General features: G+C 39.7%; 1 protein-coding gene and 2 long non-coding RNA genes across 6 annotated transcripts; 2 read left to right on the plus strand and 1 right to left on the minus strand.

The window, feature by feature from the left end:
• The first annotated feature begins 3,141 nt into the window (after positions 1-3,141).
• On the plus strand, positions 3,142-46,998 carry LOC127925164 (NLR family CARD domain-containing protein 3-like). Its single transcript, XM_052509936.1, is given in 10 exon segments — positions 3,142-3,330; positions 14,502-14,618; positions 14,949-15,033; positions 15,161-15,389; positions 28,392-29,344; positions 29,346-30,184; positions 30,470-30,643; positions 44,502-44,675; positions 44,921-44,967; positions 45,446-46,998. Coding segments are annotated over 10 exon segments (3,321 nt in total). The 5' UTR covers positions 3,142-3,157; the 3' UTR covers positions 45,976-46,998.
• LOC127925165 (uncharacterized) lies at positions 38,457-42,051 on the plus strand. Of its 4 annotated transcripts, XR_008119904.1 has the most exons (4): positions 38,457-40,644; positions 40,690-40,861; positions 40,950-41,432; positions 41,880-42,051. It is a non-coding gene; the product is annotated as an uncharacterized LOC127925165 (long non-coding RNA). The 4 variants fall into 4 exon arrangements; XR_008119903.1 differs by having other exon boundaries at positions 38,457-40,904; XR_008119901.1 differs by having other exon boundaries at positions 38,457-40,861.
• On the minus strand, positions 42,211-43,852 carry LOC127925166 (uncharacterized). The gene is made up of 2 exons (XR_008119905.1): positions 43,421-43,852; positions 42,211-43,302 (listed from the first exon to the last, which is right to left on the minus strand). It is a non-coding gene; the product is annotated as an uncharacterized LOC127925166 (long non-coding RNA).
• Positions 46,999-72,089: the final 25,091 nt, after the last annotated feature.

Genomic DNA, 72,089 nt, shown 5'->3' on the forward strand with positions numbered 1-72,089 from the left:
AAGTCACATTATAACATATTGTTCATATAGCTAACTGGGTGTAGTCAAGTCACATTATAACATATTGTTCATATAGCTAACTGGGTGTAGTCAAGTCACATTATAACATATTGTTCATATAGCTAACTGGGTGTAGTCAAGTCACATTATAACATATTGTTCATATAGCTAACTGGGTGTAGTCAAGTCACATTATAACATATTGTTCATATAGCTAACTGGGTGTAGTCAAGTCACATTATAACATATTGTTCATATAGCTAACTGGGTGTAGTCAAGTCACATTATAACATATTGTTCATATAGCTAACTGGGTGGAGTCAAGTCACATTATAACATATTGTTCATATAGCTAACTGGGTGTAGTCAAGTCACATTATAACATATTGTTCATATAGCTAACTGGGTGTAGTCAAGTCACATTATAACATATTGTTCATATAGCTAACTGGGTGGAGTCAAGTCACATTATAACATATTGTTCATATAGCTAACTGGGTGTAGTCAAGTCACATTATAACATATTGTTCATATAGCTAACTGGGTGGAGTCAAGTCACATTCAATAACATATTGTTCATATAGCTAACTGGGTGTAGTCAAGTCACATTATAACATATTGTTCATATAGCTAACTGGGTGGAGTCAAGTCACATTATAACATATTGTTCATATAGCTAACTGGGTGGAGTCAAGTCACATTATAACATATTGTTCATATAGCTAACTGGGTGGAGTCAAGTCAAGTCACATTATAACATATTGTTCATATAGCTAACTGGGTGTAGTCAAGTCACATTATAACATATTGTTCATATAGCTAACTGGGTGGAGTCAAGTCACATTATAACATATTGTTCATATAGCTAACTGGGTGTAGTCAAGTCACATTATAACATATTGTATAGCTAACTGGGTGAGTCAAGTCACATTATAACATATTGTTCATATAGCTAACTGGGTGTAGTCAAGTCACATTATAACATATTGTTCATATAGCTAACTGGGTGTAGTCAAGTCACATTATAACATATTGTTCATATAGCTAACTGGGTGGAGTCAAGTCACATTATAACATATTGTTCATATAGCTAACTGGGTGGAGTCAAGTCACATTATAACATATTGTTCATATAGCTAACTGGGTGTAGTCAAGTCACATTATAACATATTGTTCATATAGCTAACTGGGTGGAGTCAAGTCACATTATAACATATTGTTCATATAGCTAACTGGGTGGAGTCAAGTCACATTATAACATATTGTTCATATAGCTAACTGGGTGGAGTCAAGTCACATTATAACATATTGTTCATATAGCTAACTGGGTGGAGTCAAGTCACATTATAACATATTGTTCATATAGCTAACTGGGTGGAGTCAAGTCACATTATAACATATTGTTCATATAGCTAACTGGGTGGAGTCAAGTCACATTATAACATATTGTTCATATAGCTAACTGGGTGTAGTCAAGTCACATTATAACATATTGTTCATATAGCTAACTGGGTGGAGTCAAGTCACATTATAACATATTGTTCATATAGCTAACTGGGTGTAGTCAAGTCACATTATAAGCTAACTTGGAGTCAAGTCACATTATAACATATTGTTCATATAGCTAACTGGGTGGAGTCAAGTCACATTATAACATATTGTTCATATAGCTAACTGGGTGGAGTCAAGTCACATTATAACATATTGTTCATATAGCTAACTGGGTGTAGTCAAGTCACATTATAACATATTGTTCATATAGCTAACTGGGTGTAGTCAAGTCACATTATAACATATTGTTCATATAGCTAACTGGGTGGAGTCAAGTCACATTATAACATATTGTTCATATAGCTAACTGGGTGGAGTCAAGTCACATTATAACATATTGTTCATATAGCTAACTGGGTGTAGTCAAGTCACATTATAACATATTGTTCATATAGCTAACTGGGTGGAGTCAAGTCACATTATAACATATTGTTCATATAGCTAACTGGGTGGAGTCAAGTCACATTATAACATATTGTTCATATAGCTAACTGGGTGAGTCAAGTCACATTATAACATATTGTTCATATAGCTAATGGAGTCAAGTCACATTATAGCTAAAGTCAAGTCACATTATAACATATTGTTCATATAGCTAACTGGGTGGAGTCAAGTCACATTATAACATATTGTTCATATAGCTAACTGGGTGTAGTCAAGTCACATTATAACATATTGTTCATATAGCTAACTGGGGTAGTCAAGTCACATTATAACATTAGTCAAGTCACATTATAACATATTGTTCATATAGCTAACTGGGTAGTCAAGTCACATTATAACATATTGTTCATATAGCTAACTGGGTGGAGTCAAGTCACATTATAACATATTGTTCATATAGCTAACTGGGTGGAGTCAAGTCACATTATAACATATTGTTCATATAGCTAACTGGGTGTAGTCAAGTCACATTATAACATATTGTTCATATAGCTAACTGGGTGTAGTCAAGTCACATTATAACATATTGTTCATATAGCTAACTGGGTGGAGTCAAGTCACATTCAATAACATATTGTTCATATAGCTAACTGGGTGTAGTCAAGTCACATTATAACATATTGTTCATATAGCTAACTGGGTGTAGTCAAGTCACATTATAACATATCTGTCAAGTCTAATTCAAAAACATGTTCATATAACGTATGATACGATTCTTATATTTAGTATCATAGTTCTAAATCATTTTTCATAATATCAGAACATTTGTTGTTTTCTAAATTACAATGAGCTCCTGCTTCCTGTGTAATTTGGTATGAAACCACTGAACAGACTTTTCTTAACATCGATATTATGAACTGAATTCAGTAACAGCATAATAATATCATACCTGTTGAACAAAGCAACACACTAGAATGAGAGAAATTATTAAAAGAGAAAGAGACATTATTATTATTAATAATATTACTATGTTTATATTGGTATTATTTGTATTAGTTATCTATTAATTATATCACCTGACTGTTTGGATGTGTCTGTTAGTAAATGTTTTATTTCTAAGAGATAATGCATCAAATAGAACAATTGACCTTCAATAATGAATTGTCACTGTGTTAACCACAACCAACATGTTGGATCTCTGTTTAGGGGTCAGTGCTCTAAAATGAGTCTCACTGGGGAGAGAGAGGAGAGGGGCCCTGCCTCTAAAATGAGTCTCACTGGGGAGAGAGAGGAGGGGGGCCCTGCCTCTAAAATGAGTCTCACTGGGGAGAGAGAGAAGGGGGGCCCTGCCTCTAAAAAGAATGTCTCTGGGGAACATGGCACCAAATCTAAGAGGTGAGAGGACCATTTTTTAAAGATTTTATGAATTGTTTATATCCAAAACACAATATCCACCATCTTTTCAGTTGTGTTTTTTCATCAGCAATGAAGGCTGATATGGGTAAAATATTACTGTTCTAAGATATTACATTTTAAATAGAGTTTAGTGACATTTTACTGAGAACATCACAGCAAGATTAAACTAATATTATTCTCTAGATTCTCCCATTTAATTTGCACCATAAAGCCCCACAGTGGAGGTGTTATAATACCCATAACACCTAGCGGTCAAACAGGAAAATGGTTCCAATAGTTTTATAGAGCCCCACAGTGGAGGTGTCATAATACCCATAACACCTAGCGGTCAAACAGGGAAATGGTTCCAATAGTTTTATAGAGCCCCACAGTGGAGGTGTCATAATACCCATAACACCTAGCGGTCAAACAGGGAAATGGTTCCAATAGTTTTATAGAGCCCCACAGTGGAGGTGTCATAATACCCATAACACCTAGCGATCAAACAGGAAAATGGTTCCAATAGTTTTATAGAGCCCCACAGTGGAGGTGTCATAATACCCATAACACCTAGCGGTCAAACAGGAAAATGGTTCCAATAGTTTTATAGAGCCCCACAGTGGAGGTGTCATAATACCCATAACACCTAGCGGTCAAACAGGGAAATGGTTCCAATAGTTTTATAGAGCCCCACAGTGGAGGTGTCATAATACCCATAACACCTAGCGGTCAAACAGGGAAATGGTTCCAATAGTTTTATAGAGCCCCACAGTGAAGGTGTCATAATACCCATAACACCTAGCGGTCAAACAGGAAAATGGTTCCAATAGTTTTATAGAGCCCCACAGTGGAGGTGTCATAATACCCATAACACCTAGCGGTCAAACAGGGAAATGGTTCCAATAGTTTTATAGAGCCCCACAGTGGAGATGTCATAATACCCATAACACCTAGCGGTCAAACAGGGAAATGGTTCCAATTGTTTTTCTAATAGAAAACATGAGCTGGAGCACACCCAGATATTTTTTTATGTGGAGGTTCTAGCTAACCGCTAATAAACTATAAGATATAAATGATAAATTGAGTCGCACTCCATATACTGTATAAACTCCATATATAAACTCCATATATAAACTCCATACATAAACTCCATATATAAACTCCATATATAAACTCCATATATAAACTCAATGTATAAACTCCATATACTGTATAAACTCCATATACTGTATAAACTCCATATACTGTATAAACTCCATGTATAAACTCCATATATAAACTCCATATATAAACTCCATATACTGTATAAACTCCATATACTGTATAGACTCCATGTATAAACTCCATATATAAACTCCATATACTGTATAAACTCCATATACTGTATAGACTCCATGTATAAACTCCATATATAAACTCCATATACTGTATAAACTCCATATATAAACTCCATATATAAACTCCATATACTGTATAAACTCCATATATAAACTCCATATATAAACTCCATATACTGTATAAACTCCATATATAAACTCCATATACTGTATAAACTCCATATATAAACTCCATATATAAACTCCATATACTGTATAAACTCCATATATAAACTCCATATATAAACTCCATGTACTGTATAAACTCCATATACTGTATAAACTCCATATACTGTATAAACTCCATATATAAACTCCATGTATAAACTCCATATACTGTATAAACTCCATATATAAACTCCATATACTGTATAAACTCCATATATAAACTCCATGTATAAACTCCACATACTGTATAAACTCCATATATAAACTCCATGTATAAACTCCATGTATAAACTCCATGTATAAACTCCATGTATAAACTCCATGTATAAACTCCATGTATAAACTCCATGTATAAACTCCATGTATAAACTCCATGTATAAACTCCATGTATAAACTCCATGTATAAACTCCATGTATAAACTCCATGTATAAACTCCATGTATAAACTCCATATATAAACTCCATGTATAAACTCCATATATAAACTCCATGTATAAACTCCATATATAAACTCCATATATAAACTCCATATATAAACTCCATATATAAACTCCATATATAAACTCCATATATAAACTCCATATATAAACTCCATGTATAAACTCCATATATAAACTCCATATTTAAACTCCATGTATAAACTCCATATATAAACTCCATATATAAACTCCATGTATAAACTCCATATACTGTATAAACTCCATATATAAACTCCATATACTGTATAAACTCCATATATAAACTCCATATACTGTATAAACTCCATATATAAACTCCATATATAAACTCCATATATAAACTCCATGTATAAACTCCATGTATAAACTCCATGTATAAACTCCATGTATAAACTCCATATATAAACTCCATATATAAACTCCATGTATAAACTCCATGTATAAACTCCATATATAAACTCCATGTATAAACTCCATGTATAAACTCCATGTATAAACTCCATGTATAAACTCCATGTATAAACTCCATATATAAACTCCATGTATAAACTCCATGTATAAACTCCATGTATAAACTCCATATACTGTATAAACTCCATATATAAACTCCATATACTGTATAAACTCCATATATAAACTCCATATACTGTATAAACTCCATATATAAACTCCATATATAAACTCCATATATAAACTCCATGTATAAACTCCATGTATAAACTCCATGTATAAACTCCATGTATAAACTCCATGTATAAACTCCATATATAAACTCCATGTATAAACTCCATGTATAAACTCCATGTATAAACTCCATGTATAAACTCCATGTATAAACTCCATGTATAAACTCCATGTATAAACTCCATGTATAAACTCCATATATAAACTCCATGTATAAACTCCATGTATAAACTCCATGTATAAACTCCATATATAAACTCCATATACTGTATAAACTCCATATATAAACTCCATATATAAACTCCATATACTGTATAAACTCCATATATAAACTCCATATATAAACTCCATATACTGTATAAACTCCATATATAAACTCCATATATAAACTCCATATACTGTATAAACTCCATATATAAACTCCATGTACTGTATAAACTCCATATACTGTATAAACTCCATATACTGTATAAACTCCATATACTGTATAAACTCCATATATAAACTCCATGTATAAACTCCATATACTGTATAAACTCCATATATAAACTCCATATACTGTATAAACTCCATATATAAACTCCATGTATAAACTCCATATACTGTATAAACTCCATATATAAACTCCATGTATAAACTCCATGTATAAACTCCATGTATAAACTCCATGTATAAACTCCATATATAAACTCCATGTATAAACTCCATGTATAAACTCCATGTATAAACTCCATGTATAAACTCCATGTATAAACTCCATGTATAAACTCCATGTATAAACTCCATGTATAAACTCCATATATAAACTCCATGTATAAACTCCATGTATAAACTCCATGTATAAACTCCATGTATAAACTCCATATATAAACTCCATATACTGTATAAACTCCATATATAAACTCCATATATAAACTCCATATACTGTATAAACTCCATATATAAACTCCATATATAAACTCCATATACTGTATAAACTCCATATATAAACTCCATATATAAACTCCATATACTGTATAAACTCCATATATAAACTCCATGTACTGTATAAACTCCATATACTGTATAAACTCCATATACTGTATAAACTCCATATATAAACTCCATGTATAAACTCCATATACTGTATAAACTCCATATATAAACTCCATATACTGTATAAACTCCATATATAAACTCCATGTATAAACTCCATATACTGTATAAACTCCATATATAAACTCCATGTATAAACTCCATGTATAAACTCCATGTATAAACTCCATGTATAAACTCCATGTATAAACTCCATGTATAAACTCCATGTATAAACTCCATGTATAAACTCCATATATAAACTCCATGTATAAACTCCATGTATAAACTCCATGTATAAACTCCATGTATAAACTCCATGTATAAACTCCATGTATAAACTCCATATATAAACTCCATGTATAAACTCCATGTATAAACTCCATATATAAACTCCATATATAAACTCCATATATAAACTCCATGTATAAACTCCATATATAAACTCCATATATAAACTCCATGTATAAACTCCATATATAAACTCCATGTATAAACTCCATATACTGTATAAACTCCATATATAAACTCCATATACTGTATAAACTCCATATATAAGCTCCATATACTGTATAAGCTCCATGTATAAACTCCATATATAAACTCCATATATAAACTCCATATATAAACTCCATGTATAAACTCCATGTATAAACTCCATGTATAAACTCCATGTATAAACTCCATATATAAACTCCATGTATAAACTCCATGTATAAACTCCATGTATAAACTCCATATATAAACTCCATATATAAACTCCATATATAAACTCCATATATAAACTCCATATATAAACTCCATGTATAAACTCCATGTATAAACTCCATGTATAAACTCCATGTATAAACTCCATGTATAAACTCCATGTATAAACTCCATGTATAAACTCCATGTATAAACTCCATGTATAAACTCCATGTATAAACTCCATGTATAAACTCCATGTATAAACTCCATGTATAAACTCCATGTATAAACTCCATGTATAAACTCCATGTATAAACTCCATGTATAAACTCCATGTATAAACTCCATGTATAAACTCCATGTATAAACTCCATGTATAAACTCCATGTATAAACTCCATATATAAACTCCATATATAAACTCCATATATAAACTCCATATATAAACTCCATATATAAACTCCATATATAAACTCCATGTATAAACTCCATGTATAAACTCCATGTATAAACTCCATGTATAAACTCCATGTATAAACTCCATATATAAACTCCATATATAAACTCCATATATAAACTCCATGTATAAACTCCATGTATAAACTCCATGTATAAACTCCATATATAAACTCCATATATAAACTCCATATATAAACTCCATATATAAACTCCATATATAAACTCCATATATAAACTCCATGTATAAACTCCATGTATAAACTCCATGTATAAACTCCATATATAAACTCCCAGTAATTTATTGGGTTTTTACCAACGTTTCAGCATCACTGTGTCTTCAGGGTGATGTCATGAATACTTGAACCAGGTTATGTAGACAAACAGTGCAATTAGTGCAACTAATGTCAATAGTGAGGGGTCATCATGATTAAGTTAATTAGAATTAATTAGTGAAACTGTTTAAAAAAACGATAGTTTATGGCATATTGAATATATTAGTCTATTGTTATCATATGGAAACATAACTCAATATTGTACATCATATTAGCATCAACATACATTATTGTACATAGCATTAGCATCAACATACATTAGTGTACATAGCATTAGCATCAACATACATTATTGTACATAGCATTAGCATCAACATACATTATTGTACATAGCATTAGCATCAACATACATTATTGTACATAGCATTAGCATCAACATACATTATTGTACATAGCATTAGCATCAACATACATTATTGTACATAGCATTAGCATCAACATACATTATTGTACATAGCATTAGCATCAACATACATTAGTGTACATAGCATTAGCATCAACATACATTAGTGTACATAGCATTAGCATCAAACTACATTATTGTACATAGCATTAGCATCAACATACATTATTGTACATAGCATTAGCATCAACATACATTATTGTACATAGCATTAGCATCAACATACATTATTGTACATAGCATTAGCATCAACATACATTAGTGTACATAGCATTAGCATCAACATACATTAGTGTACATAGCATTAGCATCAACATACATTATTGTACATAGCATTAGCATTAACATACATTATTGTACATAGCATTAGCATCAACATACATTATTGTACATAGCATTAGCATCAACATACATTATTGTACATAGCATTAGCATCAACATACATTATTGTACATCATATTAGCATCAACATACATTATTGTACATAGCATTAGCATACATTATTGTACATAGCATTAGCATCAACATACATCAGCTTTTAGCAGGGCTGAGTTGACTACTAGAGAGAGAAGGCAGAGTGACGACACAAGCTTTTAGCAGGGCTGAGTTGACTACTAGAGAGAGAAGGCAGAGTAACGACACAAGCTTTTAGCAGGGCTGAGTTGACTACTAGAGAGAGAAGGCAGAGTGAAGACACAAGCTTTTAGCAGGGCTGAGTTGACTACTAGAGAGAGAAGGCAGAGTGAAGACACAAGCTTTTAGCAGGGCTGAGTTGACTACTAGAGAGAGAAGGCAGAGTGACAACACAAGCTTTTAGCAGGGCTGAGTTGACTACTAGAGAGAGAAGGCAGAGTGACGACACAAGCTTTTAGCAGGGCTGAGTTGACTACTAGAGAGAGAAGGCAGAGTGAAAACACAAGCTTTTAGCAGGGCTGAGTTGACTACTAGAGAGAGAAGGCAGAGTGAAGACACAAGCTTTTAGCAGGGCTGAGTTGACTACTAGAGAGAGAAGGCAGAGTGAAGACACAAGCTTTTAGCAGGGCTGAGTTGACTACTAGAGAGAGAAGGCAGAGTGACGACACAAGCTTTTAGCAGGGCTGAGTTGACTACTAGAGAGAGAAGGCAGAGTGAAGACACAAGCTTTTAGCAGGGCTGAGTTGACTACTAGAGAGAGAAGGCAGAGTGAAGACACAAGCTTTTAGCAGGGCTGAGTTGACTACTAGAGAGAGAAGAGAAGGCAGAGTGAAGACACAAGCTTTTAGCAGGGCTGAGTTGACTACTAGAGAGAGAAGGCAGAGTGAAGACACAAGCTTTTAGCAGGGCTGAGTTGACTACTAGAGAGAGAAGAGAAGGCAGAGTGAAGACACAAGCTTTTAGCAGGGCTGAGTTGACTACTAGAGAGAGAAGAGAAGGCAGAGTGAAGACACAAGCTTTTAGCAGGGCTGAGTTGACTACTAGAGAGAGAAGGCAGAGTGAAGACACAAGCTTTTAGCAGGGCTGAGTTGACTACTAGAGAGAGAAGGCAGAGTAACGACACAAGCTTTTAGCAGGGCTGAGTTGACTACTAGAGAGAGAAGGCAGAGTGAAGACACAAGCTTTTAGCAGGGCTGAGTTGACTACTAGAGAGAAGGCAGAGTGAAGACACAAGCTTTTAGCAGGGCTGAGTTGACTACTAGAGAGAGAAGGCAGAGTGAAGACACAAGCTTTTAGCAGGGCTGAGTTGACTACTAGAGAGAGAAGGCAGAGTGAAGACACAAGCTTTTAGCAGGGCTGAGTTGACTACTAGAGAGAGAAGGCAGAGTGAAGACACAAGCTTTTAGCAGGGCTGAGTTGACTACTAGAGAGAGAAGGCAGAGTGAAGACACAAGCTTTTAGCAGGGCTGAGTTGACTACTAGAGAGAGAAGGCAGAGTGACAACACAAGCTTTTAGCAGGGCTGAGTTGACTACTAGAGAGAGAAGGCAGAGTGAAGACACAAGCTTTTAGCAGGGCTGAGTTGACTACTAGAGAGAGAAGGCAGAGTGAAGACACAAGCTTTTAGCAGGGCTGAGTTGACTACTAGAGAGAGAAGGCAGAGTGAAGACACAAGCTTTTAGCAGGGCTGAGTTGACTACTAGAGAGAGAAGGCAGAGTGAAGACACAAGCTTTTAGCAGGGCTGAGTTGACTACTAGAGAGAGAAGGCAGAGTGAAGACACAAGCTTTTAGCAGGGCTGAGTTGACTACTAGAGAGAGAAGGCAGAGTGAAGACACAAGCTTTTAGCAGGGCTGAGTTGACTACTAGAGAGAGAAGGCAGAGTGAAAACACAAGCTTTTAGCAGGGCTGAGTTGACTACTAGAGAGAGAAGAGAAGGCAGAGTGAAGACACAAGCTTTTAGCAGGGCTGAGTTGACTACTAGAGAGAGAAGGCAGAGTGAAGACACAAGCTTTTAGCAGGGCTGAGTTGACTACTAGAGAGAGAAGGCAGAGTAACAACACAAGCTTTTAGCAGGGCTGAGTTGACTACTAGAGAGAGAAGAGAAGGCAGAGTGAAGACACAAGCTTTTAGCAGGGCTGAGTTGACTACTAGAGAGAGAAGGCAGAGTGAAGACACAAGCTTTTAGCAGGGCTGAGTTGACTACTAGAGAGAGAAGGCAGAGTGAAGACACAAGCTTTTAGCAGGGCTGAGTTGACTACTAGAGAGAGAAGGCAGAGTGACGACACAAGCTTTTAGCAGGGCTGAGTTGACTACTAGAGAGAGAAGGCAGAGTGAAGACACAAGCTTTTAGCAGGGCTGAGTTGACTACTAGAGAGAGAAGGCAGAGTAACGACACAAGCTTTTAGCAGGGCTGAGTTGACTACTAGAGAGAAGGCAGAGTGAAGACACAAGCTTTTAGCAGGGCTGAGTTGACTACTAGAGAGAGAAGGCAGAGTAACAACACAAGCTTTTAGCAGGGCTGAGTTGACTACTAGAGAGAGAAGGCAGAGTGAAAACACAAGCTTTTAGCAGGGCTGAGTTGACTACTAGAGAGAGAAGGCAGAGTGACGACACAAGCTTTTAGCAGGGCTGAGTTGACTACTAGAGAGAGAAGGCAGAGTAACAACACAAGCTTTTAGCAGGGCTGAGTTGACTACTAGAGAGAGAAGGCAGAGTGACGACACAAGCTTTTAGCAGGGCTGAGTTGACTACTAGAGAGAGAAGGCAGAGTGAAAACACAAGGCAGAGTGAAAACACAAGTTGAGTTGACTACTAGAGAGAGAAGGCAGAGTGACGACACAAGCTTTTAGCAGGGCTGAGTTGACTACTAGAGAGAGAAGGCAGAGTAACGACACAAGCTTTTAGCAGGGCTGAGTTGACTACTAGAGAGAGAAGGCAGAGTAACAACACAAGCTTTTAGCAGGGCTGAGTTGACTACTAGAGAGAGAAGGCAGAGTGAGACACAAGCTTTTAGCAGGGCTGAGTTGACTACTAGAGAGAGAAGGCAGAGTGAAGACACAAGCTTTTAGCAGGGCTGAGTTGACTACTAGAGAGAGAAGGCAGAGTAACGACACAAGCTTTTAGCAGGGCTGAGTTGACTACTAGAGAGAGAAGGCAGAGTGAAGACACAAGCTTTTAGCAGGGCTGAGTTGACTACTAGAGAGAGAAGGCAGAGTGAAGACACAAGCTTTTAGCAGGGCTGAGTTGACTACTAGAGAGAGAAGGCAGAGTAACGACACAAGCTTTTAGCAGGGCTGAGTTGACTACTAGAGAGAGAAGGCAGAGTGAAGACACAAGCTTTTAGCAGGGCTGAGTTGACTACTAGAGAGAGAAGGCAGAGTAACGACACAAGCTTTTAGCAGGGCTGAGTTGACTACTAGAGAGAGAAGGCAGAGTGAAAACACAAGCTTTTAGCAGGGCTGAGTTGACTACTAGAGAGAGAAGGCAGAGTGAAGACACAAGCTTTTAGCAGGGCTGAGTTGACTACTAGAGAGAGAAGGCAGAGTGAAGACACAAGCTTTTAGCAGGGCTGAGTTGACTACTAGAGAGAGAAGGCAGAGTGACAACACAAGCTTTTAGCAGGGCTGAGTTGACTACTAGAGAGAGAAGGCAGAGTGAAGACACAAGCTTTTAGCAGGGCTGAGTTGACTACTAGAGAGAGAAGGCAGAGTAACGACACAAGCTTTTAGCAGGGCTGAGTTGACTACTAGAGAGAGAAGGCAGAGTGAAGACACAAGCTTTTAGCAGGGCTGAGTTGACTACTAGAGAGAGAAGGCAGAGTGAAGACACAAGCTTTTAGCAGGGCTGAGTTGACTACTAGAGAGAGAAGGCAGAGTGAAGACACAAGCTTTTAGCAGGGCTGAGTTGACTACTAGAGAGAGAAGGCAGAGTGAAGACACAAGCTTTTAGCAGGGCTGAGTTGACTACTAGAGAGAGAAGGCAGAGTGAAGACACAAGCTTTTAGCAGGGCTGAGTTGACTACTAGAGAGAGAAGGCAGAGTGAAAACACAAGCTTTTAGCAGGGCTGAGTTGACTACTAGAGAGAGAAGGCAGAGTGAAGACACAAGCTTTTAGCAGGGCTGAGTTGACTACTAGAGAGAGAAGGCAGAGTGAAGACACAAGCTTTTAGCAGGGCTGAGTTGACTACTAGAGAGAGAAGGCAGAGTGAAAACACAAGCTTTTAGCAGGGCTGAGTTGACTACTAGAGAGAGAAGGCAGAGTGAAGACACAAGCTTTTAGCAGGGCTGAGTTGACTACTAGAGAGAGAAGGCAGAGTGAAGACACAAGCTTTTAGCAGGGCTGAGTTGACTACTAGAGAGAGAAGGCAGAGTGAAGACACAAGCTTTTAGCAGGGCTGAGTTGACTACTAGAGAGAGAAGGCAGAGCAGCCCGATGCTGGTTGATAAATTTGACAGTGATGAATGTACCTGGAAAATACATTTTTATAGACCAGAGGTGACTAAATTCCTTTTCAGGTTTATTGATAATTGTTATATTAATGAAGTATAATTTCAAAACATGAGCATAAAACCAGGTAATAATAAACATTAATCATCATTATATTACTTCACAGTAATCTGTTAAATGCTGTTTCAGTCCTTCCTCTTGCGTTAGCAGTGTGGAAAGGGACAGAAAGAAGCACACAGGAGTTTTCCTGTGAGGGGAGTGGTGGTGTATCCAGGGAGAAAACTAAACTAATCTTCTGAAATGTCATTAGGGGTCTTCTGCTGCCATCTACTAGAATTATGTCGCAACTGCAGTAGTAATATATATATATATATATACAATATACAATCTTCTAGATAATTGTATCACTTACAACCATAAAATAACCACTTATAGCATAACAAACAATTAAACATAAACCAAAAACACTATATATTTAGTTTATTTAGTGAATTACCAAATTGAGCCGGTCGGTCACATTTGAGAGTGAGTGAGATATACAGCATTTTGCAAAAAAAACATGATTTGCGTCTCTCTGAAATGAAACCATCTGATAGACTTCTTATGTTTCCCCATCTGAGCTCAGAGTAGATGAGAGATGTAATGTTTGTCTCTGTTGTGTTGAAGCCCAATCAAGCAGGAGAGACCAGCCTCCCCTGTTCCCAGCTGTGTGTCCATGAAGAGTGACTGGTCTATGGATCATCCTATAGAGTTTAGAGAGGGAGACTTTTCTACTGAACAAAGGTAAGAAGAACTCATGGGTCCTGGTCAGTGAGTTAAACAACACTGTCTCTAGTCATTTCTCCTCCCATTTTCCCATTTATTGTTGTTGTTTTCATAATCCATAGGCTCATCATATTGTCCATCTTCATAGTCCTAAAACAATATTAAACAAACACAACATTCCCTCCCTGTGTGTGTGTGTGTGTGTGTGTGTGTGTGTGTGTGTGTGTGCGTGTGTGTGTGTGTGTGTGTGTGTGTGTGTGTGTGTGTGTGTGTGTGTGTGTGTGTGTGTGTGTACTGTGTGGTGTGACTCCCTGGATGAGGAGATGTAATCTCATGTTTTGTCCACAGAAACCAACAGGAGAGATCAGAGTCAGAGATTCTCAGGGGTCAGTCTTCCCAGAGTCATCAAACAGACCTGGCCTCCATATTCAGTGTATGTGGTCCTGTTATGTACATTTGTTTTTGTTGACCTCAAGTAAAGTTGATCTGTCAATCATTCATTAATGTGTTAATGAGAAGCATTTGTCTCTTGCTTAACTCATTTACTTAATTTATTCCAGATGCTTGAACAGAATATTATGACATTTGTGAAGAACGAGCTGAAGATATTCAAGAGGATCCTTAGTCCAGAACTCCCAGAAGGCTTTGAGAGTCAGAATCAGGATAAGGAAGTGGTGGACGCTGAAGATGAGAAGCAGGAGAGCAGTGCCAGAGAGGGGGCTCTGAAGATCACACTGCACATCCTGAGGAAAATGAACCAGAAGGAGCTTGCTGACACACTGGATAAATGTAAGATTTGTCTGACTCATGTTGAATGCTGTTTTATAACATTTAAAATTTAAAACAGCTAAAGTAGCTGTGTAACTCAATGATATTGTAGCAGCCTTAACTAGAGGTCGACCGATTATGATTTTTCAACGCAGATACCGATACCGATTATTGGACGACCAAAAAAGCCGATACCGATTAATCGGCCAATAAAAAAATAAAAATGTGTTTGTAATAATGACAATTACAACTGAATGAACACATTATATTTATTTGTAATAATGACAATTACAACAATACTGAATGAACACTTATTTTAACTTAATATAATACATCAATAAAATCAATTTAGCCTGAAATAAATAATGAAACATGTTCAATTTGGTTTAAATAATGCAAAAACACAGTGTTGGAGAAGTAAAAGTGCAATATGTGCTATGTAAGAAAGCTAATGTTTAAGGTCCTTGCTCAGAACATGAGAACATATGAAAGCTGGTGGTTCCTTTTAACATGAGTCTTCAATATTCCCAGGTAAGAAGTTTTAGGTTGTAGTTATTATAGAAATTATAGGACTATTTCCCTCTATACCATTTGTATTTCATTAACCTTTGACTATTGGATGTTCTTATAGTCACTTTAGTATTGCCAGTGTAACAGTATAGCTTCCGTCCCTCTCCTCGCTCCTCCCTGGGCTCGAACCAGGAACACAACGACAACAGCCACCCTGAAGCAGCGTTTCCCATGCAGAGCAAGGGAAACAACCACTCCAAGGCTCAAAGCGAGTTACGTTTGAAACGCTATTAGCGTGCGCTAACTAGCTAGCCATTTCACTTCGGTTACACCAGCCTCATCTCGGGAGTTGATTGGCTTGAAGTCATAAACAGCGCAATGCTTGATACTTGTATGCTCAGTCAGATTATATATATTATCTAGCAGGACACGCTAGATAATATCTAGTAATATCATCAACCATGTGTAGTTAAATAGTGATTATGATTGATTGTTTTTTAAGATAAGTTTAATGCTAGCTAGCAACTTATCTTGGCTTACTGCGTACTGCGTTCGCGTATGAGGGAGTCACCTTGTGGAGGTGCAACGAGAGGCAGGCAGGTCGTTATTGCTTTGGACTAGTTAACCTGGAAGTTGCAAGATTGGATCCTCCGAGCTGACAAGGAAAATCTGTCATTCTGCCCCTGAACGAGGCAGTTAACCCACTGTTCCTAGGCCAGTTAACCCACTGTTCCTAGGCCAGTTAACCCACTGTTCCTAGGGCAGTTAACCCACTGTTCCTAGGCCAGTTAACCCACTGTTCCTAGGCCAGTTAACCCACTGTTCCTAGACCAGTTAACCCACTGTTCCTAGACCAGTTAACCCACTGTTCCTAGACCAGTTAACCCACTGTTCCTAGACCAGTTAACCCACTGTTCCTAGACCAGTTAACCCACTGTTCCTAGACCAGTTAACCCACTGTTCCTAGACCAGTTAACCCACTGTTCCTAGACCAGTTAACCCACTGTTCCTAGACCAGTTAACCCACTGTTCCTAGGCCAGTTAACCCACTGTTCCTAGACCAGTTAACCCACTGTTCCTAGACCAGTTAACCCACTGTTCCTAGACCAGTTAACCCACTGTTCCTAGACCAGTTAACCCACTGTTCCTAGACCAGTTAACCTACTGTTCCTAGACCAGTTAACCCACTGTTCCTAGACCAGTTAACCCACTGTTCCTAGACCAGTTAACCCACTGTTCCTAGGCCAGTTAACCCACTGTTCCTAGACCAGTTAACCCACTGTTCCTAGACCAGTTAACCCACTGTTCCTAGGCCAGTTAACCCACTGTTCCTAGACCAGTTAACCCACTGTTCCTAGGCCAGTTAACCCACTGTTCCTAGACCAGTTAACCCACTGTTCCTAGGCCAGTTAACCCACTGTTCCTAGACCAGTTAACCCACTGTTCCTAGACCAGTTAACCCACTGTTCCTAGACCAGTTAACCCACTGTTCCTAGACCAGTTAACCCACTGTTCCTAGACCAGTTAACCCACTGTTCCTAGACCAGTTAACCCACTGTTCCTAGGCCAGTTAACCCACTGTTCCTAGACCAGTTAACCCACTGTTCCTAGACCAGTTAACCCACTGTTCCTAGGCCAGTTAACCCCTGTTCCTAGACCAGTTAACCCACTGTTCCTAGACCAGTTAACCCACTGTTCCTAGACCAGTTAACCCACTGTTCCTAGACCAGTTAACCCACTGTTCCTAGACCAGTTAACCCACTGTTCCTAGACCAGTTAACCCACTGTTCCTAGACCAGTTAACCCACTGTTCCTAGACCAGTTAACCCACTGTTCCTAGGCCAGTTAACCCACTGTTCCTAGACCAGTTAACCCACTGTTCCTAGACCAGTTAACCCACTGTTCCTAGACCAGTTAACCCACTGTTCCTAGGCCAGTTAACCCCCTGTTCCTAGACCAGTTAACCCACTGTTCCTAGACCAGTTAACCCACTGTTCCTAGACCAGTTAACCCACTGTTCCTAGACCAGTAAACCCACTGTTCCTAGGCCAGTAAACCCACTGTTCCTAGACCAGTAAACCCACTGTTCCTAGGCCAGTAAACCCACTGTTCCTAGACCAGTTAACCCACTGTTCCTAGACCAGTAAACCCACTGTTCCTAGACCAGTAAACCCACTGTTCCTAGACCAGTAAACCCACTGTTCCTAGACCAGTAAACCCACTGTTCCTAGGCCAGTTAACCCACTGTTCCTAGGCCAGTTAACCCACTGTTCCTAGACCAGTTAACTCACTGTTCCTAGACCAGTTAACCCACTGTTCCTAGGCCAGTTAACCCACTGTTCCTAGACCAGTTAACCCACTGTTCCTAGGCCAGTTAACCCCCTGTTCCTAGACCAGTTAACCCACTGTTCCTAGACCAGTTAACCCACTGTTCCTAGACCAGTTAACCCACTGTTCCTAGGCCAGTTAACCCACTGTTCCTAGACCAGTTAACCCACTGTTCCTAGACCAGTTAACCCACTGTTCCTAGACCAGTTAACCCACTGTTCCTAGACCAGTTAACCCACTGTTCCTAGACCAGTTAACCCACTGTTCCTAGGCCAGTTAACCCACTGTTCCTAGACCAGTTAACCCACTGTTCCTAGACCAGTTAACCCACTGTTCCTAGACCAGTTAACCCACTGTTCCTAGACCAGTTAACCCACTGTTCCTAGACCAGTTAACCCACTGTTCCTAGACCAGTTAACCCACTGTTCCTAGACCAGTTAACCCACTGTTCCTAGACCAGTTAACCCACTGTTCCTAGGCCAGTTAACCCACTGTTCCTAGACCAGTTAACCCACTGTTCCTAGACCAGTTAACCCACTGTTCCTAGACCAGTTAACCCACTGTTCCTAGGCCAGTTAACCCCTGTTCCTAGACCAGTTAACCCACTGTTCCTAGGCCAGTTAACCCACTGTTCCTAGACCAGTTAACCCACTGTTCCTAGGCCAGTTAACCCACTGTTCCTAGGCCAGTTAACCCACTGTTCCTAGACCAGTTAACCCACTGTTCCTAGACCAGTTAACCCACTGTTCCTAGACCAGTTAACCCACTGTTCCTAGACCAGTTAACCCACTGTTCCTAGGCCAGTTAACCCCCTGTTCCTAGACCAGTTAACCCACTGTTCCTAGACCAGTTAACCCACTGTTCCTAGACCAGTTAACCCACTGTTCCTAGGCCAGTTAACCCACTGTTCCTAGACCAGTTAACCCACTGTTCCTAGACCAGTTAACCCACTGTTCCTAGACCAGTTAACCCACTGTTCCTAGGCCAGTTAACCCACTGTTCCTAGACCAGTTAACCCACTGTTCCTAGACCAGTTAACCCACTGTTCCTAGACCAGTTAACCCACTGTTCCTAGACCAGTTAACCCACTGTTCCTAGACCAGTTAACCCACTGTTCCTAGACCAGTTAACCCACTGTTCCTAGACCAGTTAACCCACTGTTCCTAGACCAGTTAACCCACTGTTCCTAGACCAGTTAGCCACTGTTCCTAGACCAGTTAACCCACTGTTCCTAGACCAGTTAACCCACTGTTCCTAGACCAGTTAACCCACTGTTCCTAGACCAGTTAACCCACTGTTTAGACCAGTTAACCCACTGTTCCTAGGCCAGTTAACCCTTGCCTGGTTAAATAAAGGTGTAAAAAAAAAACGGCAAAATCGATGTCCAAACATTCCGATTTCCGACTGTAATGAAAACTTGAAATCGTCCCTAATTAATCGTCCATTCCGATTAATCGGTCGACCTCTAGCCTTAACACTATTGATGAATGATGTTTTATAACATTTAAAAGCTGTAGCTAAAGTACAGCTAAAGTAGTTGTGTAACTCAATGATATTGTAGCAGCCTTAACACAACACCTAGTGACCTCATCAAGTAGCAGCAGGGATGTGTTGTGGTGATTCATTTAGAGAGAGACAACATTAATAATACCATCAATAATACCAATAATAATATAATCAGTCACACCAGTCTGTAATGCATTATGACAACATTTACACATTTATACAGTCAGTTAAGAGAATAAATTATCATAATTAAAATCTGTTACGGGAATTAATATGTTTTAATACCCAATTAAATTAAACACTCTGTCCACTCCTAAGAATTAGTAAGACTCTTATTTGCATAAAATGACAGACCAAAACCAATCAGCAGCGTTTATTCTCGAGAGAACTGAACATGAAACAATTTACAACAGGTTATAAACTGAGAATTACATCATTAGTTTTCGAACTGTCCCGTCTCTTCTCCACCCGGTACAATGGCAGTATAGTTATAGTACAGTATAGTACAATGGCAGTATAGTTATAGTACAGTATAGTACAATGGCTGTATAGTTATAGTATAGTACAATGGCTCTATAGTTATAGTATAGTACAATGGCTGTATAGTTATAGTACAGTATAGTACAATGGCTGTATAGTTATAGTACAGTATAGTACAATGGCTGTATAGTTATAGTACAGTATAGTACAATGGCTGTATAGTTATAGTACAGTACAATGGCAGTATAGTTATAGTATAGTACAATGGCTCTATAGTTATAGTATAGTACAATGGCAGTATAGTTATAGTATAGTACAATGGCTCTATAGTTATAGTATAGTATAGTACAATGGCTCTATAGTTATAGTATAGTACAATGGCTGTATAGTTATAGTATAGTATAGTACAATGGCTGTATAGTTATAGTATAGTACAATGGCTGTATAGTTATAGTATAGTACAATGGCAGTATAGTTATAGTATAGTACAATGGCTCTATAGTTATAGTATAGTACAATGGCTGTATAGTTATAGTATAGTACAATGGCTGTATAGTTATAGTATAGTACAATGGCAGTATAGTTATAGTATAGTATAGTACAATGGCTGTATAGTTATAGTATAGTACAATGGCAGTATAGTTATAGTATAGTATAGTACAATGGCTGTATAGTTATAGTATAGTACAATGGCAGTATAGTTATAGTATAGTACAATGGCAGTATAGTTATAGTATAGTACAATGGCTGTATAGTTATAGTATAGTACAATGGCTCTATAGTTATAGTATAGTACAATGGCAGTATAGTTATAGTATAGTACAATGGCAGTATAGTTATAGTATAGTACAATGGCAGTATAGTTATAGTATAGTACAATGGCTGTATAGTTATAGTATAGTACAATGGCTCTATAGTTATAGTATAGTACAATGGCAGTATAGTTATAGTATAGTACAATGGCTGTATAGTTATAGTATAGTATAGTACAATGGCTGTATAGTTATAGTATAGTACAATGGCAGTATAGTTATAGTATAGTACAATGGCTGTATAGTTATAGTATAGTACAATGGCTCTATAGTTATAGTATAGTACAATGGCTCTATAGTTATAGTATAGTACAATGGCAGTATAGTTATAGTATAGTACAATGGCAGTATAGTTATAGTATAGTACAATGGCTGTATAGTTATAGTATAGTACAATGGCTCTATAGTTATAGTATAGTACAATGGCAGTATAGTTATAGTATAGTACAATGGCTGTATAGTTATAGTATAGTATAGTACAATGGCTGTATAGTTATAGTATAGTACAATGGCTGTATAGTTATAGTATAGTACAATGGCTGTATAGTTATAGTATAGTACAATGGCAGTATAGTTATAGTATAGTACAATGGCTGTATAGTTATAGTATAGTATAGTACAATGGCTGTATAGTTATAGTATAGTACAATGGCAGTATAGTTATAGTATAGTACAATGGCTGTATAGTTATAGTATAGTACAATGGCTCTATAGTTATAGTATAGTACAATGGCAGTATAGTTATAGTATAGTACAATGGCTGTATAGTTATAGTATAGTATAGTACAATGGCTGTATAGTTATAGTATAGTACAATGGCAGTATAGTTATAGTATAGTATAGTACAATGGCTGTATAGTTATAGTATAGTACAATGGCAGTATAGTTATAGTATAGTACAATGGCAGTATAGTTATAGTATAGTACAATGGCTGTATAGTTATAGTATAGTACAATGGCTCTATAGTTATAGTATAGTACAATGGCAGTATAGTTATAGTATAGTACAATGGCTCTATAGTTATAGTATAGTACAATGGCTGTATAGTTATATACAGTATAGTACAATGGCTCTATAGTTATAGTATAGTACAATGGCTCTATAGTTATAGTATAGTACAATGGCTCTATAGTTATAGTATAGTACAACAGTATAGTTATAGTATAGTACAATGGCTCTATAGTTATAGTATAGTACAATGGCTCTATAGTTATAGTATAGTACAATGGCAGTATAGTATAGTATAGTACAATGGCTGTATAGTTATAGTATAGTACAATGGCTCTATAGTTATAGTACAGTATAGTACAATGGCTCTATAGTTATAGTACAGTATAGTACAATGGCTCTATAGTTATAGTATAGTACAATGGCTCTATAGTTATAGTAGTACAATGGTTATAGTATAGTATAGTACAATGGCTGTATAGTTATAGTATAGTACAATGGCAGTATAGTTATAGTATAGTACAATGGCTCTATAGTTATAGTACAGTATAGTACAATGGCTCTATAGTTATAGTACAGTATAGTACAATGGCTCTATAGTTATAGTATAGTACAATGGCTCTATAGTTATAGTACAGTATAGTACAATGGCTCTATAGTTATAGTATAGTACAATGGCTCTATAGTTATAGTAGTATAGTACAATGGCTCAGTTATGGTACAATGGCTGTATAGTTATAGTACAGTATAGTACAATGGCTCTATAGTTATAGTATAGTACAATGGCTCTATAGTTATAGTATAGTATAGTACAATGGCTCTATAGTTATAGTATAGTATAGTACAATGGCTGTATAGTTATAGTACAGTATAGTACAATGGCTCTATAGTTATAGTACAGTATAGTACAATGGCTCTATAGTTATAGTATAGTACAATGGCTCTATAGTTATAGTACAGTACAATGGCTGTATAGTTATAGTATAGTATAGTACAATGGCTCTATAGTTATAGTATAGTACAATGGCTGTATAGTTATAGTATAGTACAATGGCTGTATAGTTATAGTACAGTATAGTACAATGGCTCTATAGTTATAGTACAGTATAGTACAATGGCTGTATAGTTATAGTATAGTACAATGGCTCTATAGTTATAGTATAGTACAATGGCTGTATAGTTATAGTACAGTATAGTACAATGGCTCTATAGTTATAGTACAGTATAGTACAATGGCTCTATAGTTATAGTACAGTATAGTACAATGGCTCTATAGTTATAGTATAGTACAATGGCTGTATAGTTATAGTATAGTATAGTACAATGGCTCTATAGTTAAGTGGTACAATGGCTCTATAGTTATAGTACAGTATAGTACAATGGCTCTAGTTATAGTTATAGTATGGCTCTATAGTTATAGTATAGTACAATGGCTGTATAGTTATAGTATAGTATAGTACAATGGCTCTATAGTTAAGTACAGTATAGTACAATGGCTCTATAGTTATAGTATAGTACAATGGCTGTATAGTTATAGTACAGTATAGTACAATGGCTGTATAGTTATAGTACAGTATAGTACAATGGCTCTATAGTTATAGTACAGTATAGTACAATGGCTCTATAGTTATAGTATAGTACAATGGCTCTATAGTTATAGTATAGTACAATGGCTATAGTTATAGTACAGTATAGTACAATGGCTCTATAGTTATAGTATATACAATGGCTCTATAGTTATAGTACAGTATAGTACAATGGCTCTATAGTTATAGTATAGTACAATGGCTGTATAGTTATAGTATAGTATAGTACAATGGCTCTATAGTTATAGTACAGTATAGTACAATGGCTCTATAGTTATAGTAGTATAGTACAATGGCTCTATAGTTATAGTATAGTACAATGGCTCTATAGTTATAGTATAGTACAATGGCTGTATAGTTATAGTATAGTATAGTACAATGGCTCTATAGTTATAGTACAGTATAGTACAATGGCTCTATAGTTATAGTATAGTACAATGGCTGTATAGTTATAGTATAGTATAGTACAATGGCTCTATAGTTATAGTATAGTACAATGGCTGTATAGTTATAGTATAGTATAGTACAATGGCTCTATAGTTATAGTACAGTATAGTACAATGGCTCTATAGTTATAGTACTATGGCTCTATAGTTATAGTACAGTATAGTACAATGGCTCTATAGTTATAGTACAGTATAGTACAATGGCTCTATAGTTATAGTACAGTATAGTACAATGGCTCTATAGTTATAGTACAGTATAGTACAATGGCTGTATAGTTATAGTACAGTATAGTACAATGGCTTATAGTTATAGTACAGTATAGTACAATGGCTCTATAGTTATAGTACAGTATAGTACAATGGCTCTATAGTTATAGTATAGTACAATGGCTCTATAGTTATAGTATAGTACAATGGCTCTATAGTTATAGTACAGTATAGTACAATGGCTCTATAGTTATAGTATAGTATAGTACAATGGCTCTATAGTTATAGTACAGTATAGTACAATGGCTCTATAGTTATAGTATAGTACAATGGCTGTATAGTTATAGTTATAGTATAGTATAGTACAATGTTATAGTATAGTACAATGGCTCTATAGTTATAGTATAGTATAGTACAATGGCTCTATAGTTATAGTACAGTATAGTACAATGGCTCTATAGTTATAGTACAGTATAGTACAATGGCTCTATAGTTATAGTACAGTATAGTACAATCGCTCTATAGTTATAGTACAGTATAGTACAATGGCTGTATAGTTATAGTATAGTACAATGGCTGTATAGTTATAGTATAGTACAATGGCTGTATAGTTATAGTATAGTACAATGGCTCTATAGTTATAGTACAGTATAGTACAATGGCTCTATAGTTATAGTATAGTATAGTACAATGGCTCTATAGTTATAGTACAGTATAGTACAATGGCTCTATAGTTATAGTACAGTATAGTACAATGGCTGTATAGTTATAGTATAGTACAATGGCTCTATAGTTATAGTATAGTACAATGGCTGTATAGTTATAGTATAGTACAATGGCTCTATAGTTATAGTACAGTATAGTACAATGGCTCTATAGTTATAGTATAGTATAGTACAATGGCTCTATAGTTATAGTACAGTATAGTACAATGGCTGTATAGTTATAGTATAGTACAATGGCTGTATAGTTATAGTATAGTACAATGGCTCTATAGTTATAGTATAGTACAATGGCTCTATAGTTATAGTATAGTACAATGGCTCTATAGTTATAGTATAGTATAGTACAATGGCTGTATAGTTATAGTATAGTATAGTACAATGGCTCTATAGTTATAGTATAGTATAGTACAATGGCTCTATAGTTATAGTATAGTACAATGGCTCTATAGTTATAGTATAGTACAATGGCTCTATAGTTATAGTACAGTATAGTACAATGGCTCTATAGTTATAGTATAGTATAGTACAATGGCTCTATAGTTATAGTACAGTATAGTACAATGGCTCTATAGTTATAGTATAGTACAATGGCTGTATAGTTATAGTATAGTACAATGGCTGTATAGTTATAGTATAGTACAATGGCTCTATAGTTATAGTACAGTATAGTACAATGGCTCTATAGTTATATGTATAGTACAATGGCTGTATAGTTATAGTAGTATAGTACAATGGCTCTATAGTTATAGTACAGTATAGTACAATCGCTCTATAGTTATAGTACAGTATAGTACAATGGCTGTATAGTTATAGTATAGTACAATGGCTGTATAGTTATAGTATAGTACAATGGCTGTATAGTTATAGTATAGTACAATGGCTCTATAGTTATAGTACAGTATAGTACAATGGCTCTATAGTTATAGTATAGTATAGTACAATGGCTCTATAGTTATAGTATAGTATAGTACAATGGCTCTATAGTTATAGTATAGTACAATGGCTGTATAGTTATAGTATAGTACAATGGCTGTATAGTTATAGTATAGTACAATGGCTCTATAGTTATAGTATAGTATAGTACAATGGCTCTATAGTTATAGTATAGTACAATGGCTGTATAGTTATAGTATAGTACAATGGCTCTATAGTTATAGTACAGTATAGTACAATGGCTCTATAGTTATAGTATAGTACAATGGCTCTATAGTTATAGTACAGTATAGTACAATGGCTCTATAGTTATAGTACAGTATAGTACAATGGCTCTATAGTTATAGTACAGTATAGTACAATGGCTGTATAGTTATAGTATAGTACAATGGCTGTATAGTTATAGTATAGTACAATGGCTGTATAGTTATAGTATAGTACAATGGCTCTATAGTTATAGTATAGTACAATGGCTCTATAGTTATAGTATAGTATAGTACAATGGCTCTATAGTTATAGTACAGTATAGTACAATGGCTCTATAGTTATAGTACAGTATAGTACAATGGCTGTATAGTTATAGTATAGTACAATGGCTCTATAGTTATAGTATAGTACAATGGCTCTATAGTTATAGTATAGTACAATGGCTCTATAGTTATAGTATAGTACAATGGCTCAATGGCTATAGTATAGTATAGTACAGTATAGTACAATGGCTCTATAGTTATAGTATAGTACAATGGCTCTATAGTTATAGTATAGTACAATGGCTCTATAGTTATAGTATAGTTATAGTACAATGGCTCTATAGTTATAGTACAGTATAGTACAATGGCTCTATAGTTATAGTATAGTACAATGGCTCTATAGTTATAGTATAGTACAATGGCTGTATAGTTATAGTACAGTATAGTACAATGGCTCTATAGTTATAGTATAGTACAATGGCTCTATAGTTATAGTACAGTACAATGGCTCTATAGTTATAGTATAGTACAATGGCTCTATAGTTATAGTACAGTATAGTACAATGGCTCTATAGTTATAGTATAGTACAATGGCTCTATAGTACAGTATAGTACAATGGCTCTATAGTTATAGTATAGTACAATGGCTCTATAGTTATAGTACAGTATAGTACAATGGCTCTATAGTTATAGTATAGTACAATGGCTCTATAGTTATAGTATAGTATAGTACAATGGCTCTATAGTTATAGTATAGTACAATGGCTCTATAGTTATAGTATAGTATAGTACAATGGCTATAGTTATAGTATAGTACAATGGCTCTATAGTTATAGTATAGTACAATGGCTCTATAGTTATAGTACAGTATAGTACAATGGCTCTATAGTTATAGTATAGTACAATGGCAGTATAGTTATAGTATAGTACAATGGCTCTATAGTTATAGTACAGTATAGTACAATGGCTCTATAGTTATAGTATAGTACAATGGCTGTATAGTTATAGTACAGTATAGTACAATGGCTCTATAGTTATAGTATAGTACAATGGCTCTATAGTTATAGTACAGTATAGTACAATGGCTCTATAGTTATAGTATAGTACAATGGCTCTATAGTTATAGTACAGTATAGTACAATGGCTCTATAGTTATAGTATAGTATAGTACAATGGCTCTATAGTTATAGTATAGTACAATGGCTCTATAGTTATAGTACAGTATAGTACAATGGCTCTATAGTTATAGTATAGTACAATGGCTGTATAGTTATAGTATAGTATAGTACAATGGCTCTATAGTTATAGTATAGTACAATGGCTGTATAGTTATAGTATAGTACAATGGCTGTATAGTTATAGTACAGTATAGTACAATGGCTCTATAGTTATAGTACAGTACAATGGCTGTATAGTTATAGTATAGTATAGTACAATGGCTCTATAGTTATAGTATAGTACAATGGCTGTATAGTTATAGTATAGTACAATGGCTCTATAGTTATAGTACAGTATAGTACAATGGCTGTATAGTTATAGTATAGTACAAGGGCTCTATAGTTTTAGTACAGTATAGTACAATGGCTCTATAGTTATAGTACAGTATAGTACAATGGCTGTATAGTTATAGTACAGTATAGTACAATGGCTCTATAGTTATAGTACAGTATAGTACAATGGCTCTATAGTTATAGTATAGTACAATGGCTGTATAGTTAGTATAGTACAATGGCTGTATAGTTATAGTACAGTATAGGTTATAGTTCTCCCACCACTTTAGATCATTTATGACCGAGCCAAGGTCTTCCTGTGTAGATCAGCATTCTAGCCAGACAGTCATTGTTGTAATTCTTGATTATATTTACACACATTATATTCAGTACTAGGTTTAAAAGAAAATTCATACATCTATACAGTAACATAATAGTATTCTGATTAGTCAGTCCTGATTGAAATGTATACATAATTAGTCATTATTGATTAAAAAAAAAAACTTTATAATAGTCCTACAATACTGTAGACATTAAAACAGACGTAATATTAATATCCTCTGTGGTGTTTCTTCATTCAGATGAGCTTGCTGTGATTTGCCAACGTGAACTCAAATCTAATCTAAAGAAGAAGTTTCAATGTGTATTTGAGGGGATCGCTAAACAAGGAAACCCAACACTTCTCAATAAGATCTACACAGAGCTCTACATCACAGAGGGTGGAACAGGAGAGGTCAATAATGAACATGAGCTGAGACAGATTGAGACAACAACCAGGAAACAAGCAAGACCAGAGACTCCATTCAAATGCAACGACATCTTCAAACCCTTAACTGGACAAGACAAACCTATCAGAACTGTGATGACAAAGGGAGTCGCTGGCATTGGAAAAACAGTCTCTGTGCAGAAGTTCATTCTGGATTGGGCTGAAGGAAAAGCAAATCAGGATGTCCAATTTGTGTTTTCATTCCCTTTTCGGGAGCTGAATTTGATGAAAGCGGATCAACACACTTTCATTGAACTTCTCAATCACTTCTCAATGGAAACCAAACAATCAAGAATCTCCAACTATGACAAGTACAAAGTTGTGTTCATCTTTGATGGTCTGGATGAGTGCCGACTGCCCCTAGACTTCCAGAAGAACAAGATCTGTTGTGACGTCACAGAGTCAACCTCAGTGGATGTTCTGCTGACAAATCTCATCAAGGGAAATCTGCTTCCCTCTGCTCTCCTCTGGATAACTACCCGACCTGCAGCAGCCAATAAGATCCCTTCAGGGTGTGTTGACCAGGTGACAGAGGTACGAGGGTTCAATGACCCACAGAAGGAGGAGTACTTCAGGAAGAGATTCAGTGATGAGGACCTGGCCAGCAGAATCATCTCACACATAAAGACATCAAGGAGCCTCCACATCATGTGCCACATTCCAGTCTTCTGTTGGATTTCTGCAACAGTCCTTGAATACATGCTGAAACATAAGAGAGAAGAGATGCCCAAGACTCTGACTGAGATGTACACACACCTTGTGGATGTTTCATACCAAACAGAAGAATGAAAAGTATCTTGGGAAAGAAGAGACAGGTCCACACTGGAATAAAGAGAGCATTCTGTCACTGGGAAAACTGGCTTTTCAGCAGCTTGTGAAGGGCAATCTGATTTTCTATGAAGAAGACCTGAAAGAGGCTGGCATTGATGTCAACGAAGCCTCAGTGTACTCAGGATTGTGCACACAGCTCTTTAAAGAGGAATGTGGGCTGTACCAGGACAAGGTGTACTGCTTTGTTCATCTGAGCATTCAGGAGTTTCTGGCTGCTGTATATGTGTTCCTCTCATTCATCAACAACAATGAGAATCTAATGGCCGAACCGCAAACAAAGTCCAGCATCTTTGCTTCGCTGTTCAGAGACAAGCCTGAAGTTACTGTCTTCAAGAGTGCTGTGGATAAAGCCTTACAAAGTGAGACGGGAAACCTGGACCTTTTCCTCCGCTTCCTTCTGGGCCTCTCACTGGAGTCCAATCAGAAGCACTTACGAGGTCTACTGACAAAGACAAGAAGCAGCTCACAGAGCCATGAAGAAACAATCAAGTACATCAAGAAGAAGATCAGGGAGAATCCCTCTCCAGAGAGGAGCATCAATCTGTTCCACTGTCTGAATGAACTGAATGACCATTCTCTAGTGGAGGAGATCCAAAGATACCTGAGATCAGGAAGTCTCTCAGAACACAACCTGTCACCTGCACAGTGGTCAGCTCTGGTCTTTGTGTTGCTGACTTCAGAAAAGGAGCTGGATGTGTTTGACCTGAAGAAATTCTCCAGATCAGAGGAAGGTCTTCTAAGGCTGCTGCCAGTGGTCAAAGCCTCCAGAGCTGTTCTGTGAGTAAATAAAATGACATTTAAGAACTAATCATCAGGAAGAAATATTCAGTTTAGAGTAAAATATGTAATATAATATGTATAATATATATTTTGAAAAACACATTGAATAAATGCATTGATTTTCACATTAGTATATCATTATGACCAGACAATTCTAGGAGACGGAAGATGAATCTATATGTTATTTGAGAGAATAAACCAAATGCATCTGCCATTGTCCTTCTACACTACTGGTGTTAAATTAACAGTGTGTTTGTGAAGTCATGATGATATCTTTGTCAGGCTGTCAGGCTGTGGAGTCACAGAGGAAGGCTGTGCTTCTCTGGTCTCAGCTCTGGAGTCAAACCCCTCACACCTGAGAGAGCTGGATCTGAGTAACAATGACCTGAAGGATTCAGGAGTGGAGCTGCTCTCTGCTGTACTGGAGAATCCCCACTGTAAACTGGAGACTCTGAGGTCAGTATTCCTGTAGTTGGTCAACAAGTGATAACTGTTCACCAGATCCACATGTGTTTACCAGACACACATAGTCCACACCATATGTGTTTGGACAGTGAAGATTACAGTTTTAAATGTGGTGCTTTGCTCCAGCATTTTGGATTTGAGATGGAATGTTTCATATTAGGAGACAGTACAGAATGTCACCTTTTTCCACCAGGATCTCAGTAATCACTGCCTCGTTGCCAGCGTCCATTATGGGGTCCGCGGTCAAACGATTACCACTAATCACTGTTAAACGCTCCCTAAAACACTTCAGCGAGCAGGCCTTTCTAATTGACCTGACCCGGGTATCCTGGAAAGATATTGACCTCATCCCGTCAGTAGACAATGCCTGGTTGTGATACAGACGACACTGTATCACAACCAGCCGTGATTGAGAGATTCTCCCAATCACGGCATAGGGCGGCATCCTAGGGCGGCGCACAATTGGCCCAGTGTCGCCAGAGTTTGGCCGGTCATGGTAAATAAGAATTAGTTCTTAACTGACTTGCCGAGTTAATAAAGGTAAAATATATATACTTTTAAATAAAAATCTAAAATAAGCATTCCCCTTTCAAAAAATATAGAACTAAGAAGAGATGTAGCCCTTGGTTCACTCCAGACTTGACTGCCCTTTTCCAGCAGAAACATATCCTGTGGCGTACTGCACTAGCATCGAATAGTCCCCGCGATATGCAACTTTTCAGGGAAGTCAAGAACCAACATACCCAGTCAGTTAGCAAAGCAAAGGCTAGCTTTTTCAAAGAGAAATTTTCATCCCTGCAGTACTAATTCCAAAAAGTTTTGGGACACTGTAAAGTCCATGGAGAATAAGAGCACCTCTTCCCAGCTGCCCACTGCACTGAGACTAGGAAACACTGTCACCACCAATAATTCCACGATAATTGACAATTTCAAGAAGCATTTCTCTACGGCTGGCCATGCTTTCCACCTGGCGACCCCAAACCCAGCCAAAAGCTCTGCACCCCCCAAAATCAACTGGTCTAGACAATCTGGACCCTCTCTTCGTAAAAAAGTATTCGCTGCCATTGTTGCAACCCCTATTACTAGTCTGTTCGACCTCTTTCGTATCGTCTGAGATCCCTAGAGATTGGAAAGAGGCAGTGGTCATCCCCTCTTCAAATGGGGAGACACTCTAGACCCAAACTGTTGCAGACCTATATCCATCCTGCCCTGCCTTTCTAAAGTCTTTGAAATCCAAGTGAACAAACAGATCACCGACCATTTCGAATCCCACCATACTTTCTCTGTTATGCAATCTGGTTTCCGAGCTGGTCACGGCTGCACCTCAGCCATGCTCAAGGTCACAAATGATATCATAACTTCCATCGATAATAGACAGTACTATGCAGCTGTCTTCATCAACCTGGCCAAGACTTTCGACTCTGTCAATCACCATATTCTTATTGGAAGACTCAACAGCCTTGGTTTCTCAAATGACTGCCTCGCCTGGTTCACCAACTACTTCTCAGACAGAGTTCAGTGTGTCAAATCGGAGGGCCTGTTGTCCAGACCTCTGGCAGTCTCTATGGGGGATCCACAGGGTTCAATTCTCGGGACGATTATTTTCTCTGTATATGTCAATGATGTCTCTCTTGCTGCGGGTGATTATTTGATCCACCTCTACGCAGACGACACCATTCTGTTTACATCTGGCCCTTATTTGGGCGCTGTGTTAACAAGACCCCAAACGAGCTTCAATGCCATACAACACTCCTTCTGTGGCCTCCATCTCCTCTTAAATGCTAGTTAAACGAAATGCATGCTCTTCAACCAATCACTGCCCGCACCCGCCTGCCCAACTAGCATCACCACCCTGGACAGTTCTGACTTAGAATATGTGGATAACTATAAATACCTAGGTGTCTGGCTAGCCTGTTACTCCTACCCACTACTTTTTTGAACATTCTGTTAAAAATCGTGCAACATTTCAGCGCCCTGCTACTCATGCCAGGAATATAGTATATGCATATGATTAGTATGTGTGGATAGAAAACACTCAGACGTTTATAAAACTGGTTAAATCACGGCTGTGGCTATAACATAACGTGCGTTTCATCGGAAAGCGCAGGAAAATCTGGTCACTGAAAATGGAAAAATATATCCCTGCGCGACTTGAACCCATTGATAAAGGTGAACCACATTTAATGGGGCCGAGGTTGCAATACCTACAGCTTCCACACGGTGTCTAGAGTCTTGTCATTTGCCTACGATTTGTTTCTTGGTCAAACACATGCAAGGCAGCACAGTTCTTCAGGTCTAGGACCGGATATTTTGGTTGAGTTTCTAGCCGGACATTTTTCCAGACGGACAACTATAGAATATACTTCGTCTTGTGATTAATTTGATCGCTTATTAACGTTTACTAATACCTAAAGTTGCATTACAAAAGTATTTCGAAGTGTTTTGTGAAAGTTTATCGTCGACTTTTTGAATTTTAAAAAATGACGTTACGTTATGAAACCCTGTTTTTTTTCGTTGATCACACGGTCTACATAGAACGATATCTAGGCTATATATGGACCGATTTAATCGACAAAAAGACCCAATAGTGATTATGGGACATCTAGGAGTGCCAACAAAGAAGATGGTCAAAGGTAATGAATGTTTTATATTTCATTTGTGCGGTTTGTGTAGCGCCGAATATGCTAATTATTTTGTTTACGTCCCCTGCGGGTCTTTTGTGGTGTTACATGCTATCAGATAATAGCTTCTCATGCTTTCGCCGAAAAGCATTTTAAAAATCTGACTTGTTGCCTGGATTCACAACGAGTGTAGCTTTAATTCATTACCCTGCATGTGTATTATTATTATTAATGAACGTTTGAGTTTTAACTAATACTATTAGCATTTAGCGTAGCGCATTTGCATTTCCAGAGCTCTAGATGGGACGCAAGCGTCTCAAGTAGGAGCAAGAGGCTAGACTGTAAACTCTCCTTCCAGACACAATATTAAACATCTTTGAACCAAAATTAAGTCTAGAATCAGCTTCCTATTTCGCAACAAAGCCTCCTTCACTCATGCTGCCAAACATACCCTCGTAAAACGGACTATCTTACCGATCCTTGACTTGGGCGATGTCATTTACCAAATAGCCTCCAACACTCTACTCAGCAAATTGGATGCAGTCTTTCACAGTGCCATCCGTTTTGTCACCAAAGCCCCATATACTACCCACCATTGCGACCTGTATGCTCGTTGGCTTGTACTCGCTACATATTCGTTGCCAAACCCACTGGCTCCAGGTCATCTATACGTCTTTGCTAGGTAAAGCCACGCCTTATCTCAGCTCACTGTCACTGGTCACCATAGCAGCACCCACCAGTAGCACGCGCTCCAGCAGGTATATTTCACTGGTCATCCCCAAAGCCAACACCTCCTTTGGCTGCCTTTCCTTCCAGTTATCTGCTGCCAATGACTGGAATGAATTGCTAAAATCGCTGAAGTTGGAGACTTATTATGTCCCTCATTAACTTTCAGCATCAGCTTACCGATCGCTGCAGCTGTACACAGCCCATCTGTAAATAGCCCATCCAACCAACTACCAACCTCATCCCCAGATTTGTTTTTGTTTTTCTGCTCTTTTGCACACCAATATTTCTACTTGCACATCCTCTTCTGCACAACTAAAAATCCAGTGTTAATTGCTACATTGAAATAACTTTTATTCCATGTCTAACTCTGTGTTGTTGTTTACTCCATGTGTAACTCTGTGTTGTTGTTTACTCCATGTGTAACTCTGTGTTGTTGTTTACTCCATGTGTAACTCTGTGTTGTTGTTTACTCCATGTGTAACTCTGTGTTGTTGTTTATTCCATGTGTAACTCTGTGTTGTTGTTTACTCCATGTGTAACTCTGTGTTGTTGTTTACTCCATGTGTAACTCTGTGTTGTTGTTTATTCCATGTGTAACTCTGTGTTGTTGTTTACTCCATGTGTAACTCTGTGTTGTTGTTTACTCCATGTGTAACTCTGTGTTGTTGTTTATCCCATGTGTAACTCTGTGTTGTTGTTTATTCCATGTGTAACTCTGTGTTGTTGTTTGCGGTGTTCGCCTTAGCAATCTCACTAGGATAAAGACCACCTCCATTCCTGTCATTACTGAAAGAGATCATGATACCTCACATCTCAAAATAGGGCTACTTAATGTTAGATCCCTTACTTCAAAGGCAATTATAGTCAATGAACTAATCACTGATCATAATCTTGATGTGATTGGCCTGACTGAAACATGGCTTAAGCCTGATGAATTTACTGTGTTAAATGAGGCCTCACCTCCTGGCTACACTAGTGACCATATCCCCGTGCATCCCGCAAAGGCGGAGGTGTTGCTAACATTTACGATAGCAAATTTCAATTTACAAAAAAAAATGACGTTTTCGTCTTTTGAGCTTCTAGTCATGAAATCTATGCAGCCTACTCAATCACTTTTTATAGCTACTGTTTACAGGCCTCCTGGGCCATATACAGCGTTTCTCACTGAGTTCCCTGAATTCCTATCAGACCTTGTAGTCATTGCAGATAATATTCTAATCTTTGGTGACTTTAATATTCACATGGAAAAGTCCACAGACCCACTCCAAAAGGCTTTTGGAGCCATCATCGACTCAGTGGGTTTTGTCCAACATGTCTCTGGACCCACTCACTGTCACAGTCATACGCTGGACCTAGTTTTGTCCCATGGAATAAATGTTGTGGATCTTAATGTTTTTCCTCATAATCCTGGACTATCGGACCACCATTTTATTACGTTTGCAATTGCAACAAATAATCTGCTCAGACCCCAACCAAGGAACATCAAAAGTCGTGCTATAAATTCACAGACAACACAAAGATTCCTTGATGCCCTTCAGACTCCCTCTGCCTACCCAAGGACGCCAGAGGACAAAAATCCGTTAACCACCTAACTGAGGATCTCAATTTAACCTTGCGCAATACCCTAGATGCAGTTGCACCCCTAAAAACTAAAAAAATGTCTCATAAGAAACTAGCTCCCTGGTACACAGAAAATACCCGAGCTCTGAAGCAAGCTTCCAGAAAATTGGAACGGAAATGGCGCCACACCAAACTGGAAGTCTTCCGACTAGCTTGGAAGGACGGTACCGTGCAGTACCGAAGAGCCCTTACTGCTGCTCGATCGTCCTATTTTTCTAACTTAATTGAGGAAAATAAGAACAATCCGAAATTCCTTTTTGATACTGTGGCAAAGCTAACTAAAAAGCAGCATTCCCCAAGAGAGGATGACTTTCACTTTAGCAGTGATAAATTCATGAACTTCTTTGAGGAAAAGATTATGATTATTAGAAAGCAAATTACGGACTCCTCTTTAAACCTGCGTATTCCTCCAAACCTCAGTTGTCCTGAGTCTGCACAACTCTGCCAGGACCTAGGATCAAGAGAGACGCTCAAGTGTTTTAGTACTATATCTCTTGACACAATGATGAAAATAATCATGGCCTCTAAACCTTCAAGCTGTATACTGGACCCTATTCCAACTAAACTACTGAAAGAGCTGCTTCCTGTGCTTGGCCCTCCTATGTTGAACATAATAAACGGCTCTCTATCCACTGGATGTGTACCAAACTCACTAAAAGTGGCAGTAATAAAGCCTCTCTTGAAAAAGCCAAACCTTGACCCAGAAAATATAAAAACTATCGGCCTATATCGAATCTTCCATTCCTCTCAAAGATTATAGAGAAGGCTGTTGCGCAGCAACTCACTGCCTTCCTGAAGACAAACAATGTATACGAAATGCTTCAGTCTGGTTTTAGACCCCATCATAGCACTGAGACGGCACTTGTGAAGGTGGTAAATGACATTTTAATGGCATCGGACCGAGAGCTCTGCATCTGTCCTCGTGCTCCTAGACCTTAGTGCTGCTTTTGATACCATCGATCACCACATTCTTTTGGAGAGATTGGAAACCCAAATTGGTCTACACGGACAAGTTCTGGCCTGGTTTAGATCTTATCTGTCGGAAAGATATCAGTTTGTCTCTGTGAATGGTTTGTCCTCTGACAAATCAACTGTACATTTCGGTGTTCCTCAAGGTTCTGTTTTAGGACCACTATTGTTTTCACTATATATTTTACCTCTTGGGGATGTTATTCGAAAACATAATGTAAACTTTCACTGCTATGCGGATGACACACAGCTGTACATTTCAATGAAACATGGTGAAGCCCCAAAATTGCCCTCGCTAGAAGCATGTGTTTCAGACATAAGGAAGTGGATGGCTGCAAACTTTCTACTATTAAACTCGGACAAAACAGAGATGCTTGTTCTAGGTCCCAAGAAACAAAGAGATCTTCTGTTGAATCTGACAATTAATCTTAATGGTTGTACAGTCGTCTCAAATAAAACTGTGAAGGACCTCGGCGTTACTCTGGACCCTGATCTCTCTTTTGAAGAACATATCAAGACCATTTCGAGGACAGCTTTTTTTCCATCTACGTAACATTGCAAAAATCAGAAACTTTCTGTCCAAAAATGATGCAGAAAAATTAATCCATGCTTTTGTCACTTCTAGGTTAGACTACTGCAATGCTCTATTTTCCGGCTACCCGGATAAAGCACTAAATAAACTTCAGTTAGTGCTAAATACGGCTGCTAGAATCCTGACTAGAACCAAAAAATTTGATCATATTACTCCAGTGCTAGCCTCTCTACACTGGCTTCCTGTCAAAGCAAGGGCTGATTTCAAGGTTTTACTGCTAACCTACAAAGCATTACATGGGCTTGCTCCTACCTACCTCTCTGATTTGGTCCTGCCGTACATACCTACACGTACGCTACGGTCACAAGACGCAGGCCTCCTAATTGTCCCTAGAATTTCTAAGCAAACAGCTGGAGGCAGGGCTTTCTCCTATAGAGCTCCATTTTTATGGAACGGTCTGCCTACCCATGTCAGAGACGCAAACTCGGTCTCAACCTTTAAGTCTTTACTGAAGACTCATCTCTTCAGTGGGTCATATGATTGAGTGTAGTCTGGCCCAGGAGTGGGAAGGTGAACGGAAAGGCTCTGGAGCAACGAACCGCCCTTGCTGTCTCTGCCTGGCCGGTTCCCTCTTTCCACTGGGATTCTCTGCCTCTAACCCTGTTACGGGGCTGAGTCACTGGCTTGCTGGGGCTCTCTCGTGCCGTCCCTGGGGGGGTGCGTCACCTGGGTGGGTTGATTCACTGTTGTGGTCGGCCTGTCTGGGTTGCCCCCCTTGGGTTGTACCGTGGCGGAGATCTTTGTGGGCTATACTCGGCCTTGTCTCAGGATGGTAAGTTGGTGGTTGAAGATATCCCTCTAGTGGTGTGGGGGATGTGCTTTGGCAAAGTGGGTGGGGTTATATCCTTCCTGTTTGGCCCTGTCCGGGGGTGTCCTCGGATGGGGCCACAGTGTCTCCTGACCCCTCCTGTCTCAGCCTCCAGTATTTATGCTGCAGTAGTTTATGTGTCGGGGGCTAGGGTCAGTTTGTTATATCTGGAGTACTTCTCCTGTCCTATTCGGTGTCCTGTGTGAATCTAAGTGTGCGTTCTCTAATTCTCTCCTTCTCTCTTTCTTTCTCTCTCTCGGAGGACCTGAGCCCTAGGACCATGTCCCAGGACTACCTGACATGAGGACTCCTTGCTGTCCCCAGTCCACCTGGCCATGCTCCTGCTCCAGTTTCAACTGACCTGAGCCCTAGGACCGTGCCCCAGGACTACCTGACATGAAGGCTCCTTGCTGTCCCCAGTCCACCTGACTGTGCTGCTGCTCCAGTTTCAACTGTTCTGCCTTATTATTATTCGACCATGCTGGTCATTTATGAACATTTGAACATCTTGGTCATGTTCTGTTATAATCTCTACCCGGCACAGCCAGAAGAGGACTGGCCACCCCACATAGCCCGGTTCCTCTCTAGGTTTCTTCCTAGGTTTTGGCCTTTCTAGGGAGTTTTTCCTAGCCACCGTGCTTTTACACCTGCATTGTTTGCTGTTTGGGGTTTTAGGCTGGGTTTCTGTACAGCACTTTGAGATATCAGCTGATGTACGAAGGGCTATATAAATAAATTTGATTTGATTTGATTTGATACTCCATGTGTAACTCTGTGTTGTTGTTTATTCCATGTGTAACTCTGTGTTGTTGTTTACTCCATGTGTAACTCTGTGTTGTTGTTTACTCCATGTGTAACTCTGTGTTGTTGTTTATTCCATGTGTAACTCTGTGTTGTTGTTTACTCCATGTGTAACTCTGTGTTGTTGTTTACTCCATGTGTAACTCTGTGTTGTTGTTTACTCCATGTGTAACTCTGTGTTGTTGTTTACTCCATGTGTAACTCTGTGTTGTTGTTTATTCCATGTGTAACTCTGTGTTGTTGTTTACTCCATGTGTAACTCTGTGTTGTTGTTTATCCCATGTGTAACTCTGTGTTGTTGTTTATTCCATGTGTAACTCTGTGTTGTTGTTTATCCCATGTGTAACTCTGTTGTTGTTGTTTATCCCATGTGTAACTCTGTGTTGTTGTTTACTCCATGTGTAACTCTGTGTTGTTGTTTATTCCATGTGTAACTCTGTGTTGTTGTTTACTCCATGTGTAACTCTGTGTTGTTGTTTATTCCATGTGTAACTCTGTGTTGTTGTTTACTCCATGTGTAACTCTGTGTTGTTGTTTATTCCATGTGTAACTCTGTGTTGTTGTTTACTCCATGTGTAACTCTGTGTTGTTGTTTACTCCATGTGTAACTCTGTGTTGTTGTTTATTCCATGTGTAACTCTGTGTTGTTGTTTACTCCATGTGTAACTCTGTGTTGTTGTTTACTCCATGTGTAACTCTGTGTTGTTGTTTATTCCATGTGTAACTCTGTGTTGTTGTTTATTCCATGTGTAACTCTGTGTTGTTGTTTACTCCATGTGTAACTCTGTGTTGTTGTTTACTCCATGTGTAACTCTGTGTTGTTGTTTATTCCATGTGTAACTCTGTGTTGTTGTTTACTCCATGTGTAACTCTGTGTTGTTGTTTACTCCATGTGTAACTCTGTGTTGTTGTTTACTCCATGTGTAACTCTGTGTTGTTGTTTACTCCATGTGTAACTCTGTGTTGTTGTTTATTCCATGTGTAACTCTGTGTTGTTGTTTACTCCATGTGTAACTCTGTGTTGTTGTTTACTCCATGTGTAACTCTGTGTTGTTGTTTACTCCATGTGTAACTCTGTGTTGTTGTTTATTCCATGTCTAACTCTGTGTTGTTGTTTACTCCATGTGTAACTCTGTGTTGTTGTTTATCCCATGTGTAACTCTGTGTTGTTGTTTATTCCATGTGTAACTCTGTGTTGTTGTTTACTCCATGTGTAACTCTGTTGTTGTTTGTGTCACACTGCTTTGCTTTGTCTTGGCCAGGTTGCAGTTGTAAATGAGAACTTGTTCTCAACTGGCCTACCTGGTTAAATAAAGGTGTTCTCAACTGGCCTACCTGGTTAAATAAAGGTGTTCTCAACTGGCCTACCTGGTTAAAACAATAAAGGTGAAACAAAAAAAGGTTTTCATACTTATATATTTGACCGTTTAGAAATGAAAGCACTCTATGTATGTAGTGGTCCCATTTGAAAAAGTCAAAATTATTTGGACAAAATCATTTACTCAATTTTTTATGGTATTTGGTCCCATGTTTCATGCCTGCAGTGATTACATCAAGCTTGTAATTCTACTAACTTGTTGAATTCACTTGAATAATGGCGAATTACAAAGTTATAGAGGCACAAAGGTCAGAAAATAATGCTAACCTCTCCTGTTATTGGTAATGGTGAGAGGTTAACATGTTTTGTTGTAGTCTCTGTTATTGGTAATGGTGAGAGGTTAGCATGTTTTGTTGTAGTCTCTGTTATTGGTAATGGTGAGAGGTTAGCATGTTTTGTTGTAGTCTCTGTTATTGGTAATGGTGAGAGGTTAGCATGTTTTGTTGTATCCTCTGTTATTGGTAATGGTGAGAGGTTAGTATGTTTTGTTGTAGCCTCTGTTATTGGTAATGGTGAGAGGTTAGTATGTTTTGTTGTCGTCTGTTATTGGTAATGGTGAGAGGTTAGCATGTTTTGTTGTAGTCTGTTATTGGTAATGGTGAGAGGTTAGTATGTTTTGTTGTCGTCTGTTAGTGGTAATGGTGAGAGGTTAGTATGTTTTGTTGTAGTCTGTTAGTGGTAATGGTGAGAGGTTAGTATGTTTTGTTGTAGTCTGTTAGTGGTAATGGTGAGAGGTTAGCATGTTTTGTTGTATCGTCTGTTAGTGGTAATGGTGAGAGGTTAGTATGTTTTGTTGTAGTCTGTTAGTGGTAATGGTGAGAGGTTAGTATGTTTTGTTGTCGTCTGTTAGTGGTAATGGTGAGAGGTTAGTATGTTTTGTTGTAGTCTGTTAGTGGTAATGGTGAGAGGTTAGTATGTTTTGTTGTCGTCTGTTAGTGGTAATGGTGAGAGGTTAGTATGTTTTGTTGTAGTCTGTTAGTGGTAATGGTGAGAGGTTAGTATGTTTTGTTGTCGTCTGTTATTGGTAATGGTGAGAGGTTAGCATGTTTTGTTGTAGTCTCTGTTATTGGTAATGGTGAGAGGTTAGCATGTTTTGTTGTAGTCTCTGTTATTGGTAATGGTGAGAGGTTAGCATGTTTTGTTGTAGCCTCTGTTATTGGTAATGGTGAGAGGTTAGCATGTTTTGTTGTATCCTCTGTTATTGGTAATGGTGAGAGGTTAGCATGTTTTGTTGTAGTCTCTGTTATTGGTAATGGTGAGAGGTTAGTATGTTTTGTTGTCGTCTGTTATTGGTAATGGTGAGAGGTTAGCATGTTTTATTGTAGCCTCTGTTATTGGTAATGGTGAGAGGTTAGCATGTTTTGTTGTATCCTCTGTTATTGGTAATGGTGAGAGGTTAGCATGTTTTGTTGTAGCCTCTGTTATTGGTAATGGTGAGAGGTTAGCATGTTTTGTTGTAGCCTCTGTTATTGGTAATGGTGAGAGGTTAGCATGTTTTGTTGTAGTCTCTGTTATTGGTAATGGTGAGAGGTTAGCATGATTTGTTGTAGTCTCTGTTATTGGTAATGTGAGAGGTTAGCATGTTTTGTTGTAGCCTCTGTTATTGGTAATGGTGAGAGGTTAGCATGTTTTGTTGTAGTCTCTGTTATTGGTAATGGTGAGAGGTTAGCATGATTTGTTGTAGTCTCTGTTATTGGTAATGGTGAGAGGTTAGCATGTTTTGTTGTAGCCTCTGTTATTGGTAATGGTGAGAGGTTAGCATGTTTTGTTGTAGTCTCTGTTATTGGTAATGGTGAGTGGTTAGCATGTTTTGATGTATCCTCTGTTAATTGTAATGGTGAGAGGTTAGCATGTTTTGTTGTATCCTCTGTTATTGGTAATGGTGAGAGGTTAACATGTTTTGTTGTAGTCTCTCTAACTCCCTCACTCATTATTATTCATGATTCTTTCATGATTTTTCTTAATCATGGCATCATCAGGATTAATTTATTATTGTTTAGAAACATGTTATCTACTCTCTTAGACAGAAAAGTACTCCACTCATCATCCACCATTTTATTATTGGGCAAAACACAACCAAAAACACAACCAAAACACACTGCAAATGCAAACAATGACTTTACGACCAAATTTCAATGAATATGGGACCAATTACCTTTGACTACTTTAAATTGGTCAGAATACTTAAGACTTCTTCAAATGGGGGACTAGATACATGAAGTGCTTTTATTTTTCTAAATGTTGAAACAGATATGTATTAAAATATCCTCAAATAAAAGGTGACATTATATACTGTCACCTCATATGAAACATTTGATCTGAAATCAAAAATGCTGGAGTATAGAGCCACATTTAAAATATCAGCTTCACTGTCTAAATAGATATGGTGTGGACTGTATACTCAATACAATCTAAATCTGATAGCTCACTGTCTAAATAGATATGGTGTGGACTGTATACTCAATACAATCTAAATCTGATTCCTCACTGTCTAAATAGATATGGTGTGGACTGTATACTCAATACAATCTAAATCTGATTCCTCACTGTCTAAATAGATATGGTGTGGACTGTATACTCAATACAATCTAAATCTGATTCCTCACTGTCTAAATAGATATGGTGTGGACTGTATACTCAATACAATCTAAATCTGATTCCTCACTGTCTAAATAGATATGGTGTGGACTGTATACTCAATACAATCTAAATCTGATACCTCACTGTCTAAATAGATATGGTGTGGACTGTATACTCAATACAATCTAAATCTGATTCCTCACTGTCTAAATAGATATGGTGTGGACTGTATACTCAATACAATCTAAATCTGATTCCTCACTGTCTAAATAGATATGGTGTGGACTGTATACTCAATACAATCTAAATCTGATTCCTCACTGTCTAAATAGATATGGTGTGGACTGTATACTCAATACAATCTAAATCTGATTCCTCACTGTCTAAATAGATATGGTGTGGACTGTATACTCAATACAATCTAAATCTGATACCTCACTGTCTAAATAGATATGGTGTGGACTGTATACTCAATACAATCTAAATCTGATACCTCACTGTCTAAATAGATATGGTGTGGACTGTATACTCAATACAATCTAAATCTGATTCCTCACTGTCTAAATAGATATGGTGTGGACTGTATACTCAATACAATCTAAATCTGATACCTCACTGTCTAAATAGATATGGTGTGGACTGTATACTCAATACAATCTAAATCTGATACCTCACTGTCTAAATAGATATGGTGTGGACTGTATACTCAATACAATCTAAATCTGATACTCACTGTCTAAATAGATATGGTGTGGACTGTATACTCAATACAATCTAAATCTGATTCCTCACTGTCTAAATAGATATGGTGTGGACTGTATACTCAATACAATCTAAATCTGATACCTCACTGTCTAAATAGATATGGTGTGGACTGTATACTCAATACAATCTAAATCTGATACCTCACTGTCTAAATAGATATGGTGTGGACTGTATACTCAATACAATCTAAATCTGATTCCTCACTGTCTAAATAGATATGGTGTGGACTGTATACTCAATACAATCTAAATCTGATACCTCACTGTCTAAATAGATGTGGTGTGGACTGTATACTCAATACAATCTAAATCTGATACCTCACTGTCTAAATAGATATGGTGTGGACTGTATACTCAATACAATCTATATCTTATACCTCACTGTCTAAATAGATATGGTGTGGACTGTATACTCAATACAATCTAAATCTGATACCTCACTGTCTAAATAGATGTGGTGTGGACTGTATACTCAATACAATCTAAATCTGATACCTCACTGTCTAAATAGATATGGTGTGGACTGTATACTCAATACAATCTAAATCTGATACCTCACTGTCTAAATAGATATGGTGTGGACTGTATACTCAATACAATCTAAATCTGATACCTCACTGTCTAAATAGATATGGTGTGGACTGTATACTCAATACAATCTAAATCTGATACCTCACTGTCTAAATAGATATGGTGTGGACTGTATACTCAATACAATCTAAATCTGATTCCTCACTGTCTGTCTTCTGACTGATACTGCTTTTTAAACTGGTCTGGTCAGTCTACTCACATATTCGTACTATATATTTCTTTCTCTACAAAAACAGGCAATACTTTGATCATTTATAATAATGATATGTTAATTTATTAATAGATACGGCAGCTTTCAGGACAGTGATATATCTGAATATGTAGAAAAATATACTGCCACTATTTTCACCACCAAAGAATATCAGTGTGATTTTAATATGATTTGACTCTTTGCAGGCTGTCAGGCTGTCTAGTCACAGAGGAAGGCTGTGCTTCTCTGGTCTCAGCTCTGAGGTCAAACCCCTCACACCTGAGAGAGCTGGACCTGAGCTACAATCACCCAGGAGACTCAGGAGTCAGACTGCTCTCTGCTGGACTGGAGGATCCACACTGCAGACTGGAGAAACTCAAGTATGTAGAGGGTTTATGTCAATGTTCATATCAGACATGTTGGACTTATCAGGCTGGTTAAGACAAACATTCTGAACACCACTTGGACAAAGTTATATGCTGACTGTGTGAGAGTGACACAGGACACACACACTGGACACACACACTGGACACACACACTGGACACACACACTGGGCACAAACATGTGTGTGTGAGTTCAGGTGTATCCCTCAATGACTGTCTGTTCTTCTGCTTACCGCTACAGTGTGGAACATGGTGGAGAGAACAGAATGAAACCTGGACTTAGAAAATGTGAGTGTTGACTGCTGTGAAGAATATGACTAAGAATAAGTCTTAATTCAAGTTAAGTCAAAGTCAAAGACCAACATCATTACTGACTTGGTCATATTAAATATCAGCTGTAGTTCTACAGAAGCAGAAACCACATTTTACAAAGAGTTGCTTTGACAATGTGTGTGTGTGTGTGTGTGTGTGTGTGTGTGTGTGTGTGTGTGTGTGTGTGTGTGTGTGTGTGTGTGTGTGTGTGTGTGTGTGTGTGTGTGTGTGTGTGTGTGTGTGTGTGTGTGTGTGTGTGTGTAATTAATGTGAATAAGTGTGTTTTATATTACCATACAGTATAACATATGATCATTCAACAAGTCTCAAGTTACCTTAACTTCTCCTTTTGATACCTAGAAACATCTACATTAAATGAATTAGTGAAAAGTGAGTTAACATTCTAATGTGAATGATGATGATTTCTAATATTGTGTCTGGTTTCATCCATCAGATGTCTGTGATCTCACACTGGACCTAAACACAGTAAACAGATTCCTCTCTCTGTCTGAGGAGAACAGAAAGGTGACATGGAGGACAGAGGAGCAGCCGTATCCTGATCACCCAGAGAGATTTGAGGGCTGTAGACAGGTGCTGTGTAGAGAGGGTCTGACTGGGCGCTGTTACTGGGAGGTAGAGTGGAGTGGGAGAGGGGCTGTTATAGGAGTGACATATAAAGGAATCAACAGGAGAGGAGGGGTTGAGGACTGTTGTCTTGGACACAATGACAAGTCCTGGAGTCTGGACTGCTCTGACAACAGTTACTCTGCCTGGAACAATAGTAATCCCACTACCATAGACGTCCCCTCCTCCAGCTCCCACAGAGTAGGAGTGTATCTGGACTGGCCAGCCGGCACTCTGTCCTTCTATAGAGCCTCCTCTGACACACTGACCCACCTGATCACATTCACCTCCACATTCACTGAGCCCCTCTATCCAGGGTTTTGGGTTTGGGATGATGGTGAATCAGTGTCCCTGAAATAATAACACCCCCACTGGACACACACACACACACACACACACACACACACACACACACACACACACACACACACACACACACACACACACACACACACACACACACACACACACACTGAACACACACACTGGACTCACAAACACACGCACACACTGAACACACACACTGGACAAACACACACACACACACTGGACAAACTAAAACACACACGCTGGACACACACACACACTGACAACACATATACACACTGAACGCACACACTGGACACACACACACACACACACACACTGAACACACACACACACACACACACACACACTGAACACACATACACACTGAACACACACACACACTGAACGCACACACACACGCAAGACACACACACACACTGAACACACACACACACGCAAGACACACACACATATTGACAACACATACACACACTGAACACACGAACACACACACTGGACACACACACACACACTGAACACACACACACACACACACTGAACACACACACACTGAACACACACACACACTGAACGCACACACACACACACACGCTAGACACACACACACACTGAACACACAAACACACACAATGGACACACATACACACACACTGGACTCACAAACACACACACACACATACTGGACAAAAACACACACACACACACTGGACAAACACACACACACACTGGACAAACACACAAACACACACACTGGACAAACAAAAATACACACACACACGCTGGACACAAACACACACACACTGAACAAACACACACACACACACACACTGGACAAACAAAAACACACACACACGCTGGACACAAACACACACACACACACGCTAGACACAAACACACACGCTAGACACACACACACACACACACTGAACACACACACACACAATTGGACACACACACACACTGGACAAACACACACACTGGACTCACACACACACACACACACACACACACACACACACACACACACACACACACACACACACACACACACACACACACACACTGGACAAAAACACACACACTGAACACACACACACACTGGACACACACACACTGAACACACACACTGGACAAACAACACACACACACACACACACACACACACACACACACACACACACACACACACACACACACACACACACACACACACACACACACACTGGACAAACAAAAAAAAACACACACACACACACACACACACACTGAACACACACACAGACTGGATACACACACACACACACACACACTGGACACACACATTGGACACACACACACATGCGTGTCTTCCTATAATTGTGACGTTGACCCAGGACCTCTTACAATAACATGTATTTTATGTTGAATAACAAATTGTACAATTATATACAATTATATATGGACATACGCTTCATAGTTGTACAAGTAAACAAGGATATATTGTACTTTTCATAATAAAACATACTTGAATCAAGAAAAGGCCTGTTAATTGTGAATAACATTTGTTTATTGATTTTACAGAGTTCTATTTGCTCTCTGCTCTCTCTCCCTCTGCTCTCTTTTCTCTTCACTCTGCTCCCTCTCTCTCTCTCTGCTTTCTCTCTCTCCCTCTGCTCTCTCTGCCCTCTGCTCTCCCTGATCTGTCTCTCTGCTCTCAGCTCTCTCTGCCCTCTCTCTCTCTGCTCTCTCTGCTCTCTCTCTTTCTCTGCCCTCTCTCTGCCCTCTCTGCTCTCTCTTCTCTCTGTTCTCTGCTCTCTCACTTCCTCTGGTCTCTCTGCTCTCTGCTCTCTGCTCTCTCTGCCCTCTGCTCTCCCTGATCTGTCTCTCTGCTCTCCGCTCTCTCTGCTCTCTCAGCCTGCTCTCTGCTCTCTCTCTTTCTGCTCTCATTATCTGCTGTCTCTCTCTGCTCCCTCTCTCTAGGCTCTCTCCATCCCACACTCTCTGCTCTCTCCCACTCTCTGCTCTCTCTCTCTCCCACACTCTCTGCTCTCTCTCTCTGCTCTCTCTCTCCCACACTCTGCTCTCTCTCTGCTCTCTCTCTCCCACACTCTGCTCTCTCTCTGCTCTCTCTCTCTACCACACTCTGCTCTCTCTCTCTCCCACTCTCTGCTCTCTTTCTCTCCCACACTCTCTGCTCTCTCTCTCTGCTCTCTCTCTCTGCTCTCTCTCTCCCACACTCTGCTCTCTCTCTGCTCTCTCTCTCCCACACTCTGCTCTCTCTCTGCTCTCTCTCTCTACCACACTCTGCTCTCTCTCTCTCCCACACTCTGCTCTCTCTCTCTCTACCACACTCTGCTCTCTCTCTCTCTCCCACACTCTGCTCTCTCTCTCCCACACTCTGCTCTCTCTCTGCTCTCTCTCTCTCTCCCACACACTGCTCTCTCTCTCTGCTCCCTCTCTCTCCCACACTCTGCTCTCTCTCTCTCTGCTCTCTCTCCCACATCCGTACTTTGTTCAAGCACCTTCATCCACAAGGTTGTAATCGCTGCCAAAGGTGCTTCAACAAAGTACTGAGTAAAGGGTCTGAATACTTATGTAAATGTGATATCTAAGTTTTTTTTAAATAAAACTGTTCACACATAAAATAAGTAGTTTTGCTTTGTAATTCTGGGTTATTGTGTGTAGATTGATGAGGGGAAAAACACATTTAATCCATTTTAGAATAAGGCTGTAACGTGACAAAATGTGGAAAAAGTCAAGGGGTCTGAATACTTTCTGAATGTTACTGTATATCAGTATATTAGACTCTCTCTCTCTCTCTCTCTCTCTGCAGTGATGTTGTTTTCATCACTTCTGGTTTAACATCATCAAGTGGTGATTGTCCAAACTGCACCAGTGTTAAGATAGAGAAAGTGAGAGATAGAGAGAGCAGAGAATGTGGGAGAGAGAGCAGAGAGAGAGAGAGCACAGTGTGGGAGAGAGAGCAGAGAGAGAGAGAGCAGAGAATGTGGGAGAGAGAGGGAGCAGAGAGAGAGAGCAGTGTGTGGGATATATATATAGACCACCTGATAGAACCCAGGTCTCATCTCTCTATCAGTACTAGCCAATACTACTGCCACTATATATATATATATAGACCACCTGATAGAACCCAGGTCTCATCTCTCCATCACTACTAGCCACTACTACTGCTACTATATATATATATATATATATATATATATATATAGACCACCTGATAGAACCCAGGTCTCATCTCTCTATCAGTACTAGCCACTACTACTGCCACTATATATATATTTATAGACCACCTGATAGAACCCAGGTCCCATCTCTCTATCAGTACTAGCCACTATATATATATATATATAGACCACCTGATAGAACCCAGGTCCCATCTCTCCATCACTACTAGCCACTACTACTGCTACTATATATATATATATATATATATATAGACCACCTGATAGAACCCAGGTCCCATCTCTCCATCACTACCAGCCACTACTACTGCCACTATATATATATATAGACCACCTGATAGAACCCAGGTCCCATCTCTCTATCAGGACTAGCCACTATATATATATATATAGACCACCTGATAGAACCCAGGTCTCATCTCTCTATCACTACCAGCCACTACTACTGCCACTATATATATATATATATATAGACCACCTGATAGAACCCAGGTCCCATCTCTCTATCACTACTAGCCACTATATATATATATATATATATATATATATATATATATATATATATATATATATATAGACCACCTGATATAACCCAGGTCTCATCTCTCTATCAGTACTAGCCACTACTACTGCCACTATATATATATATAGACCACCTGATATAACCCAGGTATCATCTCTCTATCAGTACTAGCCAATACTACTGCCACTATATATATATATATATATATAGACCACCTGATAGAACCCAGGTCTCATCTCTCCATCACTACTAGCCACTATATATATATATATAGACCACCTGATAGAACCCAGGTCTCATCTCTCCATCACTACTAGCCACTATATATATATATAGATCACCTGATAGAACCCAGGTCTCATCTCTCCATCACTACTAGCCACTATATATATATATATATATATATATATATAGACCACCTGATAGAACCCAGGTCTCATCTCTCCATCACTACTAGCCACTATATATATATATAGATCACCTGATAGAACCCAGGTCTCATCTCTCCATCACTACTAGCCACTATATATATATATATATATATATATATATATATATATATATAGACCACCTGATAGAACCCAGGTCTCATCTCTCCATCACTACTAGCCACTACTACTGCCACTATATATATATATATATATATATAGACCACCTGATAGAACCCAGGTCTCATCTCTCTATCACTACCAGCCACTACTACTGCCACTATATATATATATATATATATAGACCACCTGATAGAACCCAGGTCTCATCTCTCTATCACTACCAGCCTAGATAAAGGCAGAACAAAGCTTGCTGAAGAAAGAGGGGGGAACAGAAAGTTAGGTCGTCATCAGACATTCAATAGTCAGAGTAGGTTTGAGCTCTGATCAGTTATCAGGCCGAGGCTACATGCTCTGTCCTGCTGCAACGTTATTAGAACTGATCTGAGACCGTTTTCCCGACAGCATCTTAAAGCTCAGTTCATCGTTAAGAACCTTCCTACCTACTGGTAGGGCCTATAATGGGCTTCTCAGTGGCGCAACGGTCTAAGGCACTGCATCACAGTGATAGAGGTGTCACTACAGACCCTGGTTTGATTCCAGGCTGTATCACAGTGGTCTAAGGCACTGCATCACAGTGATAGAGGTGTCACTACAGACCCTGGTTTGATTCCAGGCTGTATCACAGTGGTCTAAGGCACTGCATCACAGTGATAGAGGTGTCACTACAGACCCTGGTTTGATTCCAGGCTGTATCACAGTGGTCTAAGGCACTGCATCACAGTGATAGAGGTGTCACTACAGACCCTGGTTTGATTCCAGGTTGTATCACAGTGGTCTAAGACAGTGCATCACAGTGATAGAGGTGTCACTACAGACCCTGGTTTGATTCCAGGCTGTATCACATCCGGCTGTGATTGGGAGTCTCATAGGGCGGCGCACAATTTGGCCCAGTGTCATCCAGGTTTGGCCCAGCGGCATCCAGGTTTGGCCCAGCGTCGTCCAGGTTTGGCCCAGTGTCGTCCAGGTTTGGCCCAGTGTCGTCCAGGTTTGGCCCAGTGTCGTCCAGGTTTGGCCCAGCGGCGTCCTGGTTTGGCCCAGTGTCGTCCAGGTTTGGCCCAGCGTCGTCCAGGTTTGGCCCAGTGTCGTCCAGGTTTGGCCCAGTGGCGTCAGGTTTGGCCCAGTGTCGTCCAGGTTTGGCCCAGTGTCGTCCAGGTTTGACCCAGTGTCGTCAGGTTTGGCCCAGTGTCGTCCAGGTTTGGCCCAGCGTCGGACCAGGTTTGGCCCAGTGTCGTCTCAGGTTTGGCCCAGCGTCGTCCAGGTTTGGCCCAGCGTCGAAAACCAGGTTTGGCCAGCGTCGTCAGGTTTGCCTCAGCCCAGCGCCCAGGTTTAGAGCGTCGGGAAAACCAGGTTTGGCCCAGCGTCGTCCAGGTTTGGCCCAGCGTCGTCCAGGTTTGACCCAGTGTCACCCCCAGGTTTGGCCCAGTGTCGTCCAGGTTTGGCCCAGTGTCACCCAGGTTTGGCCCAGTGTCGTCCAGGTTTGACCCAGTGTCGTCCAGGTTTGGTCCAGTGTCGCCCAGGTTTGGCCCAGTGTCGTCCAGGTTTGGCCCAGTGTCGTCCAGATTTGGCCGGTGTCGGACGTCATTGTAAAAGAATTTGTTCATCTGACCCAGTTAAATGAAGGTCACATAAACACATTTAATAAATAATATAATGTTCTGTGAACTGATCTGGGACCAGTTAAATGAAGGTCACATAAACACATTTAATGAATAATATAATGTTCTGTGAACTGATCTGGGACCAGTTAAATGAAGGTCACATAAACACATTTAATAAATAATATAATGTTCTGTGAACTGATCTGGGACCAGTTTCCCAACCGCATATTAAGGCAAAGTTAACCTTCATAGGAGCATCGTTAAATCTCTTTCCCAAAACCATCGTTATTCAGGTTGCACCTGAAAACAGTTGTAATGTACCTCCTGCCTCAGCCCAGGCATAGAGCAGGGAAAACCATGGTTATTCAGGTTGCATCTGAAACAGTTGTAATGTACCTCCTGCCTCAGCCCAGGCATAGAGCAGGGAAAACCATGGTTATTCAGGTTGCACCTGAAAACAGTTGTAATGTACCTCCTGCCTCAGCCCAGGCAAAGAGCAGGGAAAACCATGGTTATTCAGGTTGCACCTGAAAACAGTTGTAATGTACCTCCTGTCTCAGCCCAGGCATAGAGCAGGGAAAACCATGGTTATTCAGGTTGCACCTGAAAACAGTTGTAATGTACCTCCTGCCTCAGCCCAGGCATAGAGCAGGGAAAACCATGGTTATTCAGGTTGCACCTGAAAACAGTTGTAATGTACCTCCTGCCTCAGCCCAGGCATAGAGCAGGGAAAACCATGGTTATTCAGGTTGCACCTGAAAACAGTTGTAATGTACCTCCTGCCTCAGCCCAGGCATAGAGCAGGGAAAACCATGGTTATTCAGGTTGCACCTGAAAACAGTTGTAATGTACCTCCTGTCTCAGCCCAGGCATAGAGCAGGGAAAACCATGGTTATTCAGGTTGCACCTGAAAACAGTTGTAATGTACCTCCTGTCTCAGCCCAGGCATAGAGCAGGGAAAACCATGGTTATTCAGGTTGCACCTGAAAACAGTTGTAATGTACCTCCTGTCTCAGCCCAGGCATAGAGCAGGGAAAACCATGGTTATTCAGGTTGCACCTGAAAACAGTTGTAATGTACCTCCTGCCTCAGCCCAGGCATAGAGCAGGGAAAACCATGGTTATTCAGGTTGCACCTGAGAGTGAGGAAGATATATATTATTACTGTGTAAAACCTAGCAGTTCTACTGATTTCACTGAGAGTGAGGCAGATATATATATTATTACTGTGTAAAACCTAGCAGTACTACTGATTTCTCTGAGAGTGAGACAGATATATATTATTACTGTGTAAAACCTAGCAGTTCTACTGATTTCTCTGAGAGTGAGGCAGATATATATTATTACTGTATAAAACCTAGCAGTACTACTGATTTCACTGAGAGTGAGGCAGATATATATTATTACTGTGTAAAACGTAGCAGTACTACTGATTTCACTGAGAGTGGGGCAGATATATATTATTACTGTGTAAAACCTAGCAGTTCTACTGATTTCACTGAGAGTGAGGCAGATATATATTATTACTCTGTAAAACCTAGCAGTACTACTGATTTCACTGAGAGTGAGGCAGATATATATTATTACTGTGTAAAACCTAGCAGTACTACTGATTTCACTGAGAGCGAGACAGATATATTTGTAAGTCGCTCTGGATAAGAGCGTCTGCTAAATTACTTAAATGTAAATGTAAATATATTATTACTGTGTAAAACCTAGCAGTACTTCTGATTTCACTGAGAGTGAGGCAGATATATATTATTACTGTGTAAAACCTAGCAGTACTACTGATTTCTCTGAGAGTGAGACATATAAATATTATTACTGTATAAAACCTAGCAGTACTACTGATTTCTCTGAGAGTGAGGCAGATATATATTATTACTGTGTAAAACCTAACAGTACTACTGATTTCACTGAGAGTGAGGCAGATATTATTACTGTGTAAAACCTAGCAGTACTACTGATTTCACTGAGAGTGGGGCAGATATATATTACTACTGTGTAAAACCTAGCAGTACTACTGATTTCACTGAGAGTGGGGCAGATATATATTATTACTGTATAAAACCTAGCAGTACTACTGATTTCACTGAGAATGAGGCAGATATATATTATTACTGTGTAAAACCTAGCAGTACTACTGATTTCACTGAGAGTGAGGCAGATATATATTATTACTGTGTAAAACCTAGCAGTACTACTGATTTCACTGAGAGTGAGGCAGATATATATTATTACTGTATAAAACCTAGCAGTACTACTGATTTCACTGAGAGTGAGGCAGATATATATTATTACTGTATAAAACCTAGCAGTACTACTGATTTCACTGAGAGTGAGGCAGATATATTACTGTATAAAACCTAGCAGTACTACTGATTTCACTGAGAGTGAGGCAGATATATATTATTACTGTATAAAACCTACCAGTACTACTGATTTCACTGAGAGTGAGACAGATATATATTATTACTGTATAAAACCTAGCAGTACTACTGATTTCACTGAGAGTCAGGCAGATATATATTATTACTGTGTAAAACCTAGCAGTACTACTGATTTCTCTGAGAGTGGGGCAGATATATATTATTACTGTGTAAAACTATTACTGTAATTTAATGATGCCAATGTTTTTTCATTAATTGAAAACCCTTTATTTTATGAGAATTTGTAAGATTCTTGTTTGCATAAAAATAGACGGAGACCAGTCTTTTCAATAATAGGTAACAGAATTTATTCTCGGAGCGCGCTGCCACTTCACCACGAGCAACAGTCGTATATACAAATCATGACGTCATTTCATTGCTTAACAGAAACCCACCTCTTGACAGGGACAAAGTGAGGTGAAAAGTTCCTTCTAACTTACTAACACATCCCAGGTAACTTTTGACCCCTCAACATTATCGATCACCACTGAGCTGGCAGTTCTAATTAACAGAAAACTTAGGAATGCACTCACTGTCATATCTAAAAACCCCAGAGCTCAGTTCCGTAGGTTCAACCATTGGCTAACGACCTTATGTGTTTACACAGTTCACAACCCATTAGTTTCTTCCTAGTTGGAATGGTGTTCATTAACTTTAATTACTCCTTGTCAGTGTCTGACAATCCCACCTTATGAACTCATATTGTTAATCAGATATAATAAAACAGAGTATAGGTTTACTTAGTTACAATTCTATTTGAAATGGGGATATTGTTTATTCATTTATTTATAATAATTCTAACAATCCACCCTAAAAATGACAAAACAATTCATACCATCATTAAACACTAAAAGGAAATGTCAATGATATCCTAGGAATAAGACAAACCAATACACGTATGTACACACGATCAACGCACGTGACTGTTTTAACCTACATCAGAATCAGAACACTTCTTATCAGGATTTTCATTACAATCGTCATTTCAAAACAGTCCATACATTGAAATATGAATTAACCTAAATCTCCTAAACATCAAATATCGTCTCGTCAACATAATTAAAAGATCCGGATTCCTCCACTGGACCTGGGGTCCTGTATTCATCATTCCACTGGTCAGAGCTTAGATCCATAGGGTCCATACTTCACCATCTGAAGTGTCATTGATTTCTCCACTGGACCTGGGGTCCTGTATTCATCATTCCACTGGTCAGAGCTTAGATCCATAGGGTCCATACTTCACCATCTGAAGTGTCATTGATTTCTCCACTGGACCTGGGGTCCTGTATTCATCATTCCACTGGTCAGAGCTTAGATCCATAGGGTCCATACTTCACCATCTGAAGTGTCATTGATTTCTCCACTGGACCTGGGGTCCTGTATTCATCATTCCACTGGTCAGAGCTTAGATCCATAGGGTCCATACTTCACCATCTGAAGTGTCATTGATTCCTCCACTGGACCTGGGGTCCTGTATTCATCATTCCACTGGTCAGAGCTTAGATCCATAGGGTCCATACTTCACCATCTGAAGTGTCATTGATTTCTCCACTGGACCTGGGGTCCTGTATTCATCATTCCACTGGTCAGAGCTTAGATCCATAGGGTCCATACTTCACCATCTGAAGTGTCATTGATTTCTCCACTGGACCTGGGGTCCTGTATTCATCATTCCACTGGTCAGAGCTTAGATCCATAGGGTCCATATTTCACCATCTGAAGTGTCATTGATTTCTCCAGAGTCCTAGAAATGAGAACTTTCCCGCACGGAATCAAAACACATTCGCACAAAACTAACACAGTCACACAGGTGAAGGTAGCCCATAACACAATAATTATAACATTTTTCCATCTTCCAAACACACTGTCAACCCAATTAGTCAGAGAAATATCCATCCCTGAGTTCACTGCCAACTCTTGAGCTAGGGTGTGTAAACTAGACAAGGCCTTGGTCACTGATCCATCCGGAGCTGTATTATTTGGGATGAATGTACAGCACATCGACCCGAGTAGCACGCAAACCACACCCTTTTCTGCTAATAATACATCTAGCACGATTCTATTCTGCCAAGCCATTAGGCTGGTCGCTTCGATCTGTTCTGCTAATCCTTTTATTGCATCTCTAGTATAATTGATGAAGCGCTGTTGATTATAATAGATATAATTGATCCAATCCACATTCTTATTGAGAGTGGATGTTACGAATCCCTTTTGGCCCGACAGTCTAGGGGGGATGGTAATGAGACCCGTAACATAACTCATGCAAATTATTATTGTGACAAAGTAAAATTGTGCACGAAATAACCACGACAACAGAAATCTACCGTCTTAACTCTAGGTTTATTTATAAACACACGGTAATGGGGGAGCAGGAAAAGGGGCTGAGCTGGACCCAAGAAAAGAAACAATAAATATACAAAAACACACCCCATAGATAGCCTACTAGACTAGCCTACTTTAACAACAGCTAACTAACTAACCAAAATACAGTGGGTGGTCTGCCCAGTTCTAACTAGTGTATTTAACAAAGTTCACCTACGGATAGTGTATGCCCATGGGCAACTTGTCTTGGTTTCCCCCTTTTCCCACCAGCAACAAACAAACACCATAACCAAAAAAACAATACTCACAGGTTAAGAGAGGTTAAGACACAAAGCGAGAGTGAAACACAGAGACCTACAGACATGGCATTTACAGAGAGATTGAGCTAGAGATTGAGCTCTAGAACAAACAAATGATGGGGTTTTTAAACCATGGGGAAGGAACTGTGATAGGATAGGAAGTAGGAGGAGGTGTGTCTTCTGATTGATGATTGATTGTTGACTGATTGGGGAGTGATGGTTTTCACCTGTGAGGGGAGAAGGAGAGAAAAGAAACACACACAGGATACACACACACAGGATAACTGTATCCGTAACAGTGGACCACCAAAAAAATACTTGACTCTAATCCTGCCCAGATCTGATTTCTAGCCTTGAACTCGTCTGGCACCCCTCGTGGAACCCCAATGTTGTCAATATAAATTCTATCATCAAAAGACCCAGACGGAATACTTTGTTTCTCCCGTTTAGCCAACTTCATGTCATGGTGTCGAATGAGTGTGAAAGGTATTCCCAAATGTACCAGTGCACATACCCCTGTCCAATTAGCAGGTAAAATCAGCCATAACGTCATTCCCCCACACAACCACCAGATATCAGCCCTGGGCCTCCTTATCTTACTGAAATCCCCAGAACTCAACCAGTCTGCCAGATTACGCATCACCCCATCAGTAGTAATATTCTCTGTCACATTGCAGGTACTGACTTCCCCTACATATTTCCCATAAGCACTATACCGGGCCAGACAGTAATAATCTCCTCTTGCCACTGTGAAAGGAGGAAGCCTAGATTTCAGAGGAACATGTGGATATAAATAGTGTAAATCCATACAACTGTTATTATCTGGCTTTCCTGCTTCCGTGAATAGCTTTACCATACAGGCCATTCCCTTAGGTAACCAGTTTCCCTTTCCTTTACCAGTTATGCATTAGGGGGCGCTATTAACATTTTTGGATGAAAAACGTTCCCGTTTTAAACGAGATATTTTGACACAAAAAGATGCTCGAATATGCATATCAATTATATGCATAGTCGAGCATCTTGTCGTGACAAAATATCCCGTTTAAAACGAGAACATTTTTTATCCAAAAATGAAAATACTGCCCCCTAGTTACAAAAGGTTAAGATCTTTCATCTGAACTATCCACACCAGCTCTTGGCTCTGGACAACTCCACAGTCAGTATCTGCTTTGTCAGGGAGACTCTGCTTGTATTCTGCTGACTATAGAGCAATCAGCTGCTCTAACTTTTTCTACCTGGAATGCACTAGGTTATCAACTGAAACCCTTACTTTCACTACACTCCATCTTCTTCCATGCTGGGTATGTAGATTTATGTAGCCCTCTCACATGATGTGAGCTATAACCTGTTTCCATGAACTACACAGGGACTTGCATAGATGTCTTCCATTATAGCTGCTCTTAGTCCTGAACTGCCAAGGAGTCAGAGGCCCCATTTGGTCTACCTAGAACTCCAATGAGACATCCTTCCCAATCCCACTCTCATTTCCTTACTGTTTTGTTTCAGTGATCTTTTGAGATGCTTTGGTAATGTCAAAGTTCCGTCGTCTAGCACATGAGTCAAGTTACCCCCTTTGGCCTTCTACGGGGGATCATGGTGGATCAGGACTATGGCCCCTACAATTAAACAGCTCAGGACAGTCAGCACACATGTGAAGCCCCACCCTCTTCCAGAGAACACATCATTAACAAGAGCCAGACACACTTTCACTTTGATGAACAAAAACAGGGATGAAAGGAGATCTTCATTCGAGAGATGGCCTCCGGAATTCTGTTAATTCCAGTTCTCCTCTCGAACACTGTTATTGTTCGACAGTGTCACCATGTCTTACCCTCCCGCCGTGTGACATGAATCCGGGTAGCTCTTTCAGCTAGCTGTCACCAGGAGTCCTTGGTATGGTCCCCCAACAAGCCTCAGGGACTGGATTGAATGACTTCACCTGTAATTAATCTGTAATGCATAAAATCCTGGACATACAGGCTTGGTTAACAAACAGTTTCTCATATGTTTTATCTGATTATATCTCTAACTTCTATGCCTATTTGCTATTTGTTATTTTTATATTTTATTTGTGCGTTTTGTGTAGCGCCGACTATGCTAATTATTTTGTTTACGTCCCCTGCGGGTCTTTTGGGGTGTTACATGCTATCAGATAATAGCTTCTCATGCTTTCGCCTAAAAGTATTTTAAAAATCGGACTTGTTGCCTGGATTCACAACGAGTGTAGCTTTAATTCAGTACCCTGCATGTGTATTTTAATGAACGTTTGAGTTTTAACGAGTGCTATTAGCATTTAGCGTAGCGCATTTGCATTTCCAGATGTCTAGATGGGACGCCTGCGTGTCGGGTAGGAGCAAGAGGGTAAATAAAGTAAGAGGTTAAAAATCAGTTACATCAATAATTGAATATATGTTTCATAGTTTGAGATACCTTATCTACCGTAATTAATCACCCCTAAGAACTTAAATTTATTTTTCTATGTAATTTCCTGCCCTATTGGCTTAATATATATCCTATCCAAACCTCAATGTATCTTATCTCCCCCTATTTATTCTCAATGATAACTATGATTTTTTTTCTGTTGTAATAACAAATCAATAATAGCCAATTCAAAAACTTCACAGCTAATGGTGTAAAATATCCTGAAACACTTTCTCATCTGCAGTTCAAACTAAAATTCTAACCCTAAACTATAACTCCGTTATAATTAATTTACCTTATAACTAGTAACCCAAATGACCACAAATTCATTATACAGATTGCTCTCCCCTGAGGCTGATCAGATCCCAAGAGAGAGCCACGATAAGGTCAAAGGTCACACCACCCCTTTACATTCGTGTTCATCACCATATTAGACATATTAAAGAACCCTTTATCTTTAACCATTTTTATTCACTTGTCTAATTAAATCTCAGAAAATAAAACTCCTAATATTCCATATGTGAGTGTACCCCTTTAAGATATCTTATCTCTGGGAACAGGGAAATCCCCTTAACCCAAACGTTTACTACAACAACAAAACCTAATAATTATGATAATGCCTTCAAACCATTCGTCTTAAATTTCCTCGATGTTTCATGTAACTCATTCAGTCTATCTCCAAATTTTTATCCCCCAAAATATTTTATACCCTGCCATTACACTCAAACCAATGTGATAAACGTGCACTGTCCCTTTAAAATAAGACATTCCTAGCCAGCCATACCTTATTGTAGACATTTCATTGTTCCCGTAATGAAAACAGATAATGTTTAGAATACTGTCGCGATACGAAACCTTCAGCCCCGCCCCTTGGCCGGCAGCGGGCTGCTAGAGGTGGTTAGCGTCCCGTTCCCTGGATTGGACAGGGCACTATAGATACTTCAGGTTATCTTGATATAACCAGGACCGCTCGCGTAGCCCTGCCTCTCTTTCTATATCGAAGCGTTGTCCGCGTACAGAAGTCTTTTGCCTTGTCACTCTCAACGGTCTAGCTCTAGCTGGGATGTGTGAACCCCACGTTTCTCCTCCAGACTCTTTGTTTCACCACTAATTGGTCCTTGAGTTATTATGAAGCACTAGTCCTACCAGTCTCTATATGATTTCCCTGTGGTTGAGTGTTTCCCCTCTGTGATGTATCTAGTTTAAAGTGTGAAGACCTTTAGTCAACTTAGTCTCACTACTCTGCCCGTCGGCTATGTATCGCTCTGGATAAGAGCGTCTGCTAAATGTAAATGTAAATGTAAATGAAAATAAAACTTAGATAGATCGATAAGACAATTAAATGAATCACTACTGGACACACCTTCCTCTTTGTCTTTTAACAGTAACTCATTCTGTCATAGAGTACTGATCCCCGTTTCCAGTGTCCCGGTAGCGGGGGAGTGGGAGTTGTTATCTCCCGTGCCGTTAACTGTCTTTGAGAGAACCGTTTACTCGAGACAAAATAAGACTACCGTTTATTTTTGAAAACATTCTGTTTTTTGTCTTTTACAATCAAACACACTTCAAAATACACAATTGTTACTCGGTCACACACAGCGTTAATCAAAAACATGCAAATGCCTTAATGCTCTATAAAATGCCTGGTACAATGATAACACTTATCTCTAATAAAATATAATACTTCAACTTAATTACCTTTAAAAGATGACAGGGAGATCAGGAGCGGTGTTTCAATCGGTCAGAGTTCTGAGAATTTAGTTTATGTATCGATCTTCTCCTATGAGGAATCGTTGGTTCAACTAAATTTCGAAATTCAAGTTAGACTGGGTTCTCTAACCTGCCCTCGGGTTGGATAGTATTGTCAAATAACCCGCAACCGCGATTCCAGGGCAAGGCACTGTGTTACAACAGTACACGTGTCACTGGGTCAGTCGGAGACAGAGTCAATTCGACCAATTTTCCAACCGTTCTCAGCAGGTGGTAATTCTGCCGTTGATCTACCGCAGTGTCTGGGGCAAGCAACCCGGCCGGTGCATACAGTGTTCTCGGTCAATTAAGACTTTGTCACAACGGTACACTCGGTCCAAACGTATGCTGCACACAGGGTCAACTGGTCGATAGGTAAACGGATTCTTACCCTGGTATCCAGCAAGTTAGAATCTTTAAGTAATTTGAGTCGGGTGGCAATTACCGAAGTCAAATGGTTGTCTAAATGAATTCAGAATTCAAGAAGTCAGCGCCAAAGTAATGGCAAATGTCTCTTTATATACCTTTTGATTCTCTGCACCCGATCTGCTGCTCCTCCCATTCCCTCAGAGCAGAGAGGGTGATGACAGGAAATATCTTACAACAGAGGAAATACTTTTCTTACAGTGCATATATGGGCCTCTGGTTATCAACAATGAGGCCCATATATCTGACAGACAATGAGGAAACACTTTTCTTACAGTGCGCATATGGGCCTCTGTTCATGACAGTGCCCTCACTCTATCAGCAATGAGTCTATCAGCTGTTCCCATTCAGAGGTGTCACTTGAGGCAGAGGGTGATTCTTCCTGACACCAGTCAGGTTCAGTAGTTGGTTGGCTTGAGTCGTCTTCTGGTGGCTTTGCCCAATCCGGTATTTCAGTAGGCGAGGTCATCTCTGTCTCTACCCTTGGTGGGTAAGACAGGGGAAGAGGACCAGGAGGTAGATCCATTTGGCGTTTTACTACAGTTCCCTGGCTATTGATGAGAGAACTGTTGTTCTCCTGGCTATTGATGAGAGAACTGTTGTTCTCCTGGCTATTGATGACTGTTGTTCTCCTGGAGATAACTGTTGTTTCTCTCCTGGCTATTGATGAGAGAACTGTTGTTCTCCTGGCTATTGATGAGAGAACTGTTGTTCTCCTGCTATTGATGAGAGAACTGTTGTTACATGAGAGAACTGTTGTTACATACATTAAAAGAATCCCACGTTACAAACTAAAATGTAGCTGTGATTCCAACGAAAGAACGATGGAGCAACAAGATTAATCAGAACATTCAGAAAGAATCCCAGCTGAGAGCCAGGCCATAGAAATGTAAAGGTCATTTCAGACTAAGCCGACATCTGCAGTGTTTACTGTGAGTCTCCATGAAGGGGGAACATCTCATTTAAATGTCAACAACTTGTAGGCCTGTCTGCTGTATATGAATATGTGTAGCCTGGTCTATATGATGAGTAATGTTATATTCAACCAGCCCATGTAGTGTTTCAGGCGTTCAGACAGTGAAAACTGATGCGTTTTAAGCTCTCACCTAAAGCCTGTTGTCTTGGCATGTGGACATAAACTTTCTGATCAATCAAATATGTTCTTATTCTTCTCATGACAAGTCTCTAGTAGCACAATCAAGTTGTTTCCCCAGTTTACTGAGGAGTATATTCAACCCCAGCTAAAAGCCTACAGACTTATTTATTAAATAAAGTCCACCACAGTAAGAGTCCTCAACTGTAGTGAGAACATTGTGTCATATGTTTAATCTATTCCTCAATCAATATCACCATCGTTGTAGTAGTCATCACCCTCAGCCTCATTCATCTATTCCTCCATTAACATCACCATCGTTGTTGTAGTCATCACCCTCAGCCTCATTCATCTATTCCTCCATCATTATGACCATCGTTGTTGTAGTCATCACCCTCAGCCTCATTCATCTATTCCTCCATTAACATCACCATCGTTGTTGTAGTCATCACCCTCAGCCTCATTCATCTATTCCTCCATCAATATGACCATCGTTGTTGTAGTCATCACCCTCAGCCTCATTCATCTATTCCTCCATTAATATCACCATCGTTGTTGTAGTCATCACCCTCAGCCTCATTCATCTATTCCTCCATCAATATGACCATCGTTGTTGTAGTCATCACCCTCAGCCTCATTCATCTATTCCTCCATTAACATCACCATCGTTGTTGTAGTCATCACCCTCAGCCTCATTCATCTATTCCTCCATTAACATCACCATCGTTGTTGTAGTCATCACCCTCAGCCTCATTCATCTATTCCTCCATTAACATCACCATCGTTGTTGTAGTCATCACCCTCAGCCTCATTCATCTATTCCTCCATCAATATGACCATCGTTGTTGTAGTCATCACCCTCAGCCTCATTCATCTATTCCTCCATTAACATCACCATCGTTGTTGTAGTCATCACCCTCAGCCTCATTCATCTATTCCTCCATTAACATCACCATCGTTGTTGTAGTCATCACCCTCAGCCTCATTCATCTATTCCTCCATTAACATCACCATCGTTGTTGTAGTCATCACCCTCAGCCTCATTCATCTATTCCTCCATCAATATCACCATCGTTGTTGTAGTCATCACCCTCAGCCTCATTCATCTATTCCTCCATCAATATGACCATCGTTGTTGTAGTCATCACCCTCAGCCTCATTCATCTATTCCTCCATCAATATGACCATCGTTGTTGTAGTCATCACCCTCAGCCTCATTCATCTATTCCTCCATTAACATCACCATCGTTGTTGTAGTCATCACCCTCAGCCTCATTCATCTATTCCTCCATTAACATCACCATCGTTGTTGTAGTCAGCCTCATTCATCATTCCTCCCCTCAGCCTCAGCCTCATTCATCTATTCCTCCATCAATATGACCATCGTTGTTGTAGTCATCACCCTCAGCCTCATTCATCTATTCCTCCATCAATATGACCATCGTTGTTGTAGTCATCACCCTCACATTCCTATTCCTCCATTAACATCAATATCACCATCGTTGTTGTAGTCATCACCCTCAGCCTCATTCATCTATTCCTCCATCAACATCACCATCGTTGTTGTAGTCATCACCCTCAGCCTCATTCATCTATTCCTCCATCAACATCACCATCGTTGTTGTAGTCATCACCCTCAGCCTCATTCATCTATTCCTCCATTAACATCACCATCGTTGTTGTAGTCATCACCCTCAGCCTCATTCATCTATTCCTCCATTAACATCACCATCGTTGTTGTAGTCATCACCCTCAGCCTCATTCATCTATTCCTCCATTAACATCACCATCGTTGTTGTAGTCATCACCCTCAGCCTCATTCATCTATTCCTCCATTAACATCACCATCAGCCTCAGCCTCATTCATCTATTCCTCCATTAACATCACCATCGTTGTTGTAGTCATCACCCTCAGCCTCATTCATCTATTCCTCCATCAATATGACCATCGTTGTTGTAGTCATCACCCTCAGCCTCATTCATCTATTCCTCCATCAATATGACCATCGTTGTTGTAGTCATCACCCTCAGCCTCATTCATCTATTCCTCCATCAATATGACCATCGTTGTTGTAGTCATCACCCTCAGCCTCATTCATCTATTCCTCTATTCCTCCATCAATATCACAATTTTTTGTATTTTTTTAACCTTTATTTAACCAGGCAAGTCAGTTAAGAACATATTCTTATTTTCAATGACGGCCTGGGAACAGTGGGTTAACTGCCTGTTCAGGGGCAGGATGACAGATTTGTACCTTGTCAGGTCGGGGGTTTGAACTCGCAACCTTCCGGTTACTAGTCCAACGCTCTAACCACTAGGCTACGCTGCCGCCCCATTGATAACAGATAATCAATACCTTGACCATCTATTGATAACAGATAATCAATACCTTGACCATCTATTGATAACAGATTAAACAGACAGAAAATATGTTCAAGGAAATCTAATCTAAACAAAAAAACATATAGAAATGTCAGAAGCTACTATGCAATTAATCTGTTACCATCCAACAACAGATCATTAGCAACAGAAGCCAAGTTCAGAAACATATACAAATACACATTATTATTGTGTTTGTCCTCCCAGAATGATCATAGAACTGGTATGAGTTGACTTGTTCCTATTGTTGAATATATATAGTGGGGAGAACAAGTATTTGATACACTGCCGATTTTGCAGGTTTTCCTACTTACAAAGCATGTAGAGGTCTGTAATTTTTTATCATAGGTACACTTCAACTGTGAGAGACGGAATCTAAAACAAAAATCCAGAAAATCACATTGTATGATTTTTAAGTAATTAATTAGCATTTTATTGCATGACATAAGTATTTGATCACCTACCAACCAGTAAGAATTCCGGCCCTCACAGACCTGTTAGTTTTTCTTTAAGAAGCCCTCCTGTTCTCCACTCATTACCTGTATTAACTGCACCTGTTTGAACTCGTTACCTGTATAAAAGACACCTGTCCACACACTCAATCAAAAAGACTCCAACCTATCCACAATGGCCAAGACCAGAGAGGGTGTAAGGACATCGGGGGTAAAATTGTAGACCTGCGCAAGGCTGGGATGGGCTACAGGACAATAGGCAAGTAGCTTGGTGAGAAGCCAACAACTGTTGGCACAATTATTAGAAAATGGAAGAAGTTCAAGATGATGGTCAATCACTCTCGGTCTGGGGCTCCATGCAAGATCTCACCTCGTGGGGCATCAATGATCATGAGGAAGGTGAGGGATCAGCCCAGAACTACACGGCAGGACCTGGTCAATGACCTGAAGAGAGCTGGGACCACAGTCTCAAAGAAAACCATTAGTAACACACTACGCCGTCATGGATTAAAATCCTGCAGCCCACGCAAGGTCCCCTTGCTCATAACTATCTGGATGGTCCAGAGGAGGAATGGGAGAAGGTCATGTGGTCTGATGAGACAAAAATTTTGCTTTTTGGTCTAAACTTCACTCGCCATGTTTGGAGGAAGAATAAGGATAAGTACAACCCCAAGAATACCATCCCAACTGTGAAGCATGGAGGTGGAAACATAATTATTTGGGGATGCTTTTCTGCAAAGGGGACAGGACGACTGCACCGTGTTGAGGATAGGATGGATGGGGCCATGTATCGCGAGATCTTGGCCAACAACCTCCTTCCTCAGTAAGAGCATTGAAGATGGGTCGTGGCTGGGTCTTCCAACATGACAATGACCCGAAACACACAGCCAGGGCAACTGGCTCCGTAAGAAGCATCTCAAGGTCCTGGAGTGGCCTAGCCAGTCTCCTGACCTGAACCCAATAGAAAATCTTTGGAGGGAGCTGAAAGTCTGTAATGCCCAGCGACAGCCCTGAAACCTGAAGGATCTGTAGAAGGTCTGTATGGAGGAGTGAGTCAAAATCCCTGCTGCAGTGTGTGCAAACCTGGTCAAGAACTACAGGAAACATATGATCTCTGTAATTGCAAACAAAGGTGTCTGTACCAAATATTAAGTTCTGCTTTTCTGATGGATCAAATACTTATGTCATGCAATAAAATGCAATTGAATTACTTAAAAATCATACAATGTGATTTTCTGGATTTTTGTTTTAGATCTCTCACAGTTGAAGTGTACCTATGATAAAAAATTACAGACCTCTTCATGCTTTGTAAGTAGGCAAACTTGCAAAATCGGCAGTGTATCAAATACTTTTTCTCCCCACTGTATATAACCTGCATATTTTGTCATCAGGCCTCAGAGGTTCCTATGGTCTAGCAGCAAGGTTCCCTCCAGATTGGTCCTCAATCTGTTCCTCTGTAGTCTGTGGAGTACAGTCTGGAAGAGACTGCTGGTGGGGGACTATCAATCTGTTACTCTCCAGTCTGTGGAGTACAGTCTGGAAGAGACTGCTGGTGGGGGACTATCTATCTGTTACTCTGCAGTCTGTAGAGTGCAGTCTGGAAGAGACTGCTGGTGGGGGACTATCTATCTGTTACTCTGCAGTCTGTAGAGTGCAGTCTGGAAGAGACTGCTGGTGGGGGACTATCAATCTGTTACTTTGCAGTCTGTGGAGTCCAGTCTGGAAGAGACTGCTGGTGGGGGACCAACAATCTGTTCCACTGCAGTCTGTGGAGTCCAGTCTGGAAGAGACTGCTGGTGGGGGACTATCTATCTGTTCCTCTGCAGTCTGTGGAGTACAGTCTGGAAGAGACTGCTGGTGGGGGACCATCAATCTGTTACTCTCCAGTCTGTGGAGTGCAGTCTGGAAGAGACCGCTGGTGGGGGACCATCAATCTGAAAAAACAACAACACTCCTGTCTCCTCCAATTTCCTTGTTTTGGGTTTGGACCTGATGGCGTTGCCTGCTTGAAATCCAGGGCAACCCCCCAAAAAAATCACTAACTATCACCCTACAGAACTGTCCGGGTCCCCGTTCGGTGTGGCATCAAGCATATTGTCCGGTTACGCGCAGAGTGGGCTGAGGTGATCTTGGAGAATAACGATGGAGTTCTACGGTGTTGAGACACCGAAGTTTATTGTTCAGACTTTTTTTTGCTTTATGGTCAGGGACAGTATGATTGTAGCCAGGTCCTTGTTTACGGTCAGGGACAGTATGAGTGTAGCCAGGTCCTTGTTTACGGTCAGGGACAGTATGAGTGTAGCCAGGTCCTTGTTTACGGTCAGGGACAGTATGAGTGTAGCCAGGTCCTTGTTTACGGTCTGGGACAGTATGAGTGTAGCCAGGTCCTTGTTTACGGTCTGGGACAGTATGATTGTAGCCAGGTCCTTTTCTCTCTCTATCCTTGTTTACGGTCAGGGACAGTATGAGTGTAGCCAGGTCCTTTTCTCTCTCTATCCTTGTTTACGGTCTGGGACAGTATGAGTGTAGCCTGGTCCTTGTTTACGGTCTGGGACAGTATGAGTGTAGCCGGGTCCTTTTCTCTCTCTATCCTTGTTTACGGTCTGGGACAGTATGAGTGTAGCCAGGTCCTTGTTGGCACACTCTGCCAACCCTGATGTCCTTTCCGTGTCTGAATCCTGGCTCAGGAAGGCCACCAAAAATTCTGAGATTTCCATACCCAACTATAGCATTTTCCATCAAGATAGAACTGCCAAAGGGGAGAAGATACTTCCCAGATCTATACCCAAACAGTTCGAACTTCTAATTTTAAAAACAAATCTCTCCAGAAATAAGTCTCTCACTGAAATAAGTCCCCCCTCTGCTCCCAGCTGTGCCCTGGACACCATTTGTGAATTGATCGCCCTCCATGTATCTTCAGAGTTAGTAATGTTCGGTGACCTAAACTGGGATATGCTTAAAACCCCGGCAGTCCTACAATCTATGCTAGATGCCCTCAATCTCAAACAAATCATCAAGGAGCCCACCAGGTACACCCCTAAACATGGACACCCTCATAGACATTATTCTGACCAACTTGCCCTCCAAATACACCTCTGTTGTTTTCAATCAGGATCTCAGCATTCACTGCCTCATTGCCTGTATCCGCTATGGGTCCGCAGTCAAACGACCACCCCTCATCACTGTCAAGCGGTCCGTAAAACACTTCTGCGAGCAGGCCTTTCTAATCGACCTGGCCTTCCGGGTATCCTGGAAGCATATTGACCTCATCCCGTCAGTCGAGGATGCCTGGTCATTCTTTAAATGTAATTTCCTCACCATCTTAGGTAACTATGACCGCTTCAAAAAGTGTAGAACTAAGAACAGATATAGCCCTTGGTTCACTCCAGACATGACTGCCCTTGACCAGCACAAAAACATCCTGTGGCGGACTGCAATAGCATCGAATAGTCCCCGCGATATGCAACTGTTCAGGGAAGTCAGGAACCAATACACGCAGTCAGTCAGGAAAGCAAAGGCTAGCTTTTTCAAGCAGAAATTTGGATCCTGTAGCTCTAACTCCCAAAATATTTGGGACAATGTAAAGTCCGTGGAGAACAAGAGCACCTCCTCCCAGCTGCCCACTGCACTGAGGCTAGGTAACACGGTCACCACTGATAAATCCATGATCGTCAAATTTCAATAAGCATTTCTCAACGGCTGGCCATGCCTTCCTCCTGGCTGCTCCAATCCTGGCCAACGGTTCTGACTTAGAATATGTGGACACCTATAAGTACCTACATGTCTGGTTAGACTGTAAACTCTCCTTCAAGGCTCACATTAAACATCTCCAATCCAAAATAAAATCTGGAATCGGCTTTCTTTTCCGCAACAAAGCCTCCTTCACTCTTGCCGCCAAACTTACACTAGTAAAACTGACTATCCTACCGATCCTTGACTTCGGCGATGTCATCTACAAAATAGCTTCCAATACTCTACTCAGCAAACTGGATACAGTTTATCACAGTGCCATTTGTTTTGTTACTAAAGCCCCTTATACCACCCACCACTGCGACCTATATGCTCTAGTCGGCTGGCCCTCGCTACATATTCGTCACCAGACCCACTGGCTCCAGGTCATGTATAAGTCTATGCTAGGTAAAGCCACGCCTTATCTTAACTTATAGCAACACCCACCCGTAGCACGCGTTCCAGCAGGTATATCTCACTGATCATCCCCAAAGCCAACACCTCATTTGGCCGCCTTTCCTTCCAGTTCTCTGCTGCTAATGACTGACTGGAACGAATTGCATGAATCGCTGAAGTTTTATTTCCCTCACCAACTTTAAACATCAACTACCTGAGCAGCTAACCGATCACTGCACATAATAGTATGCTCATTCATCACTCGTGTTAATCTGCTAAATTGTAATTATTCGCTCCTATGGCCTATTTATTGCCTACCTCATGCCTTTTGCACACACTGTATATAGACTTTTTTTTTACTGTGTTATTGACTTAGTGTGTTATTGGCTTGTTTATTGTTCACTCCATGTGTAACTCTGTGTTGTTGTCTGTGTCACACTACTATGCTTTATCTTGGCCAGGTCGCAGTTGTAAATGAGAACTTGTTCTGAACTAGCCTACCTGCTTAAATAAAGATGTTCTCAACTAGCCTACCTGGTTAAATAAAGGTGTTCTCAACTAGCCTACCTGGTTAAATAAAGGTGTTCTCAACTAGCCTACCTGGTTAAATAAAGGTGTTCTCAACTCGCCTACCTGGTTATATAAAGGTGTTCTCAACTAGCCTACCTGGTTAAATAAAGGTGAAATAAAATAAATAAAAAACAATAGGCTACATAAAACAATCCATTAATGTATAATTATTATGCAAATGACATTTACAGGATATCCTGTCTAAAATCATTGCCCCCTAGTGGTCTGAATATTGACTTTGATCTCAGGCCCTGCTGAACAGTTCTCTTTTTAAATGAGTATATTCTTTCTACATCTTATTAGTGTACACCCAGTATGTTCCCCCTGTTGACGATGCTTTTTATGCATTGAACCAAGACATTACATTTAACAAAAAAATGAACTTAAATAGGGAACAATTAAATATGTGAAATGTAATTAAACAATAATGTATGTTGATGCTAATATGATATTCAGTTATGTTTCCATATGATAACAATAAACTAATATGTTCAATATGTTATAAACTATTGTTTTGTTAACAGTTTCATTAATTAATTCTAATTAACTTAATCATGATGACCCTCACTATTGACATTAGTTGCACTAATTGCACTGTTTGTCTACATAACCTGGTTCAAGTATTCATGACATCACCCTGAAGACACAGTGATGCTGAAACGTTGGTAAAAACCCAATAAATTACTGGGAGTTTAAAAACAGATTGTGGGACTCTTTATTGTGATAATTGAGGGTCACAATTTTTTTTAACCTTTATTTAACTAGGCAAGTCAGTTAAGAACAAATTCTTATTTTCAATGACGGCCTAGGAACAATGGGTTAACTGCCAGTTCAGGGGCAGAACGACTAGTCAAACGCTCTAACCACTAGGCTACTCTGCTGCAATAGAGTGTTGTAATGCAGGGTCACCATAGCAACAGAGTGTTGTGAAGATGCCACGGTGGAATCTCTCCAGACCGGAGGACTGTCTTCTAAGAGAGGAACCCTGTGACGACGTCATCATCAGAGAGGACGATTCTAGACACAATCTAGAAAATGTACAGAATTCAATGGATATCAATCATGTAATGGATGTCGTCTGGAGATAGAGAGGAGGACCAAGGTGCAGGGTGGTAAGTGTTCATGTTTTTTTAATAAACAAACTGAACACTGGAACAAAACAATAAACGCTGTGAACAAAACGAAACAGTATTGTGTGACCCAAACACTCACACGGAAACAAACACCCACAAGTGAAACCCAGGCTACCTAATTATGATTCTCAATCAGAGGCAACTAACGACACCTGCCTCTGATTGAGAACCATACTAGGCCGAACACAGAAACCAAACATAGAAAAACAAACAGACTGCCCCCCCCAACTCACGCCCTGACCATACTAAATAAAGACAAAACAAACAGACTGCCCACCCCAACTCACGCCCTGACCATACTAAATAAAGACAAAACAAACAGACTGCCCACCCCAACTCACGCCCTGACCATACTAAATAAAGACAAAACAAACAGACTGCCCCCATACCCCAACTCACGCCCTGACCATACTAAATAAAGACAAAACAAACAGACTGCCCACCCCAACTCACGTCCCCTGACCATACTAAATAAAGACAAAACAAATGAATAAAGGTCAGAACGTGACAAATCAACAAAGAGGTAAGAATATGTAGGCTACTACTTTATGTAGTCTATATTTATATTATAGTCTACTAGATTATGTAGTCTATTAGAATATGTAGGCTATAAGAATATGTCTACAGGAATATGTAGTCTATAATAATTTAATTTTACCTTTATTTAACTAGGCAAGTCAGTTAATTATGAACAAATTCTTATTTTCAATGACGGCCTAGGAACAGTGGGTTAACTGCCTGTTCAGGGGCAGAACGACAGATTTGTACCTTGTCAGCTCGGGGATTTGAACTTGCAACCTTTTGGTTACTAGTCCAACTCTAACCACTAGGCTACCCTGCCTATTGGTTAGAGTCTATTAGAATATGTTAAAGAGTGCAGATGATACAACAC

This window comes from Oncorhynchus keta, unplaced genomic scaffold (genome assembly GCF_023373465.1).
Source record: "Oncorhynchus keta strain PuntledgeMale-10-30-2019 unplaced genomic scaffold, Oket_V2 Un_contig_5211_pilon_pilon, whole genome shotgun sequence".
Taxonomy (NCBI): Eukaryota; Metazoa; Chordata; class Actinopteri; order Salmoniformes; family Salmonidae; genus Oncorhynchus; species Oncorhynchus keta.